Source organism: Nelumbo nucifera, chromosome 3, assembly GCF_055504915.1.
Source record: "Nelumbo nucifera cultivar China Antique chromosome 3, China Antique-T2T, whole genome shotgun sequence".
In the NCBI taxonomy this organism is placed as follows: domain Eukaryota; kingdom Viridiplantae; phylum Streptophyta; class Magnoliopsida; order Proteales; family Nelumbonaceae; genus Nelumbo; species Nelumbo nucifera.
In genome coordinates, this window is record NC_142651.1 from 28,708,494 (window position 1) to 28,780,582 (window position 72,089).

Here is a 72,089-nt window from a genome sequence, read left to right on the forward strand (position 1 = left end):
CGCACACTTTGTTACCAGCAAGCGGTGCCCTAGAACCGAGGAAAGCATCTTCGGAGTAGTCCAGAGGGAAGGAGAGTCCATCCGGGGCTACATCAAGCGGTTCAATGACGCGTGCTTGCAGATACCGCGACTAGACCCAGCGGTGCAGCTCGCAGCAACCAAGAGAGGAGTAACACACAAGGAGTTCAAATGGCACATGGTAGCTAGCCAGCCTGCGACCGTAGCCGAATTCCTCAAGCTCGTGGATAAGTTCATGAGAACAGAGGAAGAGATCAACCAAAGGACCGAAAGCGGGATCGAGAAAAGGAAGAGGGAAGGCGAGCCCTCCAACCTAGTCGACAAAAGAAAAAACCCGGCCCGGGAGACGAAGCTGAGCCAGCCGTTCCGAGCTCCCTTAGCAGCTCGGACGGACTACACACCCTTAAACACGAGGCAGACCGAGATCTTGATGACGATCAAAGACGCCCCATACGTAAAATGGCCACCTCGCCTAAAAGGGAACCCAAATGATAGAAATAAAAACTTGTACTGCAGTTTCCATAGAGATCACGGTCATAGTACCGAACAGTGTAATAATTCCGGGACAAGATAGAGGGACTCATCCGTTGCGGGTACTTGAGAAATTTTGTACAGCATAATAATAATAATAATAATAATAATAATAATAATAATAATAATAATAATAATAATAATAATAATAATAAGACAGGTCAGCAAGGGGAGCACGGAAGGGATGCCCCCGAATCCAACAGCAGGCCAGCCGAACCGTCGCAAAGACAGCCTCCAAAAGAGAGACCAGTTCGGGGAACCATCCACGTGATAGTGGGAGGTTCGGTGGTAGCAGGTTGTACTTCAGTGGCGGCCCAGACGTCAGTTCGCGAAGCGGCCCGAGAAGAACAAAACCCTCCAAAGAGGCCGAAGACGGAAGAACCGATTTTCTTCCTGGAAGACGATGCGCGAGGGGTCCACTTCCCCCACGATGACGCGCTTGTCATAAAACTAAGGATCAGCGACTTCGAAGTCAGGCGCGTACTTATGGATTTAGGCAGTTCGGCGGACATCCTCTTTAAGTCGGCGTTTGACCAGCTTCAGTTGCAAAGAAGCGAGTTGAAGCCCGCAAACACTCCTCTGGTGGGCTTCAACGGAGAGGAAGTCAGGCCCCTCGGGAAAATAATAGTACCTGTGGAAGTCGGCACATGGGCTTGTGCGGTCAGACTCAACCACGATTTCCTAGTGGCCGCGACCCCTTCCCCATACAATGCCATAATAGGGCGGCCAATCACGCATGTCCTACGGGCAGTGGTCTCCACCTACTATTTGACAATGAAGTTCCTTACAGACTTCGGTGTGGGAGTAGCGCGGGGCAACCAACTTGAGTCCTGCAAGTGTTATGTTGCCACCCTGAAGGGAAAAACGAAGGCGGCCGACGACCTCGAACTGGAGCGGCCTACGAAGCAAGGCGAGGAACGAGCTTCGCCCATAGAGGAAACAGTCGCAATCCCAACTTCAGCTATGGACCCGGCTTGAACGCTATAGATCGGTGCTTCCGCCCAGGAACCTCTACGAACCGAACTGTCAGACCATTAGACAGAAGAAACGCAACTTAGCCCCGGAGCGTTGGAGGGCGGTCGACGAGGAGGTCGAAAAGCTCCTCGCAGCAAACTTCATAAGGGAAGTTCATTACCCAAGCTGGGTAGCCAACCCAGTGCTGGGGAAAAAGGCAAACAGCAAGTGGCGGATGTGCGTCGACTACACCATCCTGAACCGAGCTTGCCCGAAAGACTGCTTCCCCCTCCCCAGAATTGACCGCCTAGTGGACGCGACCTCGGGACATGAGTTGCTAAGCTTCTTGGACGCCTACTCGGGCTACAACCAAATCAGGATGGACCAGTCCGATGAGGAAAAAACCACCTTCATAACCAAGTTCGGCTTGTACTGTTACAAGGTCATGCCCTTCAGACTGAAGAATGCTGGGGCGACCTTCCAAATACTTGTGAATAAGCTGTTTCGGCCCTTAATTGGCACGAAAATAGAATGTTATGTAGACGACATGGTCGTCAAGACACAGTTTTCACAGGAATTAATACAAGACTTAGATTCTGTCTTCCAAATTCTGCGTCAATTTAGCATGAAACTGAACCCAAACAAGTGTCTTCGGTGTCACCTTGGGTAAGTTCCTAGGGTACATTGTCAACCGGCGCGGTATTGAGGCCAACCCGGACAAGATAAAGGCCATCCTAGATATGAGACCACCCCGAAAAGTAAAAGAGGTTCAGAGGTTAAATGGCCGCATAGCTGCTCTGAGCCGCTTCATGTCCAAATCGGCAGACCGCTGTTTGCCTTTCTTTAAAGCAATCAAAGGCAAAGGGTTCGAATGGACCCGAGACTGATAGCTCGCGTTCGTCGAGCTAAAAAACTACCTCGCTAGTGTGCCGATCTTAACCAGGCCCGAGGAGGGCGAGGTCTTAGAACTGTACCTCTCGGCAAGCGATGAGGTGGTCAGTTTGGTACTAATAAAAGAAGTAGATCGGGTCCAACGACCCATCTATTATGTTAGTAAAATTCTGCAGGGAGCAAAGACGAGATACCCGCAGTTAGAAAAGCTAGCATACGCACTGGTAATTGCAGCTCGGAAACTTCACCCATATTTCCAGGCTCACACTGTCATCGTCTTGACTGACAAATCTCTGAGGCAAGTCTTACTCAAGCCCGAGGTTTCCGGTCGGCTAACGAAGTGGGCCATCGAGCTCAGCGAGTACGACCTCCAGTATAAACCATGAACCGCTATTAAGGCCCTAGCCTTATCAGATTTTATTGCCGAGTGCACGTTCAACCTCGAAGTCCCTAGGCCGGTTGAGCCCGAGGTCCCCAGTTCGGGTGAGCCCGGAGCTCCCAAGCCAATAGAGTTTGAACCCCGTGAAGTAGCAGCCAGGGTGGCATCTCTCCTGGTTAGGCTAAACGCGAACTAGGATGAGGAGCCCTGGATCCTTCACGTAGATGGCTCCTCGAACCAGCAGGGTAGCGGGGCTGGAATAGTGCTGTGCGGCCCGGGTGGCACGAAATTGGAATACGCACTACGCTTTGAGTTTGCGGCATCCAACAACGAGGCGGAGTATGATGCATTGATAGCCGGGCTGAACCTAGCGCAAAAGGTAAGAGCAAAACACATAGTTATTTGCAGCGATTCCCAACTTGTGGTCAACCAGGTTACGAGCGAATACGAAGCACGCGAGCTAACTATGATCGCCTACTTGGCAAAAGTAAAGGAGGCTTTGCTCAACTTCCAGTCACACTTCATCAGGCAAATCCCGAGGTCAGAGAACACTGAGGCCGACGCCCTGTCCCGGTTAGCCAGTATGAGTCACAACGCCATGAGAATCGTGTACATAGAGGACTTACCTCGGCCTAGCATTCTCGGTGGGGCAGAGGAGGTCGCTCTCATCCTTGAAGCAGAGTCGAGTTGGATCGACCCACTCGCGAGCTTCTTGCTAGATGTAACCCTCCTTGCGGACTGCAATGCAGCCCGGAGGGTGCAGCGCCAGGCAGCCTAATACGTCATAATAGACAAACGGCTGTACCGAAGGTCCTACACACTCCCCTACCTGCGTTGCCTGCGACCTGCCGAAGCCGAGCTCGTACTCCGTGACACTCAAAAAGGTCTGTGCGGCGGACACTTGGGAGGTAGGGCCCTCGCTCAAAAGGCACTTCGACAAGGGTACTACTGGCCAACGATGAAGGCAGAGGCCGTCGAGCTCGTCAGAAAATGCGACAAGTGTTAGAAGCATGCCAATATCCACCATCAGCCTGCCGCCGACCTCAAGTACCTCACCAGTCCATGGCCCTTTGCGCAATGGGGCATCGACCTCCTGGGCCATTCTCGCTAGCAACAGGTGGGAGGAAGTTCCTAGTGGTGGCGTAGATTACTTCACAAAGTGGATAGAAGCTGAACCTCTGGCAACAGTTACAGCCCGAAATGTACAGAACTTCTTTTGGAAGAACATAGTATGTCGCTTCGGGTTACCTTGGGTATTGATCTCCGACAATGGCAAGCAGTTCGAGGATATCAAGTTTCAGGAATGGTGCCAAGATATGGGAATTTGGTAGAACTTCACATCGGTCGCACACCCGCAGGCAAACGGTCAAACGGAAGTAATGAACAGAGCTGTCCTCCACGGACTGAAAGCGCGATTAGACCGAGCTAAAGGGTTGTGGGCGGATGAGCTACCAAGTGTTCTATGGGCTCACCAAACCATGGAAAAAACCGCCACAGGAGAAATCCCCTTTAACCTCACCTACAACACTGAAGCGGTAATCCCGGCGGAGATCGAAATACCTACACTACGAATAGAAGCATATGACAATCAGACAAACGGAGACTAGTTACGTACCAACCTCGCTTGACCTACTGGACGAGGTAAGAGACCTCGCGTACATCCGGACCGCAGCTTACCAGCAAAGAGTAGCTCGGTACTACAATGCTAGAGTAAAGAAGCGGAACTTCCGCGTCGGCGACCTGGTTCTCCATAAGATCATGGCACCCGAGCCCGGTGTGGGCAAACTTGGACCGAATTGGGAAGGGCCCTATCGAGTAAAGAGAGGACTCGGAGGGGTATACGAGCTCGAAACTTTAGAGGGCAAACAAGTACCCCGAGCGTGGAACGTCATTTACTTGAGACGATACTATCTATAGATCACCAAGTGAAGTGGACTAAGTCGCTACTAGAGCCTCAAGGCTAGAATGCCGAGCTAACAAGAACCTCGGCATAGGCAAGCAAAGGCAAAACAGGCCGCACGAGTGCAGTAACCCGGGCAAAACAGATTGGGCATATGGTCAGTTCGGCAAATACGGTCAGTTCGGGAGAGAGAGTAACCAACACTTAACCAAAAGAAAGTCATTCCATTGCAAAAATAAGGGAGTGTACATTTCCAAATATATATATATATACATATAATATCGAGCTCACAGGCCCGGAGATACTTCTTCACCATCAGAAGGCACTTCAACGATACCCGAAGGTCCTGCCTCATCCTTAGAGTCCGGTTCACCGTCTGCAGCGTTGGCCATCTCCTGAGTATTGCGCAAAGTGGTTATAGAGCTAATATCGAGCTCGGGGTACGTACTCCAGATCATCCACCGGCTTAGTTTAAAACCCCTTCTATACGAGCCCACCATCAGGTCATCAAAGCGCGATGAGGCGATATATTCATCGACGGCCTTCTTCTTGGCATCCTCGATGCCTTGAAAAAAGATCTATGTCCTCTCCCTAATATCCTCTTGAAGGTATTCAACCTGATGCTGCAAATCCAACCTCAGGTCCGCCATATGCTTCACCACAACTCCCATGGCCTCGGTATCTCTTTAAGACCTTGCCAGCCTGGCCTGTGCAGTGCGAGAAGCCTCCTCAGCAGCTCGAGACGTCGCCTCGGCAGCACGGGAAGCATCTTCGGCAGCTCGCGCCTGTCTCGAGCTCCTTTCCACTTGGGTCGCCAAGGCATGGATAAAAGAATTCACCTACCAAAAGGAAAAATAACAAATGATCAAAAGAATGATAGCAAGAAAGATAAAAGCAAAGAGCCCGACAAGAAATCTTTGACTTACCACCATGGCATGAGTGGCAGCATGACAAGCTACCTGGTTCAAAGGAAGCTCGGTCCATGCCACGACCTCCTCAGGGTAAATGGCCTCCCTACTCTTCTGAAGAGCATGGTTCGGCGACAACACGCTCCTGAACTCGCCTTGGGCTCTCGAGCCTGAAGGCCCAGCTCGCGTATAAGCAGACTCAGAGTAAGCGGGAGCCCCCGTGTAAGTAGCCTCGGCATAAGGGGCCCCTGCCGCTTCTTGTACTGGAGGGGCCATCTTGGGCTCCCTGGGCGGATCCACTGACGGGTAGTCCGGTACCTCGGGCTCCGCATCTCGGGGCAACTCGGCACGAGTTCATTTGGCGACTCGCTTCCTCCTCTTCTTGGCATGAAACAGGTTCCCACCACGAGCCTTCTCTGAGTCCATCACACCTGCAAAAAGAGCTCGGCATCAGGAAAACGAAAGAACAGAGCAAAACAAAAGGCAAGCCTCTGAGTAAGGAACCTACCCGAACTCAGACCAGCCTCGATGAGCTTGGCCTCCGTCAGATAATGGTGGCATTTTAGCCCAAGCCGTGCCCATTCCCGGAGGCCCTTCGCCGTCTCCCTATGAAGCGTAACACCGGCATCAGGGGCAGCCATCCCCCACCCGGTTTGGAATGGCCACCCCAATGCACTTCGCACCCCGAAGTAGTCTCGTTTCCATGCCGGGACCTTGTTGGGAAGATCGTGTAAAAGCTTAAACCCTGGGCGAGGAGACAGGTAATACGCCCGCCTATGCCCGGGAAGGGGACCCGCTTGCTTCTTAAGCATTAGAATGGAAGAAAAGATCTCCAGGTCTAAAGGCAAGATCTGTTCGCAAAATAGGGAGATTGTCCCCACCAAGTTACGAATAGAATTCGGGTGAAGCTGGCTGACAGTAACGCCGAAGTGGTTCATAACCTCGACAACGAGGGGGTGGAAAGGAAGGCGCAACCCAGCAATGAGCTGCTCTCGGAATATCACGATCTCATCAGGACCATGTTCCCAAGGGAAACTGCTCGAGGGTATAAAATAGGTGTACTCCCTAGGCAACTTGAATTGGGTTATAAGGGAGTGAAGCCCCTCAGGCATCATGGTCGAGGGCCCAAATTTGTCTAATGTCCGACCTCGACAGGAGGAGGACGCCAAACTACCCGAGGTGACTCGGCCTATGGGTTCGAACTCTTCCTCGAGCTCTACCTCGGGTTCACTAAGTACTCACCCGGAAAAAGCAAACGAACTACGGGAACTTGAACGCGAGCTAAAGACTTGGACACGAGCTGAAACTTTGACGCGAGCTCAAGAAGCAAAACGCAGGAGAATGACAAAGCGACTGGGGTCCCCCACTATTTATACCCACAGTAACCAAAAATCAATGGTTCTGATCAAAGCAAATCCAACGGCCCGCAGTCACGCTGACCGCACGTCTCCTGAGATCGAGATGTGACTGGCCGCACGTCTTTTGAAACTGAAAGAGTGCCAGCGCACGTCTCCTCGCATTAAAGGCGGTAGTGGCGCATTTTTTCAAATTTGAAAAGACGCCCGCTATCACGTCTCCTAGCGGCGCATTTTTTAAATTTTGAAATAAACGCGCGCTGTCACGTCTGTCAACATTTATAGACGGAATGGCACGTTTCCCGACTTTTTGGCGCTCGAGAAACCCGGAAAAATCTTGGCGAACACGCACTTTGCACTATCAGTCAAACCAGTTCGAAGTACGGTCAAATCCACCCGCTACCTCGCGAACTCCCCGCGCCAAGGCAAGTCCCTTTGCGCGAGGAGTGGGGGGCAATTGATGAAGGAAGATTTGGCCCAACCTCGTAACCACTCAACACGTGGAAAGGCAGTAGCTTGGCACAACAGTACGCCCGAGGCGCGTGCTCCGAAAAGAGGAACCCACGGTCCGAACTCCCCACAAGTAGCCCGAGCTCTCCCTTGGACCCCGAGCCTTACAAACACAAAGGGCAACAACCCGAACTGGCCCGCCCCATGGCAGTTCGGGCCACACCTCTATCCAAACTCAAGACTTCACCTCGCACACCACTCCAGCACTTCGCCTCTTGGACGCTAAATTGAACAACCGCACCGAACCTAACACCGAAGGAGTCCGTATCCAGGGGCGGCGCAGCTGACTGACTTGGGATCTGACACTTGACAGCCGCACTTCAACGGCCACCTACCACTGCCACCTGCCACCGCCATCTCCAGTTACAGAGACGGCTCCGACAAAGAGAGCAGTGGTAGTTCTGCCCCAGCAGAGGTGATGACACCTGAACTGGTAGAAGCGTAGAGGTAATCATACCCGACCTGACAGAAGCTTAGGAGTGAGTGCGCGAAGTGGTTATAAAAGGCTCTCTACCCCCCAAGAACGAGGTATGTGATAACTTTGCGCCATCTGGTTTTATCTTGCCTTCGAGGAAATACTAACTTGAGCTTCGGAGCATTCTCACTGGGTTCTTCCCCGAAGATTACTCGCTTTCTCCTCCGTTTCAGGCACCTTCTGCTCCAGCCCGAGGCAAGATCGTTGACAGGTAGGACCTGCCGGATTGCGCACCATCACTGTCCAAGTTTGATAGGCACATCCCATGAGCACACTGAGTAAGCAAACAATCGGTATGTGATACTTGAAAGAAAGCTTAGGTCATTGTACAGGTGGGTTGAGACACTTAGGCCCCGTTTGCTTTTCGGTAAGTTACTTATTCGGGTAAATGCAGTTACTTGGGTAAGTGTTTCCTAGTGCATTTACCCATATTCTTTTATTTCTCATGTAAATAAGGCAATGACCATTTTATCCATAAAAATCCATTATTAAAAAGGGCATTTTTGTACCATTCAAGTGTTGACAACTTTCCCCCTACGTAGGAAAGTTATTTACCCACCGAGTAAGTGATACCCAGGAAAATGTTGAGACATTCTTTACATAATTTTGATTTTGTCCATATACAAAAATATTGAGACATTCTTTAATTGAAAAATCACAAAAAATATTTATGAAACAAAAAAAAAGAAAATAGAGGAAATTGCTCTGAAGAAAACCCCTTTCTCTCCTCTCCCTCTCTTACCAAATCTCTGCTTTTTTACATTATTATTATTATTAGGTAAATCTATGATGCCAAATAGGGTATGTTAACTGAAGAGCTTTAACCAATCAAAACATCCATCAATTTTGATCAATATCACCTGATTGATTACTACTTTCATAATATTATGTCTGGAGATATAAAAGTAACTTTATAATTTAAAACTTTCAATCTACTCAAACTAACGAAAGGAATTGCCTTACAGAAGGTTTAAGAGAAAAAACTAATGGAAGGAATCAGTTTAAATAATTAATTGAAATGTAATGAAGGTTTTTGGAGAGGTCAAAGTCAAAGTTAAGAAGAGGTTAAAAGCAATTTTCAAATTGATGTTTCTTCTTCAAAGCTCTTTGCCAAATTGGTTCTATGCTTTTGAAGTCGAAAGTTTTGAGTATCTATGCTTTTTCTTTTTTCTTTTACCTTCGCTTTCTCTATTATTGATTGGCTTCTGATGAGGGGTTCCACCATTAAAATAACTTTCTTTCTCTTGAGAGAAGCTGGAGTTCACACTAACGTGTCGTTAACTCATTATTCTTTGCAGTCCCCACAAATGTTGGATTGGTGAGCGGTGAGTCGGTGACCTACCTAATTAAAGTAGACACAGAAACCCTGAAATCATGCGTAATCAGGGGCTTTGCCAACACTTAAGATGAAGTTAACGTCTTGCTTACTCAAACAGAATGAAGGAAACAAATTAGCAGTAGTGATCCCTTGTCACCAAACAACGTTGAAAATTTCTGTCAGAAGCTGTGTACCATTTTCCACGTCAAATTTACATTAGCTTTTCGTTTTGAGTACTCTAAAATGCGGTTTCTTAACCTTGCTTTTAGCGAGGGTTACATAAGAACAAAATATTTTCTGTGATAGCTTTCTCAGGTGAAACTCTTCTGTTTGGGATGGCGTGCTCTGCTTTTTTTTTTTTTTTTCTTTTTTCAATGGTGAAATGAGGAATCCTGTTGCGATGTGCCAATTGGGTGGTTGGTAAGATGTCCTATTAATTATAGCGGAGATTTGGGATTGAATCCCACATCCACCGGGTTTATGGGTTTGAGGATAGAGATGACAGATCAGATTGAAGATGAGATTCTCGCCCCATGTGCACATCTCAGTGTGCATGTGGAACATCTCCCATATGACATATTTGTCATGGGGGAGATATTTCCAATACACGGGTGGGAGATGCTGTAAGGCGCCCATCTTATCTCATCAGATTGGCGACCCACAAGAACATCTCAATTTGCATTGGGTAGCTGTGGGGCACCCTTTGTGGAGCGCCAATCTGATCTCTTGGGATGAGCATGGGTTACCTCGTGAAGAAAAATGGGAATCCAATTTGAAACTTTCAATTGTGAGTTCAAATCTGCGCCCAACCACTTCTCGCCTCACACGCAAAGCATCCGCCATCTATCCATTGCCACGGGGTTATTCAATGAGGCCCGTGCAGCGCTCGATGGGGTCGAGAAAGTCTACGAGTACAAGCAACAACACATAAAAGGCAACAAAAAGGCACACAAATTAGTCAAAAGGCTATTTGTATTGCATTGATTGATGGTAAGTACAAGCACGCAGTACAGTGTCGAGGGGATCTCGTGCTTAACCTTTACACGCTTATGACTCACTCGACTACTTACCCCCCTCAAAGAGTACGTTAAGCTTTTGGGGGAGTGACAAGAGGAAACATCAAAAAGATGAAAAGTCATACTACATGATTACAATAATGCCATTAGCAATTCCCCCATACAAAATACATGCAATGTCCCACCCAAGACACATACTTGGACACTCGGATGACATGTTGTGGGCATGGTGATGGCACTTGAAGGCGCGGCAAAATGGGCCCTTGTGACAATTTATCCTTTTGCACACGATTGACATTTCTGCATGCGGGGCTAATGTGATGTCTCTTAACTGAGTTCAAATCTATGCCTCACCGCCTCTCGCCCCACACGTCGAGCATCTGCCATCTATCCTTTCGCACGCGATTGGCATTTTTGCATGCGGGGCTAACGGGACGTCCGTTAGCTTGTCCCGTTAGCCCCAAAATCGAGTCAAAACCCTCATCTATCTTAACATTTTTACATTCCCGCCTGTTTGTACTGGCCTCCCTTGACCCCCATTCTTCTCCCCTCACCCGAGCTCGGGTTCAACTACAATGACCGACCATCTACAACGACCACCGGTGATCATCTGACCATTTCAATTGCAGGTACTCTCCAACTCCAACTCTTTCACACATTTTCTTATTTTTTTCTTTTTTCTGATATTTTGTTTTTTCAGAAATCAGAGAAACCACTGACAACAGTGCTTCTTTCTCCGGCACTGACTGAGAGTATGAGATAGAGAGAGAGAGAGAGAGAGGACCGTTGCGAGAGTTGAGGTCAATGACGAGATAGAGAGTCCGACGGGCGACGACGACGATAAACGAAGGTTGAAGGAAATTAAAGATCCGAAACTTTTCTTTGAGCATCTTTTCTCTGTCACTCGAGAAGGCATGAAGCTAGGGTTATGACAACAACGGTGGGCAACAATGACAGCGATTGGCGAATCAGTGATGAAGACGAAGGCACGCACGAAGCTAGGGTTCAGAAAATGTAATTTGAATACTATTATTTGTTGAATTCAATTTCCTCTTATTAAATCTCATTTAAGGTATTAACTCTCATTCACCCTTATTTAACCATACACTTAAGGCATTTTTGTTTCTTTTAATTACTAAATTCCACTAATTAAATCATACGTAAATAATTCTAATAACATAAAAACTTGTACTTTTGAAATTGACTTGGAAAAGCAGTATTTTTATCTAGATGGTGGTAAGAAATTAAACAATTTTGTGTCAAATGGGCCAACCCATGTTGTCACAATTAAATAATAAAAAATAAAAAATTGATAAAACACAAAAAATATAGAAATTAAATAAAAATTTGGGAACAATCTTTAATATCATATATTTACCATATTAGACAAGAATAAGTACGATAAATAAGAAATATTTTTATTAATGATGGATATGGAATATAAAATTTAAAACCAATTGGAAATAAAATTATTTTCTTATACTCTCTCATTAAGTCTCATATCTAAGGTATATTCTCTTATTGAATCCTATATTTAAGATATATTTTTCTCATCATTAAAATCTATTAATTAAATCCACAATATTTATTTTAATAGTATAAAAATAAATATTTTGAAAAATAATTTGAGAACAAAACCATTTTCTTCCCTCTCGGTGGTGGGTAAGCAATTTAACCATTTGAGTCAAATGGGTTAACCAATAATGTCATAATTAAATAAAAAAAATAATATATAAAAATATAAAGAAAAAAGAATTGAGCATATCTCTAATATTACATATTCATTATACTAAATAAAATTAAGTATGAAATGTATGAAATATTGTTATTAATGATGAAAATGGAATTACAAATCTAAAATAAACCTTGAAATTAAATTAAATGGTGTCATAGTCATATAATAAATTTTTTAAAATACAAATATAAAAATCACAAAAATAAAGAACAATTTGGGCACATATTTGATATTATATATTTATAAAAAATAAAACATTGGGTCCATTTAAAATATTATACATTCATTATATTGAACAAAAATAAGTATTATACATAATTTTATCAATGACGGAAATGCAACAATAAATGGTTTGGGTGTTGGGTTTGTGGTTTGGGTCAAATGGATTAACCAATGATGCTATAGTAAAATAATACAATTTTAAAAAATAAAAGGTACAGAGAATAAAAAATATAAACATTATAAAAAATTTGGACACATATCTAATATTATATATTAATTATATCAAATAAAAATTAAGTATGCTAAAAAAATATTTATATAATGTAGATGAAATATATAATTTAAAATTGATCTAAAAGCAATGCTATATTCCTTTCTAGATGGTGGGCCAATAATCAAACTTTTCAAATACACTTTTGATGATATCATAATTTAATAATAAATATTTTAGAAAGATAGAACACAAAAAATGAAAATTATACAATTTTGTTGAAAATATTTGGGGACATTTCTAATGTTATATATTTATCATATTAAATAAAAAATTGTTAAAATAAAAATTATTTTTATTTATGGTGGAAATGGAATACAATAATAATAATAATAATAATAATAATAATAATAATAATAATAATAATAATAATAATAATAATAATAATAATAATAATATTGGTGATGATAATAATTTTCATTATAATTTAAAATTTTAACGTATAATACATGTTCACATTTACTAGTAATAATAAAAAAATAAAGAAAAAAAAACATCATAATTCTTAAGCAATGTCAAAGATCATAATTTAATTTGCTAAGCTTTAAGGACACTTGCCTCCTAGATTTAGGGAGCTTACATAAACTCATCCATGTCAATCTAGATGGCTATATCCCACCTTATAATTTGTTCACCAAAGGAAAATACAAAAAATATAATTTCCTTTAAAATTTGTTTATTTTGGGCACATTGGACAAGTGTTATTGTGATGAGATTTGACCCTTGAATTGATGGCACATGTTGGGCCATCCTGCAATGTTGAAAGTTTTTTTTTTTTTCTTTTCATTCTGCAAACTACTTCACCTAATTGTACAAGACTAGTAGATGCGTTTGTAACAAGGACTTGTAGTTACGGATAACAAATTAAAGCCAGGAGAAGAAGTGTGCAAAGCCTTTTGGGGTAAGATAGCGATTCATGACCAAATTGATATAGTAATGTCAAAATATTTAGTCCCAGTTTGGTTCGGGGGAATAGGGATCTGAAATTAGAATTGGAATGGGTTATTCTGATTTCAAAACTGTTTGTTGAGAGATATATAATGTAAATTCAATATGCTTGGGTGGTAAGATAGTTTAGACATTTTTCTTTCTTTAATAATGCTATGTATTTAATGAGTCAACTTTTATATGGGAGACTGAGTTTTTCTTGTTCTCTATTCTTCTCTCTCTCTCCTTTTCCCTCACTCTAATATTATTTTCTTATTATAGCGTTGTTTTAATGGTTAATTTTTGGAGCGGGGAGACTGAGATTCTTCATCTCTTTCCTTGACCGACCTGTTATTTCCCTTTGATTTTCTATTTCTTCTATCGACCACCGTTGAGGATGTAACCAGGTTGGTGTATATTTTAAAAGTGATATGTGATGGTTTCATCCATCACATAAGGCTGCATTCGAAAATGATTCAAATGGAGTGTAAATCTTGGTTCAAGGTAAATGATAGACCAATGTATATTTATATTGATAACAAGTTGTAAAAATGCGTCAATAAGAAAAAGTAAATTTGCATTCGAGTAGGATTTTGATAAAAAAAAAATGCATATGTTTTATTGAAATTCATGTTTTTATCTATTACAGCTAAAAGTCTATTTGGTAAGAAGATAAATTTGTCAGTGCAAAATTAACCAAACTTTACAATTTATATGACCCGTTTTACACTCTACATATTTGCATTATTTCCAAATGCAGCTTAAGCTTTTATATAGTGAGTGATTGGTAAAATAAGACCCTCTAGTGGGTATTACCCAAGATGGGTTATTCTAGTGTCAAGTAATTGTATTGAGAAGGCCGAAACTGATAAGGAGAAGTCCTGGTGACGCTGCCTTGTGAAGAGAAAAGTTGATTTCAAATATGGAGAATAAACCTACAGGCGATTATAGTTGGGTGGAATTACGGATTCCAATCATCAAGCCATTATTCTATCAACACTTTATGACTATTCAAATAACTTTCATAAGCCAAATGAAAACCATTATGATGTGTGGGCCAAATCCGTTGAAGTGTTGCTTAGAGATGAAAGGAAACTGAAGTATCTTACTGAAAAGAAACCGCCAGAAGTTGGAACTGGAAGTTCTGCATATTCAGATTAGATTCAAGAAGAGACCTTGATCTAAATGTGGTTATGGAACTCAGTGGAGTCTAAGATTAGCAATTCACTAATTTCCCTTGATACATAACAAGGAGAAATTGATGGGGATATTGCTCATAGAATTATAGTAAGATGGGAGAAATGGAAGCGTGCATGCAAAATCTCATGTGATAGGTGAATACAATTTGGAATAAAAGGACAATTCTAAAAAATAGTTGTAACGCTATGTTAAGTTGTTGAGTTGGATGGGTGAAAAAGCTAAAAAAATAAGATAAAAAAAAATGAAGTCATTCGGAATAACTTCATAATTACTCCAATAGGTGATAAAATGAGAAAAAGTAGAAGAGGTTTATTCACATGTATGGAATACCATTGACAATTTGACATCATTCATAAGAATTTATCTGTTGCAAGTTGAAGGAACTAGATTGTTTTAATAAATGGGTCAAAATAAAAACTGTTACTAAGATTGCAACCCGGCCCATTTCATGAATATTTAATCAAGTAACTTCAATGCAAAGATCACTTACGATTGTTTTAATAAATTAACAATCGATTGCTCATGCAAAAGTGAGAGATAAAAAAGAGTCGGAGACTCCAAGATTTATTCAAATTTGGCCCTTCTCAAGCCTGTCTTGTTCCCAATTGAGATTTTTCAATCCACTATTCAGTTAGATTTCATGGGTGCTAAGAAAACCTTTACAATTTACACGAAAAAAATCTTTACAACAATGAATAGGCTTCACCGTGCCATTTGAACCTTGCACAGTATCCTCATAAGGACAAACCTGGCCTGTTCTTGCTTTACAATGACAATGGATATGACATTAAGTATAATGGAATGACAAAACAATATTCATATAGTTGACCCCATATAATTAGAAAAAGGCATGGAGGATGATGATAAATGGGCAATTCTACTAATTTGCCTCTTTTTTATACATGACGGGTTACACTATAACACTTCCATTATGTATATCTGTTATTCTAATACATACACGCACACACACATATATATATATAAAATAAGCAAAGTCAAAGATAGTTCAAGATAAATTAAAAGACATGGTAATTATTATAACTCTTTTTATGGCCTTCACTTTGTTTTCCTAGATGATCTATGCTCCTCCTCCATTTGTTCAAATAGGGTTCCATCATAAACACCTCTAATGGTATCTTTATGCAAGAAGCCATCTTTATCTTTACACAAGTAGTACAATACCTTCCACTCTGTCCAGGCTCCAATCCTACAAACAATTTTACCAATTTCAACTAGTTAGATGATAGAAGCTTGTAAAGATTAAACAATTTTTTGTTGAAACCAAAAACTAACCATCCTCTGAAGTCTTGAGAAACCCGGTTGGCCTTCAGCATTTCTGACACTTCCTTCGATGTTAAAGCGTTTGGATTGACATGGGCATGCTTGCTAAAAATCTCTTCAAACTTTTCTGGCACAAACCTAAAAGAGTTGAAATCCACATCAAGGAAAAGAGAACTTTTATAAAAAAACCAGAGGTTATATATACTGCCACCATGGATTTTCCTTTAAATATATACATTAATTGAAAAGAATGAATTCCAAATTTGTATGTTGATACAAAAATACTTTCTATTCAAGACCTGCATTTAATATTACATACTCAATACTGAAGTAGAAAAATTTTTCTGAACAAATAATCACAATTTTCACTATCCCCAAACTCAAGGCCTGTATCAGCCTTCAAACAAAACAAGGAATATGACCAATTTACCTTCCTTCGGTATCGTAAACACCAGTATCACTCCCATGCTTGGCTCTCTTTATGTTCTTTATTTCAATAGGGAACAGAAGAGATGGAAGCTTTCCCTGCACCATTGAAGGCCAAAAATGCATATTTAGGATAAATTTGATAACCCCCACTTTATATTAATTACTATTAATATCCAATATTCTTTCTTATAATAAAAAGAAAATTGGATTAAAATGAAGAATCCCATAACAAGTCTTTACACTTCCTTTCCCTGCCTTTTCCTTCAAACCAAAACACAGCCTAAAAGAGAAAACAATAAGCTTATCAAAGGTATAATATTAATAATATACCCAGCTTAGGCATTAGTAACCCATAACCTTCACTAAAAAACAAAGCAATAAATAAGCTTGTAGTAATCTACCCAACTTACGGCTTTATTCAGTAGTAATCTACCCAATGTGGCTGTTACCAAACGGTACCTTAGAGTGACATGCATATAATTATTTGGGCCCTTATGTTTAATCTTTACTCATCTACTCTTTGATCTGGTTAATTTTCTGGGTGGGACTATTCCATGGTGTGTGTTGATGGGTTGTAATATTGAAGGAAACCGGATTCAGTCAGTGCAAAACCCATTCTAACAGCCATCATAGTTTTATCTCCCCATGAAATAAAAGCATCGATGCTCCCAATGCAAAGCTATAAAAACTGTTCGAACCAAAGGATCGATAGGGTTGCAATTAGTACCTGATTACCCACTTACCCGACCCCTACCAGAACTATCTTGGCCCACAAACTCTGAAGTTCGAACCGATGACCTTATCAGATTTGTCAATTAAGCACGTTGGGGCTTTCTTGAGTTCTTCCACTTACCCAGTCCCTATCCGGGCTTTCTAGTTTCTGCCACACCGTAACCCGAAAATCACACCAAATGAAATAATGAATTTACAAATCTTGTCCATTCGAATTCGATGAGTAGATTTACAAATCTTGTCATGGATATTTATTAAAAATAAAATAAAATAAAAATCAATGGTCTTGGATGAGAAATAAACGGATCTACGTGGTCCATGTAGTTTTGCATCTCTATTTGCTTACGCCATAATCCACTATGCGCAATTAAGCAAAATACAGACACAGGAAAACACATGAGAGAGAGAGAGAGAGACCGGGCGAGTTTGGGAACTGAGAAAGCAATTGATGAAGATAGCAGCGATGGTGGACAAGGGGATGCCACTGCCGATGGCACGAAATCCTGAAACGAATTAACAGAAACGAAGGATGAGACCAAATACGAGAATATTATTTATTACCGTAAGAACTAAAATCGGAGACAAAGAAGAGAAAAAAACCTTGGAAGGTCTCCCATGGATAAACGAGGCCATCTTGATTTCTGTCGAAGAAAGCAGCGTGTTTCTGGAGAGGGCTGAGATAGCCATTAATGAGTTCTCCACAATTAAGAGCTGCAAGGGTTTCCAGTGTTAATAATAAACGATTAACGTTGGAAAAAACAGAAGAAGAAGATTCAAGAAAAAAGATTACAAAAGAACGTACAGTCGCTCTGATCGTTGCTGGAGAGAGTTTTGGAGTCAATAGAAGAGTTAGCCATCTGAGATGAAATGATGAATTCTTCTTTATTGTTGAGAGAGAGATGATGGGGATTCGGGAGTGGGCTAAGGCCTAAGAGATGGCATTTAAAGCCTTAAAGGGGGGAATGGAGAGAGAGAGAGAAGCGAACAATCTGTCATGTGTGTCCTCGGTTCACATTGGTGGAGAGAATTAATAATCCAAGGTTTGTTGTTAGCCTCTCTGATCTTATAAGAGATTAAATCCAATGGGTTGATTGATCAATTACATGAGAAATTGCACCTGCACACTTGGTTGGAAAATCAGTTTTTTCTTTTACAAAAACCCAGTTTTGAACTTGTCCCACATTGGAAAATTATGAGGTTTGTTTTCAGTATTTCAATAGGAGCTGATTTATACTCCTTAGAATTAATAGAGAAGAGTATGGGGATTCAATACCGTGCAATGCACATGCGCGTGTGTACGGCGCAATGAGGTGCACTTTGCTCACACTCGCGTGGCTCGCGATGGACAACTCTTGTTTTGGTGCGTTGATGAACGTTGATCACGAGTCGATCGGGTGTGATCAAGAGGCACAATTCAAAGTAAACAGTCACCAACTGTTAACTACTTTTTAAACAGTCACAATGTTTGAAATTGTGACTGTTCAAGGTGCATTCTCTAAACCAGTACCTACCTTTTCATCATACCTCTTCACAAATTATTTAAGGAGTATGAATCAGATTCCAAATCACACAATTTCAAAATTCACTCTCTCTCTCTCTCTCTCAGTCCGGCTTGCTACAGTCTCACAGAAGGTTTCTTTGGAGACTCTTCAACTTTGCTGGTTGCAGATTCTCGCCCAAGGCTCTGTTGTATCCTGGGAACGAATTTGCCTGTAACCCAACAGCAAACTCAATAAAACTGAGTGGGGGCAAATAACGTTCTAAAGACAGTGTCTTCAGACGTGCCTCAGAGCTTCTCCTCCAAAGTTACAGTGACCCCTTCTTCTCCAACACTCCCCGTAGCACACAAGCTTTTTGGATCGGAATACGTACTGATTATTACTCGATTATATAACCTATAAAATAGACCCATAACCATTGGGATAATCGGGTCTGGCATGATTAAACCCGATTATACTTGACAAGGTATAATTATTTATGATAATAACAACATGAAAATTTTTGATAATATAACTTAATAAAATGAAATAAATATAATAAATTATATAATATATATCATCAACTTGAAATAACATATCAAGAAAATGAGTGTGGCCAAGGGCGGAGCCAGGATTTTTTAGTAGGGGTGGTCAAATGCTTTTTTTTTTCATGGAAATAAAGCCCGTAAGCAAGTTCCATTCAACAATTAAGTATGCAGTAACAAGGATTAAAGTATCGGTATTGGGTATCGTATCGGATAATTTGGATATGGATATATTTGGAAAACACATGGATTCGAAAGAGAAAATATGGAAACGCTAAGAAAATGCACACAAATTCCATAAATATATTAATAGCATTAAGTGTAATGTCAAGACAACTATAAATAATATATAAATAGATAGGAATTGTATATTTAAATATATATACATATGAATAAATATATTTTAATTAATATAGTAGGACATGTATATATTACAATTTTATAAATAATACATCAATCAAGAGTCCAAGGAAAAATATTATATAGATTTTTACAAATTAATATATACAAAAAGACAATATTATTTTATTATCTATTAAAGTGTAAGGCATAAAGCACATGCAAATATTATATTTGAATTATTATATCATTTTTTCTATTTTTATTTTTCAACATTAACAAAAAATTCAACTAAAAAATTAATTCTTAAATGTTTGATAAATAATATTTATATTTTTGTAAACAATAAATATATTATTATCAAATTTAAATTAAAATATCAATTAATAATTTATAAAAATATATAATCTTAACTTAAAACATATCAAATCTATTAAAATTTTGAAAATGCATATCATATGAAAATTCATAAATTTTAATTACTAAAGTAATTATTCTATTATTAATATTTTATTTTTATAAAATTTTGAAGTTAAAAATTATTTTTTATATAAAATGTAGATTAATGGATTTGATAGATTCAATTTATATTATATTTTCAAATACTTTGTAAACAATAGTTTTATTTTTGTAAATAATAAATACATTGTTATTTAATGCAAATTAATAATTAATAATTTATAAAAAATTAAGATATACACCATATGCAAATTTATAAAATTTAAGTATTAAGATAATTATTCTATTATAAATGTTTTATAAATTATTTATTTAATTTATTTATAAAATACTGACTTTGAATATTGTTCTTTTTAATTTATAGTTGAAGCTTTGGAAAATAAATGTATGTTGATTTTTGTTTGCATGTAAACATTAAGTTTAATAAAAGTTATTTTATTACATTTACCAACATGAAATAACAAATGACTTTGTAGTTAAAGTGTGCTTGGGCATTAGGCGTGCATTGACCGACGCGGGTTCGAGTCATGCCACTCCTGTTTCTGTTATTGTGAGACACCGTGCCATTAATCGAAACGATGGTCGATACACTTTGGTATCGACGCGTATTGACCGATACTATGCGAGACACGCCAATACGGTGACGTATCAAACCGAGCACGACTGGTAGGAATAAAGTTAGAAATGATAAAATAAAAAATAGTCATTATGTTGAAATGAGAAAAAAATAGATTAATATGGTTTGATCATGTGCATAGAGATCAACAACAATTCCACTAAAAAGTGGTGAGTTATAAGTTGAATGGGTTGGAAAAGGACACCGGTAAAAGTAATAAGCAATTAGAGCTAGACCAATGGTAGAACCATTTTCTCTTTGGGTCATGATTCACTAGTTTAACTAGCCATGTCAAAATATATAATTATATTTTTCATATAACATATATATTTTTATTTGGTTGGTTGGTTTTGGCCAATTTTTTTCACCCAAAGTTTTTAGAGTATTATCAAAAGTGGACAAATTCAGTTTTTTAGTCCATTTGGCTAATCAGGTCCGAAAAGTTACCGAAAAGGCATTTTTTTGGAACCCATAGATCTTAAAAAGTTACCCATAATTGAAAAAATAAAAAAATAAAAAGACCACTCAAATTAGAAAACCGAGTGAAAAGTTATGGCTCTCGAAGTTTGTATATAAGTTCAAAAAAATGAAAAGAAAGTCAATTTTTAGAAACCAAGATTGGTTCATCGATTCTCTGATCATATGTATCTGCTAGTTTTTTAAACCCCCGATTTTACGAATGACCAAACCAGCCAATGGACTAGTTCACAATTTTTCTAGTCACGCTCTTTAAACATTAGTGATAAAAATTATTTAAGTATCAATAGTTTAACAATAGATATGGCATTAAATAGAATAAATTGGACAAACAATATTAGTGTAGCTGACCCCATATTGTTGGGATAAGGCTTAGATGATGATGATTAATATACTATGTAATCAATTTGAAAGGACAGAAATTGGTCCTGACTCAATTATTAATTAGGACAAACCATAAAAGCAAAACTAACACAATCGGTTTGATTTAAGGCTAGTAATTTCAACCCAAACCCATTTGACACCCACCCATATCCACACATTTGAATAGAGGGTCAATATGGGTTGAGCCATACATTATGGTTAGGGGAAAAGGGAGAGGGTGGGTTGGTTTAAGGGTACCCATTTGGCCTAAGGGGTGTAAACGGATCCAATTTGAATTGATCAAGCAATATCCGAATTCGAATTTGATTCAATATCTGACAAATAATAAAAATTAATATTCAAATTCGAATTTGATTAAATATTTAAATATTTGTTTTGATTCGAATTCGACTAATTAATTATTTTAAATAATTAATAAATATATATAATAAATGTTTTATTTATATAAAATATATAAATATATAAAATATTTATATAATTTAATTATTATATATAAATTATATAGAACATTTAAATATTTTATATATTATATATAAGAATTAAATAATTGGTCGAATTTGAATATTTATTGAATCAAATTAGGCCATATCTAAATTTCGATTAAATATTCAAATTATCAAATCTCGATTTCAAAATAAAATTTTCAGTTGACACCCTAATTGGGTCATCACTGGTCACTTATCATGACTCAGCGTTAGGATTTGAAACTAGAATTCATAGCTTTTCATCTTTTTCAGCTCTCTGCTTCACTTCTTTACCTCCACCTCTGCGCTTCTCTCTCTCTCTAATCTATAGTCGGCCAATTCAAATATATTAGTGGTAATAATGGCAGATTTCAAGAACTGGCTGAAGTAGACAACGAAGGACCGAAGGGAGTGAGGATTGTTGGAAACTCAAATCCATTCTATACAAGTAGCTAATGCCTCGGAGCCTCATGTCTAGTGAGTCCCCAAAAATTTCTGGTCACCTTCTTGGTTCATTTGATTTGTTAATAAAAATTTTTCCATACTAAATTTAGAATGGCTTGTTTTTCTGGAAATCTTTAATTTTATTAAATAGGATATTCGGTTTTTAGTTGAAATATATAATCTTTTTAATTTTTATTATGTCAAATATTTTTCTGTAATTTTTATTTTATAGTAGAAATATATAACTTTTTGAAAAAATTACCATTTACCATATTTTATACGATTATAATTTTCTGAATATATTTTGAAAAAAATAATTTTATGTATTTTCTGTGATTTCCAATTTTTTACCTAAAACCCAAACTTTTTAGAGGTGAATTACATAATTTTAGACAAGTCAATACAGGTGAGAGTCCGTGAGCATGAGGGTTGGTTGTGACCATTAACAAGCAATCAATATGGGTCACTAGTAGGGCTGTCAATGGGTTGGGATCCAACCCAATGAATCCAGACCGCTTGGGCCGGTTGTGGTTCTAGGATCTGGTACCGATGGGTCAGTTTTGGTTCATAATCTATCATCCTGATCTGGTGCCAAAATGCTCATAATCGGATCTATTGAGTCAGACCCAATTATTCCGATAATTGACCGGTTCAGTTTAACCTAAATCCGACCTGTTTACAACCGTGGGTTCTGAATCATCAATGGGTGGGGTGAAATGATGAATACTCATCCCGCACTCAGGGTCTCAACTCTCATTCCAACCCAAGTTGCGACCCACTGCTGACAACTCTGGACTCTTAAACGAGAATGCATGTGTGGGCGAAACATGAAAAAATGAAAAGAAAATTTGTAGAGTATTTATATTATTTTATATTATTTTGTATATATTTGTACTGTATATATTTATACTTATACTCCTTAATTGTTGACCTAAAAGAAAATTCAAGAATATAATAATCTTCCTTAAAACTGATTGATTTTGGGCACATTGGCCAAGAGTTATTAATATGGGTGTCAATGGTATTCGAAAATTCGATTTCGAATTTGATATTCGACATAATCGAATCAAATTAGGATAATTTGAATATCTAATCAGTCAAATTCGGATATCCTATTCTTACCAAATAGTTAATCGGATTTGAATTCGGATATGACTTGATTCGTTTCGATAAATATCCAAATTCAACCGATTATTTAATTCTTATATATAATTAAGTTATATAATTAATTTATATATTTATATACTTTATATCAATAAAATATTTATTTTATATATTTATTAATTATCTAAAATAATTAATTAATCAAATTCGAATCGAATTGAATATTTAAATATTTAATTGAATTCGAATATTAATTTTCAATATTCATCAGATATCGAATCGAATTCGGATATCGGATTTTTTAATTGGATTCGAATTTAAATATTGCCTGATCCTATTCGAATTATATCCATTTACACTCCTAGTTATTAAGTTGAGATTTGGCCCATTGATAGCACATGTTGGGCTATACTGTCACCAATCATATAAAACTACTTGACCTAATTATATAAGACTGGTAGATGCCGTTTGTAACAAAGACTTGCACTTACAGATAATAAATTAAAGCCGTACAAACGATGCACAAAGCCTATTGGGGTAAGATAGCGATTCATGACCAAATTGATTCTTCAAAAAGTATGGGTTGTGGTCCACGAAAAAAAAAATAGTAGAATCTGTTTAGAAATAAACATCTGAAAGAGACCCCACGTAATCTCTAATCTCTATCCACAACCCTATCTGTTCCAAGAAACTTGTTTCATTACTGATTTGGAAATTTGCAGACCCTTTGGTCTTTGTTGCCTTGTAAAGTGTAAATTCTTATGTCCAGGTATGAGATATCCATTATTTTAAGGGGGTATTGGACAGATTTATTTTTGAAAATAAAAGCAACTTCTACTTCAGTAGAATTAATATAATTTTATTGGCATGGCTGTTGTTTTTGTTTTTAAAAACAAAACCAAGTTGTTAAACATCCCCTTAATTGTTCACTGTATTAACTTCCCAGTGCAGATATGCATGGCGTTTTTGTTTTTTGTTTTAGTTTTTGCATGGTGTTTGGTAATGTTGCCGTCTATTTGGTAAAACGTTTATTAGATAAAAATTTGTCTTAGTTTGTGTGAGAACCAATCAATGGGAGAGGTTTTATTTTAATGTTTCTCTTAACACTTATTTACTGTTCCAACTTAGTGGCACCTAATGGCACTTAACTGTCAAACAACAACAAAAAAAAAAACATGTTTATCAATTACTTTTCTCATTTTTCAAGATAAACCATATACAAAACGATAAACGGCTACAATACCAAACATTGCCATTTAATTAGTTTTGGCAGACTTGATCAACCGTTTGGCCCAGTTCATGCCTGATAACAATGCATTAAGTAGTTTGCAACAATCCAAAAGTCTGCACTAATAAGACTTCCACCAATCTAATTAGTTGCTTGCTTTTGGTTGGTCAACAGAATATTCTTAATCCGATCAGAAGAAGACTGTAGGATCATGCAACCAGTTTTGGCCTACTGATCTACTAGAAATGCATGCGTAGGACCGATCATTCATGTTTATATTGAAATTTCAACATCATAAGTAATGGCGATGAAAGCAGAAATGGTGGCATGTCACTCTGTATTACTAATTTTCATAATCTACGAAGGAACCATTCATTTTGTTTTAGATTTGCAAAATGAATTCGTTGTCAATCAGGTTGTGGTTCACATCTACAAATAGCACTCACACAGTTCTAAGAATGTAACAGCAACACATGGGTGGCTATAGGTCTTCAAGCAATGCATGAGTGGCTAAAACCATTTTACCCAAGAATAAATTCAGTAATTCGATACATATGGGTGCGTACCATATATACCATATGCCATCAATTTTCATGTCCTCCATAAGCATAACCTGAAGAGTTTTGACATTTTCAAGGCTTGAGACCTTCAGTCATTTATAATGAATATACGGTATCTCGTATTACATTTTCAAAGCAAACGAATAAAACACAGTTTTTCGACATCTAAACTGCAGTTGCATGGAAATCAAAGAAATCACATGTCGAGAGCATCATACTTGAACCTTGCACAATAATTGGAAATGAAATTGTATGTCTAAGTGATGTACAACAAAACAAGGTTCAAAATATAGATACATATCATGCTGTATTGATCGATACATATCGTATCAGGGGTTTCCCAATACGCCCTTACAGGGGGTATTTCAGGGTCTCGACTGATTCAGAGAATGGAGAAACCTTAAACCGACCCCTCTGAACCAAATTCAGAAAAAAAAACTACAAAAAAGCTACCAATACACCACTACCGGCGTATCAGTATTTTGAACCTTGCAACAGAAATATCTCCATACGAATTCAACACATGAATACGGAAAATATTTTCAATATGCAATTAGATGTCATGCTCTCAAGTTATTTGCACAATTTTTGCTTTCAGAAAATCCATCTCAAACTATAAGGGGAGATAATGCATGAAACCTATAGGGTTTTCAATTCTTGATAACTAATTAATTACATAGCGACCCTCCAAGGATCGTTACCACATGATTATGCTTTTCTTCTCTCTTTCCACAAATCCGACAGTGGATTTATTTGTGTCCCAGTAGTGAAGCTTATTGAATCATGAAACAACACCAGAAACTCTACTAGAATACTACTTGACATTTAAAAGAGGAACACTAATTCACCCCTGGTTCTTGACTACTTTGGCCATTTCATACAAATTGAAGAAAACGGGGTCATCTACATGGATACATATATATTTATATACACTAGTATGTTCATTCATCTCAACCCATTCAGAGAATACAACACTTCAGTACAATCCCCTTTTGATCCACCCTTTGCTCTTCGTTTCCTGCAAACATATCCCAATAATAGATCTTCATTCACAAAATACCAGAATATATAGAAGTACGTTTTACTAATTCCAATACTAAATAAGATAATCTTCAATAACATCCTCGGATCGGTTCATCATCATCATTTATTTATTGGTTGTTACCAACAAATAGATGGCTCACAACCCAAGCTTCACACTAATCAGATGACTCCAACCATCTGATTAATTGCTTACTTTTGGTTTTGGTTTGTATCATGTCACCCACTTCAGAATTTCCCCAGTGATGAGACCCTGTAGGGTCCAATCAGATGTGACCATCAGGCAAAATTTCACCCTTGGCATGGTCCATCACTTAAAGATTAAAGAGTAACAAGAGGCAAATATAAATTCAGAAAGAAACTTCACTTGACGATGACTTAAAAATGAGAGAAAAATTGGAAGTGTCTCATTTGGGGGTGGGGGGGGGGGGTATATGCTAGAAAAGTCAAAGCAGATGCACCCACCTTCTGGAGGCTGAGCTAGCTTCCGGTTCTGAGGAGACATCATTTCTTTCTTCAATTGGGTCAATATATCCTCCATAGTGTACTCCCTTTGCCAATCAGCCAGCATTGGGAACTGGCTAGGTTCAACCTGGTGCATTTATCATATATAAGCTCACAACAGAAACTGTGTAAAATAAACATCTTTAGGTAGCCAATACCTACCATTCCAGTCTCTTGGTTCACACAGATCATGTTTATTCGTGTTTGAAACCTTACAGTTGGTGGATTATCTGGATAATCTTTATCACAGAAAAGTTTCAACTGGTAGATGCGCCCCTCATGAACAGTCTGCCAAGCAGCAAGAAATGCAAAGAACATGAGTTCTTGTATCCCATTCTCGCAGGAAAGACAGAATTTTTTATTAATAAAAAGACCTAAATCTAGGATAGCTTAAGATAGTTCAATTCTTTCCCTTTTTTGATCAGCTAACCTAATTCTTTCTTGCCCTAACCAAGCTATGGTATATTTTTCTAGTAATAGCAAAAGCATCAAAAAATTGAAGTGGGTTAAGTGATCATGCAAAATTCCATAACTTGTGTTGTACATGCTACAAAGGCCCAGTGCTGCATTGAATGAAAGAAAACATACGTTGGGAGGACCAATGATGGTCCCAGTCCATGAATGCATGTATATGTCATCGGCATCATCCATTCCGTAGCTGACAGTTCCATCTCCAATTCCCTTTTCCCCTCTCTCAAGTTCTTCCAACAATCTGAAGTTTCTAGGAACTGCAAATCAACCAATAAAAAAAAGTAAAGGTTTCAAATTTGCATACTGACCTACTAAAATAGATTTTTTTTCGGATCAGTCTTAGAACTCCACATCTAGATCAGACACAAGGTGTTCATGAAGAACTGGAGTTCAATCCTAATATTCTTCTTGAAACTATAAAGGAAGCATACACATGTATCAGATACATATTAGAGACTTCTTATCACCTATTATCCCTTGATACAATAAGGGACACAAACAAGATACATATCAGAGACCTCTTGTCAGATACACATCATTGATCTATTTTTTCTCTCTAAAATTTCTACCAATCGTTGAAAAAGAAAGATAGTTTCCATGCTTGGTATCCCTGGCATAAACCCAAATTGGTTCTTAGACATACTTGTTTCATGTTGAAATCTTTGCTCAATCATTCTCTCCCAAAGTTACATAGTGTAGTTTATGAGTATGATTCCCAGATAATTATTACAACTTTGCATATCGCCATTGTTTATAAATATAGGCACTATACTATCTTTCTCCATTCTTCAGGCATCTTCTTTTCTTTCATTATTTTATTAAACAAATTAGTTAGTCATAATATGCCTACATCTATACCTTTCCACACTTCCACAGGTCCTAACGCCTTTCCCTTCATCATCTTATTTAGCACCACTTTCACTTTAGTAGTTCTTATTTTACGAAGGTACATGTTATTTTTAACACTAATAGTATTACTTTTTTTATCAATAATAGAACATTTTATTAAATTAAAGAAGCTCATTGAAGAACTACAACCACCAGCTCCATAGAGCTTGCCCAACCCTCAATTATCATTCAAAGCCACTAAATACTGTTGTAACATGCTATGTACTAGCGTAGCGGTATTTCTGGTATTTCCTCTATTTTGTTATAAGCTGTCGCCCCAAGTATAAATACAAACTTAGGTGCCGCCAACTTTCTACTTCTGAATAGAACTTCTTCTCTTCCTCTTCTTCTTCTTCTTCTTCTTCTTCTCTCTTTCCTTCTATTCCTTTTACCTTTGCTGGACTACATGGTATCAGAGCACTGATCTGGGCATAACCTTCTCAGATTGTGTTTTCCATCTGAAACTTTGTTCTTTGATTGGAAGAGTAAGAGAAGACTCCATCAGACTGACCTAGCCCTTAGTCTTCGTTTTTTTTTTTCTTCTCTCTTGGTCGTTGCACCAAGAAAAGGTTTGTAGTGGCAGCCGAATGCAGTAAGCAGTATTTCTAGGGTTTACTTTTACTCCTAGTTTTTTATGGACTGTAGGTTGTGGAATTACTACTGTACTCCAGGTATGTACTGTTACATTCATATTTAAGTGTATGACTACTGTGAATGTCATAGTTTGGGGTTGTAGGAGCTGGTTGTCTCCTTTTCATATAAGCTGGGTTTACTGACCTACAGTCTGGCTGAACCTGTTTCAGAGCCTTCTTAAGCTACAGGTGGTGGAGGTATTGCTGTTCTCCTTGGTTAGTGTGCTACTCTATGGTCGGGTGGTTGGTGCCTTCCTTTTGTACCGATAACAGTGCTGTAGAAGTACAGAACTTCTGTCTCAGTCCTTTTTTTTCTTAGAAAATCAGCAGTAAAACATTGGGAAAATGGCCATTGAGGATTCAGCAACCTCTGGTATTACTTCCCATCAAGGAAACCTTAATGGGGGAATGGACAGCATGAATTTCTCCATGTCTATTACCCCCTTTGATGGCTTAAATTATCTGGAATGGTCCAAAGGCATCAAACTTTGTATCACAGCTAGGGGGAAAGCTGGTTACAAAAGTGGAAAGATTAAAGAACCAAATCTGGTACAACTGAACATGATAGATGGGATCAAGAGAACAGCATGGTTATGTCATGGCTGTTAGGTTCCATGCTGCCTCATGTAAAGAAAAACTTCATATGGGTTGATACAACTTATGAGATTTGGGAACAAGCCAAGGCAACCTACTTTGAACAGAAGCACTTTGCCAAGATTTACCAGCTCCAAGCAAAATCATCTACTTGTAAGCAAGGAGACTATAGCCTATCTACATACTATTCAGCCTTTACCTTTGTATGGAAGGAGTTGGACTATTATCAGACTATTGAGTGGAAGAATGATGAGGATGCAAAAGCATACAAAAAAACTTGTCTCCCAACAACGAGTGTTTGCTTTCTTGTTAGGGCTGAATCCTGATTATGAACCTCTTCGGGTACAGATTTTAGGAAGTAGGGAACTTCCTTCAATTCAGGAGGTATATGCCTTAGTTCAATCCAAAGAGAGCAGAAAAAATCTAATGAATGTTTCCGAGGGGGAGCATCCTATTGCCCTGGCTGCAAGAGGGGGCAATTGGAATGAAAAAGGGAGAATCAAGGAAAAATGATGACAAGAACAAGCGGTGGTGCACTCACTGCCAAAAGTCTAGACACACTTGGGAGTTAGTGCGGAAGCCCAAGTGGGCAACCAAGAATCAAGACACTTAAAAGAAGCCTTCTCAGAAGAAATTTACTTATGCAAATCTGGCTGCACAAGATTACCAATCAAATAATCTGACTACTGGAATTTCCCAAGAGCATCCTAGTGGTTCTGGTCCCAAGGAAGACATCATTAACTCCTTCAAAGATCATTTGGAATTGTATGGTAGGACTCTTGGACAGATGGATAGATCAGCTCCTACCCCTTCTACTTCATTTGCTTCTACATCTGGTAAAGGTGCTTCTGCATTTCATGTGTGTACCTCTGCTCCTGAGTCACCTCGGATCATTGACTCAGGGGCATCAAACCATATGACTGGTAAGTCAACTTTATTTCAGACCTACACTCTTCTCTTTGGGAGGGATAAAGTGAGACTTGCTGATAGGTTTCTTCTATCCACTATTGCTGGTCAAGGATCTATATCCCTTCCTAATGGCCTTGCTTTACCCATGCCCTTCATGTTCCCAAACTTCCTATTAATTTGTTGTCCATAAGTAGTATTACTCAATCCTTATACTGTTGTATAACTTATTTCCTCGTTCTTGTGTTTTCCAGGATTTAGCCTTGGGGAAAACGATTGGTAAAGGAGATATGGTTGATGACCTCTACATTTTGGAAAATAAAACTGGTCCTACAGCATCAATTCCCGTGAGTCTTATGAGTCAGTCTACAAAAAGTCAAGTGTAGTTGTGGCATAATCGCCTTGGTCATTTGTCCTTTGAGTCTTTAAAAGTTATGTTCCCTGAATTTTTAAATTTGTGTCTGGATACCCCTACATCCCAACTATTTCCGGAACAGCCATGGATACTCGCCACCACTGCATGCCATAACCTCTCCCTCTCTAAAGGCCATCTCCACAACCACTTACCTAGAAGAGCTACATTCTTATGAGCAAGATTCCCTAATCCTAATCCTCCTTCCTCCTTACTTCGACTAACTATCTCCCTCCTAATTAAATGATCCTTCTTCTCTTGCTCCATCTCCCATAAGAAGTCCCTCATCATCTTCTCTATCTTCTTATCTTCCCTAGTAGGAATCTTTTTTTTTGATGAATAATAATAAGTTTATTGATTCAGAAGCAAATTAGAGTGAGTTCATACATCATCCCAATGAGGGGCGCGAGCTGCAGCCCCTCCTTGAAACTTACAAGTAAACTAGGAAAGAAAAACAAGAATCACAACTGAGCCCAAAATAATTCTTCCCTATTTACCCCTTGCTTAGCTAACACATCTGACAAGGTATTTGCTAATCTCCCCACCCACTGTACAGTGCCCAACATATTCCTTGTCAACCAACTAAATTTCTTCATTTCATTCTTGTATCGCCACATAGCCTCTTCAAAATTTTTCAACCAACCCACCACCACTTTGGAATCCCCCTCGATTATTAGGTGTTGTACCCCCAGCTGGTTTGCAAATTGGACCCCTTGTATAGCAGCTAAAAGTCCTGCCCTGATGGAATTCACAATTCCCAAAGGACCTGAGTAGAGCAATAAAATCTCTCCCTTCTCATTTCTCAAAGCACCCCCCACTCCAGATAAACCTGGATTACCCATGCTGCTTCCGTCAAAGTTCAACTTAATTGAGCCTTTGGGTGGAGGAGACCAGCTTGTAATTGATTTGGCCTTTAAAGATGAACACCTTGCTACTGCTGACCAATTTCTCCAAATGTCATTAAAGGAGAATTGATGAAAGATTTCCAAGGTCTTCAGCCAATGTATTGCCCTATTTAACACACAGTCTTTCAAATCTTGGTTGTTCCTTTCCTTATCTTGAAAAATTCTGAGATTCCTTTCTTCCCAAAGAGTCCAAGTCAAGGCAGCACGAGCACATCTCCACATAATTCTCTCTATTTTTGTAGGCCAAAAAAAGGTAGAATGGTTGAAGAGCATGTGAACTTCTGCTGATAGACTCCAACTACCCCCAAACAACGAAAGTAGCCAAGCCCAAAGGTCTGCAGAAAAGGGACAAGATACTAATAGATGGTAACAATCCTCACCGTGAGCTCTACAGAGGATACACCAATTAGGAGAAATACAGAGAAAAAATCTTCTCTTTTGTAGGTTGTCTAAAGTGTTTACTTTCCCATGGAAAACTTCCCAACAAAAAGCCATAGTTTTTGGGGGAACTGGCTTACACCAAATTTCTTTTGACGGAAAGGGTTGGTGAGTAGGAAGTTGAGAGATGGACTTGAAAAAAGAAGCACAAGAGAAGGTTCCATTGGGTCTAGGAGTCCAAACCCTCTTATCTGGCTTGGAGGGATCCAAACAAACCTGATTAAGACACCCAAGCAACAAAGAAAGAGACTCAATTTCAGCATCCCTAAGTCCTCTACGAAACCCAAAATCCCAAGTAGGAGACAAATTTTGAGACCACCTCTTTTTTGTACAAAGAAATAGAAAAAAGCGAAGGGAACAAATCCTTTAACGGTGAGTCTCCTACCCAAATATCCTCCCAAAAAAGGATAGAGTTGCCAGAACAAACTTCATACTTGATAAAATTGAGGAATTGAGGAAGGGTGTTGTGAATAGCCTTCCAAGGTGCTGCTAGGTTAGCTTGCCTCGATACACCAACATCCCATCCATTCTCTGACCTCCCATGAATGCTTCCCACCACCTCATGCCACGATCTCTCTCTTTCCAAAGGCCATCTCCACAACCATTTCCCTAACAGAGCTTGATTCTTTGTAGTTACCCTCCTAATTCCCAAACCCCCCTCTTCTTTACTTCTGCAGACAATTTCCCAATTAACCAAGTGATCCTTTCTCTCTTGTCCCGGCTCCCATAAGAAGTCTCTCATCAACTTCTCCAGCTTCCTAGCTTCCCTAACTGGTATCCTAAAGACAGACAAATAATAGGTAGGTAAGTTAGCCAAGGTAGCTCTTATTAGGGTAATTCTTCCTCCTAAAGAGATATAGTTCCTCTTCCATGAGACTAATCTCTTCTCAAACTTTTCTAACACTGGGGTCCAAAATCTACTCTCCCTAGGATTTGCCCCTAAAGGAAGCCCTAAATATGACATAGGCCAAGCAGAGGTGGAACACTCAAGACACTCCGCAATAGCCTCGACCTCCCCTACCTCCAAATTTATACCTGCTACGCAACTCTTTTCCAGATTTATTCTCAAATTAGAGACACTTTCAAATCCTTTTATTAGCTCCTTTAGGTTTGCTATCTTTTCACTAAGACCTCCTTCACAGAAAATCATTAGGTCGTCTACAAACTGAAGGTGGGTGACGGGGACTTGGTGTCTCCCTATTCTCCAACCCCTAATGGCATCGTCGCTGTCAGCCTTAGTAATGATCCTACTAATCACATCAGCTAATAAGGTAAAAAGGAAGGGTGAAAGTGGATCCCCTTGCCTGACACCCCTGCAAGCTGGAAAAAAAATCCCTCACCGTACCATTTACCAGAATAGAGTAGTGACAAGTACTGATACACCCAAAGATCCAACTACACCACTTGTCCCCAAATCCACCATTTCGATAACCGCTAATACAAATTCCCAGTCCACCAAATCATAGGCCTTTTCAAGATCCAATTTACAAATGAATCCTTTCCTACTAGACCTTTTCATTTCCTCCACACACTCATTCGCAATTAAGATCTGATCTGTTATTTGTCGCCCTTGAATGAAAGCCCCATGAGTTTCACTAATGATGGTAGGGAGGACTGTTTTGATCCTCAATGAGAGCACTTTAGCCAGAATTTTATAGATGCTTGTCACCAGACTAATAGGCCTAAAATCTTTTGAGTGGCTGGCATCATTCTTCTTAGGTATCAAGGCCAAAAAGGTGGCATTAATTCCAGAGCTTATAGTGTGATTGTTTGCAAATTCCTTAAAGACTTCAGCTAGATCCTCTTTCAACACCTCCCAACAGTCTTGATAAAAACCCATTGTAAAGCCATCTGAACACGGAGCCTTGGATCTATCCATTAGAAAGACGGCTTTCTTAATCTCTTCTTCCTCGAAATCCCTTTCCAACCACCTTGCCAACTCTTCATCAATTCTTGGCCAATCCACCCTTTCCATGACTATTCTCTCACTCAAAGGCCTTCTATAAATCGATTTGAAGTGGTCCACAAATTTTCTAGCTATGTCACCCTGGTTGGTAATCACCTCCTCTCCTATCTCTAGCTTGGTCACAAAATTCTTTCTTCGTCTCCCATTTGCCAAATCATGGAAGAATCTAGTGTTCCGATCGCCTTCCTTAATCCACTTGTGTCTAAATTTTTGTCTCCAACTGATTTCTTCCCTCAATAACACTTCTTCCAACTCCTTTTTTAATTGTCTCCTTAACACTCTGTCCTCCTCGGTCAGCCCATTGTGAGATTCCTTTACATCCAAATTCTCTATTCGAGAGATTAGGCCCAATTTTCGCTCCTCAATTCTACCGAACTGATCTCTATTCCACTCTTTTATTTTGGCTCTCAACCTTTTTAATTTCTTATGAAACCTATAGGAAAAGACTCAGTTCCTATTTGGATAGGTCAGTGATCGGAGGTGACCCTGGGTAATGCCTTAGCAACCAGGTTTTCCAAACTATTCTCCCAGGCAAGGTTAAAAAGGAATCTATCCAACTTCGAGCACAAAGGGGTTTCCTGAAGGTTGGACCAAGTGTAACTGGCTTGCAACAGAGGTATTCCCTTCAGTTCACAATCTTCAATAAAACCATTAAATTTCCTCATGCTTGTTGAGATTACCTGTTGGGGATTACTGGTTTCATCAGAGAATCTAATGACGTTAAAATCCCCGCCCAGGCACCAAGGACCATCCCATAGCCCCTTGATTGCATATAGCTCCTCCCACATCTCATTCCTCTCTCTATAGGAATTAGGGCCATAAACATTGGTTAAGACCCATACACACCCATTTTCTACATTCTTGCACTTAATAGAAACTGAGAATCTGCCTATCAATTCTTCCACCACATCCTCCCTCCACAGTGTTACAATCCCCCCCGAGGCTCTCCAAGAAGGAGACGAGCTCCAACCTAAACCTCTAGACCTCCAAAAACTCCTAATCCATCTCCCATCTAATTCCATCAGTTTGGATTCTTGTAACAGCACAATATCAGGTTTTTCCCTTCGGAGTAGGTCTTTGATCGCTCTTCTCTTCCTTGCACTCCCTAACCCTCTTACATTCCAGCTAATAATTTTCATCGATACAAAATAGCAAAGGAACCCAATAAGAGGCCATATTCTCCTCATTTTAGGCCCTTCCTCCTATCCCCTCTACCACTGAATTCTAAATCCCCCTCAATGTCTGAAATTAGCCTTTCCACTTCAAATCTTTTTTTCTTATTTGTTCCTCTTTTCCCCCCCTTCCCAATTTCTCCATCCTTTCCAGCCAATGTTTGAGAGAGAATTTTACGCTTCTCACACTTATTTTGGCTACAACATCTTTCTACGAGTCCTTCCTTTTTATTTTGTTCCTCCATCATTGTACAGATCAACTCCCAAATTCTATCCACCTCCCCCTTACTACTTCCTTCCAACACCTTCTCTCCTCCTTCCACTATCACCCTCTCTCTTGCATCAGAAACTCCTGGATGGGAAGCTAGGATATCTGTTACAGGCATAGCAAACAAGTCAATACCTAAAACAGAATTGACACCCATACCTGAAAGAACGGGGGTAGGACTAGAATCACTGGAAATGACTTGCTGACAGTCGGCAAATGGTTTTAAAGCCTTTCCCCTTTTTGGACAAGGTTGTGAAGTAGACATGGTGAAAGAATCACTTCCTGACGACCTACCCACTTGGAAAACCTTTCTCTGTGTTTCCGACACTGGAATACCCGCATCCATCCTCACGGCTGATTCTTGTCCCTCTCCACCAACATCCTGTAATTCATTAGACTCAAGGTCAGCTCCCTCGACGAAGGGAGGAGGAGTTTTCACAGCTTTAGAACCAATTTCTTCACCATTCCTAGTCTTTCCGCCACCTGCCTCTTCAGTCTCTTCCTCTAAAAACAACAACTCTGTATACAAACTTTCCGTTTCAAGAAGATCATTGTTGCTTTTCGGAGACAAACTTCCCAGACTTAGTGTTTCGTCTCTATCAGAATCGTCATTGCTGTTTTGTTCACTCAACCAATCTTCAAGCCTTGTTCTGTTCTCATCACTAGGCTTCAGGTATCTTAGTGTTTCGTCTCTATCAGAATCGTCATTGCTGTTTTGTTCACTCAACCAATCTTCAAGCCCTGTTCTGTTCTCATCATTAGGCTTCAGGTATCTCGGGTTGCGCCTATCTGGTGAGAGACGGTTCGCCTGGTTGGAAGGGACCCACTGTAGAGAGCCTCGAGACTGCGAGTCTTGAGACTTTTTTGCGCCTGATCTGTTCGGTCGAGAGGAAGGGTTCGGGGTTGAAGAAGATAGGCGCTTTATCTCGTCTATCAACTCATCCCTCCTAGTCACGTGCTTACTTAACATGTCCCTCGGCCCATCTGTCTTATAATGGGTCTTGGGCTCAAGACTATAGGAGCCCAATTCCTTTACTTGAGAAGCCTTCTCCGGCCCACCATAAAAGGGATCCACTCGATTGGGCCCTTCTTTTCGTCCCACGTGACCACTTAAAGAGTCACGCCCCCCTGTTTTAATGGTCAAACCAGCAACCTTCCCTGTCTGAAATTGCTGGTTCAGCCTTCTCCCTTTCAACACTAGAAGCTTTTTGTCTTTTTCCCCTGACACCACCTGCGCAAAGGATCTGCCATTTGTCATAACCTCTTCTTGCTTTCTCTAGGTTTGACCTTCCAACTGCCCCAAAACTTTTTGGCTTCCCAGAATTTGTTGGCCCTTTTTAGTGAAACATCCCTTCCCATTTGAATTACCCAATCTCACAAGTCCACGTAGTACTTCTTCTTCCTCCTCCTCCCCTCCTACCAAACGAGCCTCCTTGCACAGCCCTGCTTCAATGGAGGAAGCTAACCACACAGAGACAAAGCTTCCCTCTATTCGTACCTCTACCTTTCGTGGAATTTCTTCTGGCTTCACACCACTTAGCAGGATTGCTACTGAATAGAGATCGCCTCAAAAAGCACCTTTCAAGATTCCTCCACACAACACAGCTATAGACTTTGCTATTTCTTGTTTCCATAGATGGAATGGCAAGCCTATTACACGCACCACCACACCATCTTCGACAAAAAAATCCTTGGAGTTGGATGTTGGATTCCTTTTGAAGACTGTGAATGATCCGAACTCAGCCTGAACATTGATAGCAAATATTTCCAAATCATTCTCTAATGGATCTAGGATGGCTTTACAATTATCGAAGGGGGTTACTATGAAAACACTCTTCAACTTCAACCTGGTTGCCAGTAAGTCAGCTACCCTCCTCCAATCATTAACCTTTTCCTTGGCTTGTATCACAAACTTACTATCCCACTCCTCTCTCTCTAGACCTCCCACCATTCTGCAATGGCCTTTTGTTTTTGCCATGACCACTGGCCCTTGTTGTACCCTACTGTTGTTATTGAGATAAGCTTTCTCCTCCCTTATGGAAGCTTTTTTCTCATTTGCTACTCTTTGAGCTAAGAACTCTTTGAGCAACCAGTCAACTTTCCCCCAACCTTGGTTCTGTTTTCCTACTGGTAGACACACCAGTTGCCTTTGTCCCTTACCAAAAAATTCAGCCAAAGCTATGAAGAACCCCTTTCTATTCCTCTTACATTCAACAACATATATTCTCCCTTCTAGTGTACTAAAATCCTGCCAGTTTACCTGCTTACCTTTTGAACAGGCTCCATCTATGAACTTTCTTAGCCACTCGATCACTTCTAATCCTTCCAGCAATATTGTACCCTTTTTCGCTTCCCTTACCTTAAGGCTTACCTTCCCCTTGATTCTCATCTCTTCGAACAGGAGATTTTTTGCTTCTATCTTCAAGGATCTCCTCCACTGACCTGCCTGCACGAACTCCGTTCTCTACTTCTTTTTTGGAAATCTTCAGTTCAAAGTAAACTGACAAATTAGCAAGTATGGATTTGATCAAAATCACTCTACCCCCCATAGAGATATAATTCTTTTTTCAACTTGCCAACTTCTTTCCAAACTTTTCCACAACAGGGTTCCAAAAGTGGCTCTCCTCTGGGTTAGCTCCTAGGGGAAGACCTAAATAAGTTAAGGGCCAAGACAAGGTGGAGCACTCTAAGCAACCTGCAATAGCTTCCATATTGACTCCAACCACACAACTTTTTTCAAAGTTGATTTTCAGATTTGAGGCCTTTTCAAAAAAAAATTATTAAGTTCTTAAGGTTCCCAACCTTCCTCAAATCACTTCCTTCACAAAAAAATATACTATCATCTGCAAACTGAAGGTGAGTCACAAACACACTATTTCTTCCTATTCTCCATCCACTCACTATCTCCTCCCTATATGCTTTTGAAATCAATCTACTTAACACATCAGCAACAAGAGTGAATAGAAAGGGGGAGAGTGGATCATGTTGTCTTAGGCCCCTACAAGCTGGGAAGAAGTCCTTAACTACTCCATTGACAATGATAGAATAATGGCAAGAAGTAGACAACCCTTAATCCACTTACTTGCACCATCCTTCCCCAAACCCACACTTACTTAGCACCACTAAGAGGAAACTACAGTACACCAAATCGTAGGCTTTTTCAAGATCCAATTTGCAGACAAAGTCTTTTTTACCTAATCTCTTCATCTCCTCCACACATTCATTAGCTATCAAAATCTGATCTACTATTTGTCTGCCTTGTACAAAACCACCTTGTGCTTGACTAATTAGAGAGGGGAGTACCACTTTGATCCTCAAGGATAAGACCTTCACCAAAATTTTGTAAACACTAGTCACCAAGCTATGCTAAACATCTTTATTCTTCTTAATTAATATAAAAGATTTTTATCAAAAATAAAGAAAAACTGAGGTCCCCCTTCCTCTTCCTCCTCCTCTCCTTCCTCCTCCTAATCCCCCTCCTCTTAAGGAGGCTTAGACCTCCTTGTGTTCAGGAGGTTTACACCTCTTGTGTTCTGAACTACACGTCACACCTCGCATCACACCTCCACAGTTTAAAACATTGATATATGACATTGATATATGGTATATGTGTGTGTTATATTTATATATGGAATATACTTATGTACATATATACCACAACTTTTGAGACAGGCCAAGCTGAGAGGGCATAAGGTTGCTTGGCCTAGGCCTGGCCCACATTATGTGCAGGCTTAATGTAGGCCTAGGCTGGGCCTAAAAGATACTTGGCTGTTCGGGCCTGGGAATTTCAAAGCCTGGCTGGGTTATGTGGACTTGGGACATAATGATCAACTCTTTCCTGTATACTACATCTGAATAATTAAATAAGCATATTTTGTCTATTTTAATATAAAAACATTTTTAAACAACCCACAAAACAAAAACCATGTCTTCTCTGATTCTGAATTCCTTGCTCATTCTCTCCAAGTTCTTTCAAAATTTAACATTCACTACTATCAACATTTTGTTAAACAAGTGCAGTCCATTGAGGGTCCTCCTCAGTCCTCATCTTCTCTTATGTGGCTACTATCATTTATAAGCATATCTTTGACTTTATTTTGATTTTTGAGGGGGAAAAAACACATCTTTGTTTGAGACAATACTAAGGTAGTGAGAAAGTAGCTATTGTAGAAAATGGGAGCATAGAACATCATGGTCCCATGAAATTTTCTTTAAGGCTGCAACTTGGGCCGAGTTGGCCCGAACCCAACCCGAAAAAGTTGGGTTGGGTTGGGTCGGGTTGATGCTCGGGTTAGGGTTAGGGTTGAAATTCATGAACCCGACTTTACTTCCGATTGGGTTAGGATTGACCCCTTGCGTTGGGTTGGATCGGGTTGATGCTTGGGTTAGGGTTAGGGTTGAAATTCATGAACCTGACTTTACTTCGGGTTGGGTTAGGGTTGACCCCTTAGGCAACCTGGCCCAACCCAAACCCGACTCTATAGTTCATGTCGTATATAAATATATGTTATATGTAATATATAACATACATTGATTTGTTTAGATGCATGATATTTGTATAGCCCCCACCACATAGTATCATGTATTTCTTTTAAGATAATCACTTCACTTAATCTGAATCAAAAAGACTAAAACCTTAATCACATTATTTAATGTTGTTTGAAAAATTTATTCTCCATCTCCTCTCTGTTGTTTGCCGCCCATAAAAGATCTATCGTAAGTCACAACTCATAATAAACTATAGTCATTTCTAACACTTGTTTTTCTGAATTTTGTACCAAAAGAACAAAAAAACATCAACAAATAAATACTAATGAAACATAGGATTAATATATATAGTGAAAGTTAAGATCTAAAACCTAGAAATTCTATGAAGTTTTAAGGGATGGGAAGAAGGTTGGGTTGGGCCCAACCCAACCCAAAATTGACTTCGGGTTGGGTTGGGTTGGGTTGAGTTAGGGTTGAAGGAATTTAGTTAGGGTTAGGGTTGGGTTGGTCGGGTTGGGTTAGGGTTAGGGTTAGGGTTAGGGTTGGGGGTTTAGAACTTAGGGTTGGGCTAGGGTTGGCCTCAACCCGACCTAACCCGGCCCGACTTGCAGCCCTAATTTTGATAGTGCATTGTTCAAAAATATGATTTTCCGGGATTCGTGAGGAAGACATTTCAAGTGACATAGATTCACCCCAATCCCTATTTTGCATTTTCCCATGGTTCTTCAGTAATAGGTTTTGGCTTTTGAGGTGGTCAGTGTCATGAAAAGAAGCCAAATGGGGTCTTGGTTGAGAGGTTTTTGTTGGCAACAATGCTGAAATTAGAAAATAACAAACTTTTATGCTTTCCACTACTCAATCTTCTACATTTTGAAATTTATACTTTCATATAATATGTTCAATATGCTTTCTTGATAGAACATCATTCAAAATTTTGCAAAATTTTTTCTTATAAAAAAACGCAAAAAGTCAATTGTATGATATGTATGTAAAGTACATGCCCATCCAGGTAAGAATTTAACATAGTAAATATATTAGGCAGTGGGCAACTACATTCCAACAAGAAAAGAAAGCCTACAAATAAGAAATTGGGAAATATCTTCCCAAAGAAGCTAACTAATTACTCAACATTTGATAACAAGTGAAAAGTTAAAATGGATTACATCTGATAAAAGATACATTTGGTGTGGGGAAGAGGGTCTGCAAGGTTCAAAGCATCGATACACCTGATATGCATGAGTATGCATATTGGGTGTTTCAATGCTGCAAGACAATGTTTTTTTAATTCTTTTTTACTCTGATATTTTCACAGGGATTGAGGGATATCAGTTTTAAGGGTATTTAACACTTAAAAATCTAATTTGTGGAAAATCCTTAAAAAAAGCACTTTGGTCGGCCAATGATATGATATGCCTGTGTCTCAGGCATATTGTGTTGAAATTTTGAACCTTGTGTATCGACAGGGGAAAGGCTACATACATCTGTCCCTCCTGAGACCCTGCATTAGCAGGAGCCTTGTGCACTAACTGGGCTATCCTTTTTTATACATTTTCTATAGGGAAAGTTCATATAAAGTTCTGAAAAATATAGTAAAAACTTTGTCAAAGTGACATGATGTGGCAAAAGATCATCTAAGGATTCAGTTACATATAAGATACTCTTTCCATTAAAACATTAGGAACCAAGATAATACATAAGATATATGAAGATATATTATAACATACTAAATGTATACAGACAGGTAACTCATCTCCACTCAACAGAATACCATCCAAACTATATGGACTTGGCTACACAAATGATGGTATACATAATCAACAACTTATGAGTGCTCAAATATTTCCTCAGTAGTTTTACCCATATCAGTGTCAACCTCTTTAACCATTTTAGGACCCATAACCTGCATTTACCATGACGTTTTGAATGGCAAGATGTTTTTAAGCATTCTTGCATAGATACGTAACAATGTAACATTCACAAATTATACATGATTTTTCTGACAATGAACACCTCAAACACGACAGATTTTGACGTGCAACTATGAAGATTATGCACAATGCTCAACTTCTATACCAGTTAATGAAAATCGAAATTTGTTGCCTTAAAAGTTAAAATTCAGTCATTCTTCTTGTTCGTTCACACGACTTGAAACTGAGTAGAGTAAAAACCCAGATCCTTTTGCTCAACTTCACAAATTAACAACAGACGACTACCCAAATTACATTTAATAACTAAAGGGTGTTCCTATCTTGCTGTAATTAGCTAATCGTTCCAAATGCCATACACCAAATTAAGAACTACAAAGAATCCTAACCATACCAAATTCCATCCATAATATAGTTCCTAATTTCGAGAACCCTAAAAGCCAAGTAGCAGAAAAAATGACATGTAAGAGCAAAAACATCTAGAAAAAGCATCGGCATCAACGAATAAGCAAAATTCCTCGAAATTTACTACTAACTAAATCAAGCCATAACAAACGCAGTGAATCAAGTCTAAAAGCATAAAAGAAAAAAAGAAAAAAGAAAGAGATGACGAAAGATGTGGAAAAAATCTGAGTTTCAAAATTCACCTATAACCCTCGATCCTTCTGAACCCATTGTTGTTATACAGACACAGATGCAGCTCGGTTTCCCCCTCCAGTACGAGAGAAAGAGAGGGTTGCAGATTACGGAATTGGGGAGGGAGAGAGACAGAGAGAGGGAGGAGCTGGGGGAGTTTGGCTGTGGCTGATTATCGAGAGGATGGAATATAAAAAGGCTCTCAGCCTAACTACTATTCACAAGTCTGAAAAGAAATACGCTTTTATAGTCTGGATAAAAAAAAGAACACTGAAAAAATGTAGACGTTCCGTCAATTTACACTCCAGGAATCTAGGGCTGCACCTTGGGCCGGCCCAACCCAACCTCGTTCCAATCCACTCTGATTTCAAAGCATTTTGCATGGGTTGGGCTCGATTTCGAGGCTCTATACTGGGCTTGGTCCTGAACCTTGACATCAAACTTTAGTTGAGCTTGGATTGAGGCCTTTTGTAATAGCCCAATTCTAGTCAATTCAACCTGACTCAATCCAACCCTAACCTACCCAATTCTAATATGTATCATGATGGAAAGGCATGATACTGAAAGAGCTTCGACCAATTAGAGGCGTTTAGTGAATTTTGATGAATATCATTTTTATGATACCGATTGATTGGTTATAAATTTTTCAAATATCATGTCTTTTCAATACGAATGCAGTTCAAACAAGTTGGGTTGAGCTGAAGATGAAGGTGTAAATCTTGGGTTCAGGCTTGGCCCAACCTGAGGCAGGCCCAATCCAAATTTAACTCATCATATTTGGATCAGGCTTGGGCAGGTTGATTGGGTTTGAAAGAATTTATATATATATTTTTACATAATCATCTTTATTAGACTTTATAGCCCAATTTAAGAATAAAATAGATTGCAAAATATATACAAATTTTATTTACAAATATACATATACATACTTTATACATATATACATATATACATAATTAGAAAAAATGATATTTGTATATAAATATAATATACATGTGAGTATTTTTTTCCGGTGGGATCAGGCCCAAGTTGAATAGGGTTGGGGTCAGGCTACCCTCATTATAAGCCCAACCCAAATTTAGATCAGGCCTGAATTTTCTGGCCCAGGCATAGCCCATAGCCCAAAAACTCAGATACAATCAATACAAAAACATCCGAGTTGCATCGCTAGTTTCTGGTATATTATGATATGATAAGTGAAAGTGCAAACCATGAATAATAAGGTTTTCAAACCAGACCAACCTAAACAGGCTTGACTCCAGCCTGCCTTGTCCCAACAAGTTCCATTACCCTATCCCAATCTTATTATGATCCCATCCCACCACAAGAATTCTACTCATGTCTACCCACGTAATACTGCAGCGACACTTCCTATATAATATTATGCACGGGAGATTACGTGGATAGACGTGATGATACAAATCGCGTTGAAACGTGTTGGGAGACGAGGAATTTTTTGTGAGGAGGAGATGCAGACACGCATCCGCCATACACCAAAGCTGATGCAGGGAGTCCGGACTATGTGATTTATTTGATGGGAGATATTCCCAATGCAAGGTTGCAACTTACGAGAGGCTATTCGAACAGTGTAAGCACTGGTTTGCACTGACCTAAGTCAAGTTTCATTGTACACGCAACGTCGTCGCAACAAAAAGCTTCGTCCACAATAACCACCCTCTTCCATGTACGTATAGTCGTTCGATTGTAATTTTTTCGGTGCCTAGAGATAAAAGATTCAAAATTAGCGGTTTTAGATGGGATCTACTAGATGCACCGTAGTCAATCATTGGTCTTTGCCGTCTCCCCACCCCACCTAACCGAGAAAACTTTCAATCCTATTAGATTGTATATGCAATCACTTTTAACGGTGGATGATGAATCCACGCCTCTTGTTTTTGTCAAAAATAAAAAATTCCCAATGCTAAATGAGGTGGCTTTAAATCCACCGTGAAATGGTGATTGTACCGAGCGAAAGTTTGCTCCCACCTATACTATACACGTTGACATTCTTTTGATTCGAGTTCAGAAGTGTCTCAGCTCTCGACTTCTACAGAGACGAAGAGTGAAAAAGGAGGAAGCAGAAGCAAAGCAAAGCAAAGATGATGACCAACGCTGACCCAGCGTATGATCGAGCATCGGAGGTCAAGCAGTTCGACGACTCTAAGATCGGAGTTAGGGGCCTCGTCGAATCCGGCATCACCACCATCCCTCGCTTCTTCGTTCACCCATCCGACACCCTCCCTCGCCCTTCTGGTCCCACCACCGCGCTTCCCTATGAAATTCCCGTTGTCGATCTCTCCGGCGTCAACTCCGACCGTCGATCGATCATCATCGACCAAGTCCGAGCCGCTTCCAGTAAGCTGGGCTTCTTCCAGGTCACCAACCACGGCATCCCCACCGACGTGCTCCACCGCACGGTTGCCGCCATCAAGGCCTTCAACGAACTTCCGGCGGAAACTAAACCGCAGTATTACCATCGGGACATGAGCAGCGGCGTATCGTTCTCGACCAATTTCGATCTCTTCCAATCCAAGGCGGCGAGTTGGAGGGACACGCTTCAGGTGAGGCTCGGTCCTACGCCTGCGGATTTCGAGGCTCTTCCGGAGGTTTGTCGGACGGAGGTGACTAAGTGGGACCAGCACATCCAACGGCTAGGAGAGACGCTGATGGAGATTCTGTCGGAAGGGCTGGGGTTGGAGCGTGGAACGTTGAAGGAGCTGTCGTGTTTGGAAGCGAGGGTTATGGCGGCTCACTACTATCCCTATTGTCCTCAGCCCGATCTGACGTTTGGGATTACATCTCACACCGATCCAGGAGCGTTGACGGTGGTGTTGCAGAACCACATCGGAGGGTTGCAGGTGAAGAACGGTGGAGACTGGGTGGACATTAAACCCGTCGACGGTGCTCTCGTCATCAACGTCGGCGACATTCTCCAGGTATTTCCTCCCTCGTCCGATTGTTGGTCTTGAGTTAGCTTACTTGGCTGAACTCCCATCGAGCTAATGACACTGTTTGCTTTGAAATTTGGTGGCGTTTCAGATATTAACGAATGACGAGTACAGGAGTGTGGAGCACCGAGTGCTGGCCAATCCGTTCCGTGACCCACGAGTCTCGATTGCCATTTTCTTCAATCCAAGCAAAAGAGGTAACTTGTTTGGACCACTGCCGGAGTTAGTATCAGAGGAAAAGCCGGCGCTTTACCGGCCGTTTCAATTCTCGGAGTTCATGAGAAGGTTTTTCACAAAGGAATTAGATGGGAAGTCCTTGATAAACTACTTCAGATTGTCTGAAACAGAAGACCAAATTGGTGAATGAAACAACAGAAATTGACGTACTGGTTCATGTATTAAACTATTCGACTGTGTTGTATGCTTGTATTCAAGGCCCCATTGAGTCTTTCAGAAACCTTTCTCTCTAATGGCTCTTTCATAGAACAGAAGTGCAAGTTTAACGGAGCTTAGTTTCTCTTCACGGGTTTCCATGCAAACAAAGAAATCCCAATGGCCACGGTGGGAGAAGAATCCTCAACAAAATCAGTGAGAGGTATATGCTAAACTGTATAAACTTTGGAGTAGCACAGAAATAATCTCAAACCTCACCGTCCATAACCAAAATCTATTAAAACTGAAGACATTTTGAGGATACAACTCAACTCCAGCATCTACTAATTCAATCCTACAATGGGTTATTACATGTCAGAAAAATTGTTCCCAAAAATTTGCTGCTTAATTAGTTCTACATAAGCCGAAACCTTGCAACTCTCTGAATTGCCCTTTGGATTGTTCTCTGAGAGATCATCTTTTGCCCTTAGCTGCCCGTTGAAGCTGGTCCATAATTAGATGTGCTACGGACTTGTACCCCTCTTCTCGAGCTGTAGATTCCATTCAAATTGCAGAAGAAACCGGATTTCATTAACAAAGAAGAAAAAGGGAATGCAAACAACAAATGGGAGACATGATACATAATTGAATTCTCTTCAAACCTTTGAAAATGGCTATCCCAGTAGGCACCATCTTTCGCTTCTTCAGACATAATGAACTATAAGAGATTGTTTTCATTAATTAGTTCTGAATATAAAATGTAAAATGTGCAGGCACGAACGAGAATAACTCATGATTCTCAAAAGGGTATGATGATAATGAATACCTATTGCATATCCAAAATGGATTGATTCCTTTTTCTTCTATGCAGTGTGGGCACATCCATTCCTTGTTCCGTTGCACCTCTTCCATGTCTACCATAGGATTTATCAAGATTAGTTTCTATTTTCTTCTGCTAGTGGGGTTTTGGTGGAGTAAAAATTTCTTCAACCTCTACCTTCGATTACAGTTGGGAGGTGTTTGTCTTGCCGTTTTACCTTGGGTTGATCAATAAAAATTTGTGTGAGAGAGGTTTTCTCTACTTGAAATGTTATGAAAATATTTGATTTAATTAATAGAAATTGGTATTTCTACCTAAAACACCAAATTTGATGTTTCTCACATCCATGCATTTTTCTAGTTGAAATGATACTTGTATATGATGTAACAACACATGTTTCTCACAAAATTGTATTTATCAACCCAAAATGCAACAAGGCAACACAATACCACCCCCTTGATGCTTGGTTAGATAAATAGAAAATAAGAAAGAAAAAGAAAGTTGGAGGAAAGTTCTTAAACAAAATTTGTGAAATTTCTTGATAAGATTCCCTCAACTTTCTGTTTCTATGCTTCTCTCTTAATTTCTTCAAACCAAACACAGACTAAAAGACCCAGAAGTGGTAATCTTAACAATTCCATGTTTATCTTTTTCTTCGTCTCCTTCAAATGGGCTTGTTACTTACCTTCACCATATCTAACTTTGAGACAAGCTCGACAAAGGACACCATTGGTAGAATGGCACACGGAACAATCTGTCTTCCCTGCGAAGCAAAAACATAGAAAATTAAAAAAAAAAAAAAATCCAAACAATTCCAAAACCAAAGAGAAGAATTCCAAGCACTCGCAGTACTTACCCAAGCATGGCTGATCTATATCAAGATTTCCGCACCGCTTGCAATCTTCTTCACCACACAATTTTTTTTGCCTGCATCAATGTATTTGAATTGCTTTTAAACAGTGTTTCTAGGGAAAAATAATATAGGTTTTGCCTGCATCTATAGGTTTTGGGTCAATGCCCAAGAAGGTTGTTGTTTGTTACAGAGAAATTAACTAATGGTTCTTAAACTAATGGGCATTGACCCAAAACCTATAATATGCCTATAGACTTTCTTCAGTTAAAGCATTTTACAAACAGGATGCAGCCATAAACTTTGCAGCCTAATCATCTGAACATGAATATGTGATTGCTTATAAATTCCTACCAATTTAATTGGCAGCTTGCCTGCTAGTTACACAATCCAGTCCAGACCTCTTGGCACTCTTATTGGTTAGATTCTAGCTAAATTCTACTGGAATCTACTTCAAATTCATACACAGACAGCACAGCACAGAAGTTCCAAGGAACAAGTAATAAATAGTTTGGTAATACGTAGATAGAAAAGTGTGAATGAACCTGCAGAAGTGGCAACAAATTCCGATAACGGGGTCGTAGATGCTTCCCCTGGTTTTGCTATCACAACGGCGAGCTAAAACATCGGGAGAAAGTCGTCTTAGCTCTGAAACATCTACATTCACGAAAGGTGCGTTCGCTCGCCTCTTTTCCTCTCCTTCTTCTCCTTCCCCTTTACTAAATAACCTCCGGGGCTTCGATTCTGAAAGAGCAACTTCGGTAGACCCAAAGAAGAGGGGTGACCAGAAAAAGGAATCAGAAAGAAAAAAAAGAAAAAAAAAAGAAAAAGAAAACAAATGAAACTCACTTATTCACTCAATATAATAATGAAAGAGAAATGGGGTTACGACCTTCTTGAGATGAAATCGGGTCACCGAATTTTCCCTTCAAACGATCAGAACGACGCAAAGAATGTAGCTCAGACTTTGGGTCGACGGATTTTCCTTTCAGTCGATCTGAACGGCGCAAAGACGTGCATCCGTAGACTGATTTTCTAGGGTACTTACGCACAGGAGTCTTGGCGGATTTCGCAGGGGAAACAATAGCTCGAAGTTCACCGACTTTCTTCTCCAGTCCGAGAGACGCCAAACGAGCCTTTTACCCCATTTTTTATGTTTCGAAGAATCAAATTGTTCATCAAAAGCAAAATCAATTATATCCAAGTAAATGCCAGTGAAAATAATTAACTTTTTTGTTTGAAATTGCTTACCTGGTTCTCTGATATTCGGGCATTTCGGAGGCTTTCGTAATCGCTCATTGCTCTAAGCCTCCCCATTGTTTCAGACTTTCAGTTTTCAATGCGAAGGCTTCTTAGATTTCTTCTTTTAGTGTTCACTGGACTACAGAGAATCGGAGAATCAGACTTCAGACAGCGGCAGTGTTGTGATGTGGGTTTCCAACGGCTATTTGTTGCATCGAGGCCGCGTAAATATGAAAATTGAAAAAAGTACTCAAATAAATGGTTGTAGATGCGTCTTCCTCCACCCGATTGGCATCGAATGATGTTTTTGATCTCTGACATGGATATCATATGATACTGATGCACCAACACACTCTCAAGTCTCAACCGTATGATCTGCTTGAGATTGGAGCATGGTCTTAGATGGGTCCACTAACAATACACGTGGTAGATCTGGATATTATTTGGATTCAGAAAGATAATGTACTATCGATTCTAGCTGTTCTACTTGCTAAATCAGACTCGACTCGGCTGCAGTGACGGAATCCGGAGCTGAGTCGGATCAATCACTTACCAACAACACTAAGTAGGGACACGTGTCCTGAGACATTCTTTCTACCCATCCCGACCTCGAACATAACCCATTTTAAACCTCCCGCCTGAACATTGCCAAAACCCTACCGCAGTACCGCTTGGACGAGTTCGCATCTCCGCCCCACCGCCTGTCGCCCCATAAACGCCCCACACAACGTTCCCCTGCACATGCCACGCGGTGGGGCGTTCCCGTGTGCGGGGCGTCTCATTAGCCCCAAAACGAGTCCAAACCTTCTTTCTTCCATATTCCCGCCCCTTAACTTCAAATCAATATTTTAAAAAATGACCCAGAAATAAAATCATTTTAGCCACCATTTTCTGGGTTGATGGATTGATTGTTCAGTTCGAACGGATGATCGTTCTGACAAATAAATTAAAAAAATAAAAAATAATTAAAAGTAAAAAATTGTCAAAAACTGTTGAACGGAGTCGACGGTTTGATCGCCTAGGTCAATAGAACCGATTGCTTGAACGGTTCCTAGGCCGAATGGTCCAACCGTCCGGGTCAACAGGGGTTCGAAAACCTTGCCTGAAATCATGTCTGACCCTGTTCCACTCCCCTCCGCCCGACCTCAAATCTAACTCCATTTCTAGCAACGACGATCACTCCAGCTAGTTCACCATTACCAGGTACACTCCAACTCATATTTTATTTTGATATTTGGTTTTTTCATTTCAAATGAAAGAAACCCTCGTTTGATATTTTGTTTTTCATTTCAAACTAAAGAAACTTTTTCCCCTCTTTCAACTCCCTCTCCAGCATCGGCAATCACTCCAACTAGTTCACCATCATCGGGTACTCTCCAACCCTCGTATTTTGTTTTGATATTTGAGGTCGAGGGGGCGGAAATATGGGAGCAAGGTTTTCGAACTACCGTTGACCCAGATGATTGGATCGTTCAACCCGAGAACCGTCTAGACAATAGGTTCCGTTTTACCCTCAAACCGTTAAAAAATCAACAACCCGTTGATCCGAGCGGTTGAACCATCGACCCGTTTAATGATTTTTGACCGCTTTTATTTTTAATTATTTTTATTATTTTTAATTTATTTATCAAAATGGGCCATCCGTTTAATTTATTTATCAAAACTGATGGCCAAAATGGTTTCATTTTCAAATCGTTTTTCAAAATATTGTATGGGAAAAAGGAAGTTTGGCAGGATAAGCTAACGGCCGTCCTATTAGCCCCGCACGCGGAAACGCCCCACACGCAGAGCGTCCGCCATTTGTCCTTTCGCACGTGGTCGGCATTCTCGCATGCTAGCCCAAAACCGAGTCAAAACCCTAATTTACTTGTTTGTCATTTCTACATACCCGCGTGCTTGACCTCCCCTGACTCCATTCTTCTGCCCTCACCCGAGCTCTCCTTCTCCAGCACCAGTGGCCACTCCGGTGAGTTCACCTTGAGCAGGTATTCTCCAAAGATATTGATCGTGCTCTGAGAAAGAATTATTCTCACCCAAAGATGAACAAACGTGGTAAAGCAATGGCCAAATCCACCATGAAAGCAGTTGTTTCTAGCAAGGGAAACGGTAACTTTACTTCGAGTCTTCCTAACTAAAACCTGATAAATATCGATATAACTTTATTGCAGGTGACTCTGGCAAACCAAGGAAGATATCAAATTACGGGATTGAAAGGCAACCAAGAAGTGAGGCCATTGAAGCTGCGTCTTCGTACAAAACAGAATTTCCACATTTCGCAAAACTTTATGGAAAGTCCAGAAGAAGCCATATGGTGAGTTCTGGTCCTTATATTTTATTCACCAAAAAAACCGAAAATTCTGAAAATGTAGTTACTTTAATTTTGTTTTCTTCACACCTGATCTGATCTGATCGCCCTTTTGCTTAATTTATGTTGGGTGATGAAATAATCAAGGTTGTTCCAAAGGCTGTAGCAAGAAAAGTTGGGATCACAGGCAAGGGAAAAGCAGTGCTGTTGGATCCTAAAGGAAGGTCATGGCGTGTGAGTTTCTCTCCAAGAACGGATGGTCGTGTAGATATTATAAGTGGGTGGGCAGATTTTTGGAAAGCCAATTGATGAGGGCGGATTTGGCCCTCCAATGATATTGTGACATGTAGCATCTCGGAACAGCTGGGTGACATCCGGAATCACTTAGGCAACAACTTAGCCAAGATGATGGTGTCCCGAACTGGCGACCTGGCATAAGCGTCGACCTGGCAACCTGGCACAGGCGCCGACTTGACGACCTGGCATAGGCGCCGAACTGGCGACCTGGCACAAGCGCCGACTTGGCGACCTGGCGCAGGTGCCGAACTGGCGACCTGGCATAGACTCCAACCTGGCAACCTGGCACAGGCGCCGACCTAGCGACCTGGCACTGGCGCCGACCTGGCGACCAGCCTTTATGCCGAACTAGCGACCTCGACCACAACTCAGGTCGGCTAGAAGCACCTCGTCACTGGCTGAAGTGACCTCGACGCAAGGAGCGACCTCCCTCGAGGGCGTGCCGGCTTGACTGAGGTCCAAGTGGCGACCTGCGAGACGTGCTCGCCAACAAATTCGGCACGCATATCCCAACACTCCTACGATCCTTGGAAGTTGGCCCACGTATCAAACATTCCGGAGGGTGGTCAACGTGCATGGCGGTTGCCTCCGGGAATCTCGAACCACTTAGACGACCTTGCGGAAATCTCGGATACGGTGCGTGAAGCCCACGCCAAACAATGCCTATATAAAGGCACCAACCCCAATGACATGGGGGGGGGCAAGTAAGCTTATTCTAGCTCTCATACTTTGTGATTTTTAGCTCGCAGTCTACTATGAGAGTACTGACTTAAGAACCGGAGTGACCTCGCCGGGTTAGCCACCTTGGGTCCTCTGACATTGATTCCTTGCAAGTCTCTAAAGAACTACAGAGCTCAACAATCAATCCAGCTCGCCACCAGGCAGCTCGGCAACTAATAGGCAGCTCGGCCCTCTGGTTAGCTCGGCAACTAAAAGGCAGCTCGGCCCTCTAGTCAGCTCGACACTCTAGTCAGTTCGTCACCTAACCTGCCTAACTCAGCCCAGTCAGCTCGTCACCTAACCTGCCTAGCTCGGCCCAGTCAGCTCGTCACCTAACCTTCCTAGCTCGGCCCAGTCAGTTCGGCACCTAACCTACCTAGCTCGACCCAGTTAACTCGGCACCTAATTTGCCCCAGCTCGGCCTAGTCAACTCGGCATCCAGGTCCTCATCCAGCAAAAGTTCACTTCGGCCTCGGAGTCATCGGCCACTTGGAAGCACACCAAATGACGAGGTACTTAGAACAAAAAATGGATACATCAATTGGCGCTGTCTGTGGGAAACGCTACAAAAAACTAAGTTCTCATCTTCTGAAAGGCTAATTCCTCTTCTTCCAGAAAGCTAAGTTCTCACCTTTTAGAAACAAAAGCTCTCACTTTCTAATTTTCTTTTTTTATGAACTCAAAGACTAAGCAGGAAGTTGATGGCCAATAGACTAAGCAGCTCTGCCGACTTTATTTCAACTCGGGTAAAGCCTCATCAGTCCTCTTCGCGAGGTACCCTTTACAAGATGAGCTCTTCGTGGCTTCCGGGGGAGTTGGCAGCCAACGAACTGCATGGACGCCCTTTCTAGTCGAGCCTTCAAGGGCTCCCGCGCGAGCTGGTGACCTAAAGTCAGTAGTGTTGCCCCCGTAGGTCGAGCTCCCAGTAGCTTTTTGTAGGAGTGGGTGGCCGACGTCATTAACGAGGCTGATGCAGCGCAGCCGTAACTCCAAAGTGCCGAACTGATAAAAGACTTCGGAACCACATAAGACCCAGTCGCCTTTTCGGCATGGGCAAAACCAAGGGTAAGGAGAGTGGATTGCGAGTTGCTCCTAGAGCCTAAAGGGTAAAGTGCCGAACTGATAAAAGACCTCAGCACCACATAAGACATAGCCGCCTCTTTGGCATGGGCAAAATCAAGGGTAAGGAGAGTGGACTGCGAGTCGCTCCCAGAGCCTAAGGGCTAAGGTACCGAGCTGACAAAAGACCTCGACACCACGTGAGACCCAATTGCCTCTTGCATGGACGAAACATAAAGTAGTTCGCATTCAGCACGAGAAAACAAAGGAAAGACTAGTTCGCTCTCAACACCATGAAGGATGCAAACTTGATTTCTTCATAGCCGACCTCCACCTCGGTTGTAGGCTCCGCATCAAATTCACTGGCTGGGACTAGTTCGAAGGGCGCGGCATCGAAGTCTACCTAGGTGGAGCGACCTGATAGAGCAGTCACACAGAACCCCCTCTTAAGAACGGCATGGGGAGCTTCACTCTTGAGGTACTTAGCCGGATCGCAGAACCTCTTGATGGTCACATCCCTAATAAGGTAGATGTCCTCGGGGTACTTGCTCCACCTCTCCTCGAGTAGATGAATTCACTCTCGAGCCCCGAAAATAAAGATTGCAAGATCCTGCACAAGGCAACAAACACTTGGGCTCTTCCAACTTGAGAAGCAAATTGGATCGACGCTTACAAGCTCATCGAATTAGTCATTCCAGGCCAAAAGGAGCAATCTACTCCCTCCGCCGAGTTACTTTCAGCTCGAGAGTGGGGGGCAATCGATGAGGGAGGATTTGGCCCTCCAATGACATCGTGACATGTGGCATCTCGGAACAACTGGGTGACACCCTGAACCACTTAGGCAACAACTTAGCCAAGATGATGGTGTCCCGAACTGGCGACCTGGCATAGGCGTCGACCTAGCGACCTGGCGACCTGGCACAGGCGCCGAACTAGTGCCGAACTGGCGACCTGGCACAGGTGCCGAACTGGCGACCTGGCATAGGCCCCGGCCTGGCGACCTGGCACAAGTGCCGAACTGGCGACCTAGCACAGGCGCCGAACTGGCAACCTGGCACAGGCGCCGAACTGGCGACCTGGCACAGGCGCCGAACTAGCGACCTGGCACAGGCACTGACCTAGCGACCTGGCACTAACGCTGACCTGGCGACCAGCCTTTATGCCGAACTAGCGACCTCGACCACAACTCAGGTCGGCTAGAAGCACCTCGTCCAGGGCTGACCTGCAGCACCTCGTCACTGGCTGAAGTGACCTTGACGCAAGGAGCGACCTCCCTCGAGGGCGTGCCGGCCTGACTGAGGTCCAAGTAGCGACCTGCGAGACATGTTCGCCGACAAATTCAGCATGCATATCCCAACACTCCCACGATCCTTGGAAGTTGGCCCACATATCGAACATTTCGGAGGGTGGCCAACGTGCATGGCGGTTGCCTCCAGGAATCTCGAACCACTTAGACGACCTCACAGAAATCTCGGATACGGTGCATGAAGCCCATGCCAAACAATGCATATATAAAGGCACCAACCCCAATGACATGATGGGGCAAGTAAACATATTCTAGCTCTCATACTTTGTGATTTTTAGCTCGTAGTCTACTATGAGAGTACTGACTTAAGCATTGGAGCGACATCACCGGTTAGCCACCCCGGGTCCTCTAACATTGATTCCTTGCAGGTCTCCAAAGAACTACGAAGCTCAACAATCAATCCAGCTCCCCACCAGGACAGCTTGGCACTTTGGTCAGCTCGGCAACTAATAGGCAGCTCGTCGCTCTGGTCAGCTCGACAACTAATAGGCAGCTCGGCCCTCTGGTCAGCTCGACAACTAATAGGCAGCTCGGCCCTCTGGTCAGCTCGACAACTAATAGGCAGCTCGGCCCTCTGGTTAGCTCGGCACCTAATAGGCAGCTCGGCACTCTGGTCAGCTTGTCACCTAACCTGCCTAGCTCGGCCCAGTTAGCTCGTCACCTAACCTGCCTAGCTCGGTCCAATCAGTTTCACACCTAACCTGCCTAGCTCGGCCCAGTTAACTCGGCACCTAATCTGCCCCCAACTCGGCCTGGTTAGCTCGGCATCCAGGTCCTCATCCAGCAAAAGTTCACTTCGGCCTCTAAGTCATCGGCCACTTGGAAGCACACCAAATGATGAGGTACTTAGCACAAAAATTGATACATCACCAAAAATTGATTCATCAAAGTAGAAGGTGAAGCATGCCACTTTGAGTTCATCTAAGGAACAATTACTGAGAAAGTGATCATATGCATCATTATATTCCGAGCTGCGGGATTCAGAGAACTTGCTTGCTTCTCTAATGTTATACCTATGGCCTTCTTCGGCTTGCCGACTTCGACGGTGAAGATCTTAGCTTGTAACGCAGAGGCCAGCGTATCTGAAACTGGTGCTGCACAAATCACTTCTGCTCTTCTCTATAATACTGATAATGAAAAACAAATGGACCAAATCACTTATGCTCTTCTCTGATATGAAATGAAAACAAGATAGCAAAACAAAACATGAGTGTTGGAGAATACCTAGTCAAGGTGAACTCACCGGAGTGGTTGTCAGTGCCGGAGGAGAGCTCGGGTGAGGGGAGAAGAACGAGGGTCAGGGGAGGTCAATTCAAGCACGCGGGAATGTGGAAATGAGTAAATGAAGGTTTTGACTCGGTTTGAGGCTAGCACGTGGGAATGCCGACCGCATGCGGAAGGACAGATGGTGGATGCTTGGTGTGTAGGGTGTTTGTGGGGCGAGAGGCGGTGGGACACAGATTTGAATTCCAATCGAGTCCAAATCTCCTGCCCACACAAACTCTGCCCACCTCTACCCACACAACATTGCAACCACACATGAAGAAACATCACATCCTCCTACATAATACTATGTAGGGGGAGATGTTCCCAATTCACGGGGTAGTGTGTTGTAGGTAGACATGGGCAGAATTCTCATGGGCAAGAGATCCAGAGTCCCAACTATCACACATGAAGACCGTTACGATGTTGATATGCAATGACTGGAAATATGCCAATGCAATTATAATCATTTTCTATGATTTATGTAACGGCCTTGGCCTATTTAAGTGGATACATGCTAATGAAATAAGGCATTTGATGATTTTATCCAATTTCTTCTTCTTTTTCTTCAGTGATCTTCCAATTGTTGAATCCTTTTTGAGCGGCACTCCGATGTTATTGCTCAAGGGGGTTACATATCTCTAAAAAGGGTACGCAACATTTGGTATCAAAGCCGATGGATCCTAGGAAATCAAGAAGGGTGGTAGAGCTCGAAACTTGTCTTAACCATATAAAGAAGAACCAAGAGCATATTTGGGCTTGTCTAGTAGAGATTGAAAACAAGCTCAACCAAATTTCACCTCTGAAGGGTGAAGCTACAGTAGCAAAGATCAATCCCAGGGAGTTGCAAAAATGCGCTAACATTTTGAGCGTACCGTCAAACTCTCTAGACTCTATTGGCAAGGTAACAATGGTGATTCCGAATGGCAATGGGGGCATGACGAAGGAACACAACCGACTAAATATAGATCCAGATCTACAAGTCATCTGTTTCCCCTTTCATTGTCCTTGTTCTTCCCCTATAAAGGAGAGACCCCTTTAACGAGCACCTGATCCTACATGTTAAAATAGACATTTCCCCCTCCTTTCGCCTACCCTCTCTCGTTCTCTGTCCCCTTCCACCCCAGCTAGGTTCTACCTCTCTCTCTCTCAAACTTTGTTTGCAACTTTCATATATGATGTATATGCTAAGATCAATGTTTTAAAAGCTGACCTAAAACCGAAACCGCTTTGGCCACCGGTTTCCAAGTTAGTTGTTTGGCCATTTGGTTTGAATGAATGACCCATTCTATTTTGAAGTAATAAAATTGAAAAATAATTAAAATATAAGATGACCAAAACTACTATCCCAATCAAATGGGTTGATGGTTCGACCGCTTGTGTCAGCGGGAAGCTGACCAAGTCAATGTTTTTTTACCAACATACTTATTAAGAGTGAAATGGCACCAGTTGGTACGATGGTTCCTGAGTTGAACTGTGTCCTAGCGTCTAGGTCAACGATGCTTGACAGAATTGGGTAAGATAGCTACAAATTTCCCCGTCTAATTTTTTTCCCATTTTCTCCATTTTGCATTTTAGTAAAGATCTATATTCACTCATGTCCTTAATTTCTCCACATAATCACTTCATTTCCACTTTAATTTATCCTTTTCTTATAAGTCTCCCCTTAAATCTTTGCCCCCTTCCCACATCCCTACGATCTCTCCTCTTTGTATTCTCTTCAATTTTCTCATATAAGGCATCCATTATTGAAAGATCAATCACTAATTTATCCTTGGAAAAAAAATAAAAAAGAGTTGTTCTTTCATTGAACAAAAGGAGAAAAAAGTTTGGAGTGACTACACTTATTTATTTAACTTGATAACTTAAACTACAAATAAATAATTAATAACTTAATAAGTTTATTAATTAATTAAGTTAATAATTTAATACAATTAATATAAAACTAAAAGTCTATTAGTTATAAAATTATTTTCTATCAATTTAAAAATAAAAAATAATAAGAATATATAAAAATAATAAATAATTAATACCACAAATCCTAAAAACAGCCCATACTTAAGTAAAGAGTCAATTTATGAAAGCCTAATGTGATAACCTTCTAGACACGTAGGAGGTTTAATAGTTAATCTATCAAAGTAAATAGGTCATAGACTAAGGTTGATTATTTCTCTCTAGCTTGAAAATGTTTGGGCTTGGACCTAGGAGCAATATTTCAAGTGTAGCCCCCAATCTATTTTGTATATATATGACCTATATATACATATTTTATATCATATCATATTATGTATATAGATATTATAAAATGATACATATAACACATATTATATATAATATTTTATATTATATAAATTCTATTATATATTTTATGGTAAAATACTCAAAAAGACCCCTAGGTTTTTGAAATATTGGACATCATTATTTCTTGACAAAAGGGTACAATGTTTATTTTGCCCCTCGTTTTTTTAGGTTTTCAAAGCGTGGAAACCGTTGTTGTCCTACCAATGAAATGATATTTTAAAGCTAATAGACAACACAAAGCTATGTAGATCCACCTAACAAGTAACAACAACTAACACTCCCTCTCTATCTTAACACAAGTTAAAACAAAAGATAAGAACACTTCATATCTACATCTATACTATATATAAAAGTGTGAATGTTGTGTGAAACTCTTTTTGGACTAAAATTAGCCTCTATTTCTTTGTTTAAGAAAAAGTAGAAAAGTCATTTATTATAGTTTTCATGCCAGCTTTTATGACTTCTATAATGGCAATATTTGTGTATTTAATCCATTTTTAATTGTAAGGGTTAAAAATGTAACTTCAATTATTACCTTCCACCTCATTTAATCCCCTCTCATTAAGTTTTGTAGTTAAGGTATTAAATCCCGTTTTATATTATTAAATCTTATATTTAAGTTATTTTTCACTAATTAGATTTATGTCAATATCTTTAACAATATAAATTCATATGTTTTAAAAGTGACTCAAAAACAAAACCATTCTTTATCCAAGTGGTGGCTAAGCAATTCAAACATCCAAATCAAATTGATCAAGCTATGAAGTCATATTTAGGTAATAAATTTCTTAAGATAAAAATAAATACTGAAATTTACAAAAATGTAGAAAACATTAGACACATTTATGATATTTTTATTAATCAAATTAGAAAAATAAGTGTTATAAACAAGAATCTTTTTATTCATAATGAAAATGAAAAATATAACTTAGAACTTGTCAAAAATGGAATATAAAAATTAATAATAAAAAGTTCAACTTTTGGGTCAAATGTATTAACCTTTAAGGTCATGAATAAATAATAAAAATTTATAAAATTTATAAATACAAAAATGAAAAAAATACATAAATTTTGATGTTGCCACTCCATTGAATAAGATTTGCTTCAATGAGAATTTGGTGTATCTTAGATTTTAATATAAGATTGGTATTTAATTTCTCATCTCTTGCATTGATTTTTTTTTTTAATTTCTTCATTGGGGTTGCATTTTTTTTTGTTGTTACAACTTAAAAAGAATCATAGAAACAAGAAAACTCAAAACCAAAATAGAAAAACTAAAAAGCCTAACTAATTTTGGGTATCATATATAATTGAACAAGATTATGAGGTATGAAAGTTTTTTTCAGTTCATTTATCTTTTAAATTTATTTTAAAATAAATGAAAAAATTGGAATTCGTTTGAAAGCAACATGAAAGCCATTAATTGTGACGAACATTTTAACGGTTAAACCATTCAGGTTAATAGTTCTCTAACCATTTCAATGGCTCTTTTGTAAAATAGCAGTTCAGGGCAAAAGGGAACCAATGACTTGATCGGTTCCTGGGCCAAAATGGTTTGACCATTCTATATAATCCGGTTTTTAATGCAGTGGCAAAAATACACATTTTAGAATTTAGTCTCAATTTAATTGTAAGGTTTAAATTATAAATTGAGCTACTACTTTTTGCCTCATTCACTCTATTTTAATCTTACATTTTTATTTTGTTAAATGAACAAAATAAAAGAAAGATACAACAAAAAGATATAACACTACAAAAAAGAGAGTTTAGCGAAGTAGGTAGGCATGTCTATGATACTTAAAACTTCACACTTCGATATGATTATCACGTATTTGGACATGGTGTTTATGTAATTAGATTTGAAACTTGCAATCTACATCTGATTACTAACAAAAAACAAGAAAAAATATAAAAACAGAAAATACAAAATACATAAAGTTTATAGAAAATTTTGGATATATTATTACTATAATTATTATCACTCAGAATCACCATGTGCAAAGCACGCGCACACTTACTAGTTATACAAAAACAGGTAAAATAAATACAACACTATAACCTAAACAAAATGGGTTAATCATTATGAATTTGTGTCTTTACGAAGTAGTCTTGAATGTTGATTTTTTTAACGTTTTGTGACATAGAAAAAGGAGTATGACTACTCTGGGAACTTGTATAGTCTCATTGTTGATAAGAGGCATTGATTATTCTCTCCACATTCCAAACACATCTCCTTGAATCTAGAATATGATTTAGTGGATGGTAGTTTTTGTCATGCCAATTGAGATTGTTCGCTCTTGCTAGAAATTCTTAACCAACCGGTCCTAAAGGTTGTTTGTAAATGAGTTACTCCTTTGTCGGACATGATCACCATTGTTATTATTGCCAGAAAACTTGGAGTCATCATGAATAACAAATAAACACTTTAAATAGTCAATTGAACATTTTTCTTGTGGAGAGAACAATCTCCTCAAAGAGGATGACTTTTTGAAAATATAGAAGAAGAAAGAGGATGACTTTCAACACTATGTGTTTTGATAATAACAAACTCATTGAGAACTTAATGAGTTTTCTAAATGTGCAAGTGTATCCATTAACTTAAGAATGATTATCAAATGCTAAGAGAAGCAAAGCATGAATGGAGATCTAGGTAGCGTCAATCATTTTGAATCATTTTAATGAAAATGATAATTCAAAAGATAAACCAAGAAGGAAGTTTTCCACCATGTGAAAGCCTATTAAGAGGCATTGTATTATTCCTATGTTTATAGTATAATATCATGTTTGCAATTGTATAGCTAGTGGTTAGCATGTTGTCTTCTAAGATAGAAAGGAATGAAAGTTTTGGACACGACCCATAAAGAGTATCCAAGGGCATCTAGTATTTTAAGTAAGAAAGTGAAGGCATCTTGAAAAAGTAACGATAATACCGGTAAGACTATCCATTGCAACAGTCTTGCTAGCACCCAAGAGATCTAGTGATGCGCCAGGGAGAGGATGTAGGATGACATTGGCCAAACCTTTATAAAACTTGTTTGTGTTGTGATTTCCTTGTTCTTTGAATTTATTACGCACATTATTTCTCTTGTCACATGACTTTTCCCATTACCGATCTCCACAACGTTCGATTAGCACTCAAGGTTTTGAAAAGGAGATTAGTTGGGAAAGAAGTGTGTGGAACCCAATTCACCTTCCCTCTTGCGTTATGCTACCTGGGCTAACAATAAGACTAATAGTGGGTGTATTAGAGTACACTCTGATATTTCATTGAGTGAATTCGACGATCTTAATAAAAACTTGGAGAACCCTAATGAATGTAGGTAAGGTATGAGGAATTACTTTCCCAGATGGTGGGGAGCAATCTTAAGTTTTGCTTAAATCCAAGTTGTTAGATGGTTGCTTCATCAACCAAGTAGAAGGATCCCTTCATTAAAGGAAGTAAAATGAATTTAAGACCTTGAAGATATCCTATATTAGATGAAGGGATCGGAACAATGCAGATTTAGGGAGGGCTTTGTAAATTGTAAACTCGCATCTAATTTCAATCAACATATAAGCTCTTAAACAACAAAATTGCATTGCACAAATATCAAAATTTCAGTTGTTTCCTTAAAACATGAAGAGAATACATAAGTTATTAATTATCCTTCACATAGTTGTTCATGCTTCAGGTGGAGCACAAACAGGTGGGACTTGATGGCCAGTAAAGGTTGGCTTGACATTTAAACATGTAGAATTTCCAGGTCCTAGTGGTCCATTATAAACCAAGTTGATTTCTCCAATCTCCACATTCTCACAAGGCACGATCGGGCTGCATGAAAGTATTACACATTGTTGTGTTGCCAAAGTGCCCTTAATGTTATCAAAATTAACTCCACTCACCTTAACACGTGATGGTTGCTGCAAAGAAGAAAGAAAGAATGAAATATAACATTAAACTCACTAAATCTTTATGTTTTACTAAATTTCCCTTATATATGTATATACTAAGTAAGAAAAATTACGTACCGTGTCATAGATTGCATGTGGACAGTAGTTTTGATCTAAGATAATTGGATTGGAGACATTGTTCATTACTATACCAGTAAAAGAGATATCAGAGGCACTTCCAGGCTTAGAGTTAGGCCATGTTTTAATCCTTACACCATTATCTATGTTTGTCAAAGTGCAGTCGCTTACATGCAGTCCAGCCATAGGTTCTTCGTTGTCATAATTACCCAAACTGCCAATGCTAATGCTATGCCCTGGTCCACATGTTACCTTGCTGACGATTAAATCTTTAGTACCATCTCCAACTGAGACACAATCATCACCTGTTCCAATTGTTGCATCCAAAATTTTCACTCCGGTTGATCTTCCAATGTGGATGCCATCGGTGTTAAGACTGTTCGCCGGTGCCGTGACAGTAATATGTTGGAAAGTCACATTGTTTCCACCCAATAGAAAGAGGTTAAACATCTTGCTATTCAATGAGGTTATGTCATGGATGAGACCATTAGTGATAAAGTTGAATCTTACATTCTGTTAATTGTACCAAAGCAAAAGTTTAATAGATTTTGATGACATTTCAAAAATAACTTTAATAATAAGAAAAATACAACTTGGATTAGTTGTACTTAATTCATTGGAAAAAAACTCACTGTTGGTAGTATCCAACAGGTGTCAAAATGCATGCTACAATCGTTCACAGTCCAAGCCTTTTGTCCTTGGCTATCAAAGGTTCCACCTCCAAACTCTGTGAGGCCAGTGATGGTTTCAAAAACAACCCAGACATCAGATTTAATGGCTATTGGATCGGGTGGAGCCTGCACCACACCTTCAATCCAAAAGTTTATTTGTCCTTTGCAGGGTCCTAGAAACTTTACTTCATTCAATATATATGTCCCTTTTGGAATAATAACATGAGCCATCCCTGTTTTGTGCATGCATCTTTTCAAGCGTTGAACAGAGCCTGTACCACACCTTCAATCCGAAAGTTTATTTCTCCTTTGCAGGGTCCTAGAAACTTTACTTCATTCAATGTATATGTCCCTTTTGGAATAACAATTTGAGTCGTCCCTGTTGCTGCGCATGCATCCTTCCAAGCATTCAGTAGAGCCTGATTGTGTTTGTGTTTATACATACAAAACAAGACATATAATGAATTTGACATTCTATATATTGAGTAGATATCATTAAAGTCTGTCAAACTCTAACTTGGGTGATGTCTGCACCGGCTGCTCCACCATACTTTGTCACGTCAAAATGTTGGGCTTCTACAACATACAACAAAAAGAACAATAGAAATATGATATGGAGATTCAATTTCGAACCCATTTTCTATTCTTGCCCTATAATTTCGTCTTCTTCTTCTTCTTCTTTTTCTTCTTAGGACCTACTCCCAATTACAGCCATAATTTATATGATAATATGTATAATAGAAGGTGATCATCGTCTTCCACTTTCTGAATGTTACAAGGGCCAAAAAGCTTGCAAACCTAAGCACATGTCAAAAGGTTACCAAAAACAAAAGGTTTCACTAAATATAGATCCAGATCTACAGGTCATATGTTTCCCCTTTCGTTGTCCTTTTTCTTCCCCTATTAAGGAGTGACCCCTATTAACGAGCACTTGATTCTGCATGTTAAAATTGGCATTCCCCTCCTTTCGCCCACCCTCTCTCGTTCTCTGTCCCCTTTCACCCCAGCTAGGTTATACCTCTCTCTCTCTCTCAAACTTTGTCTATAGCTTTCATAAAGCATGTATATGCTAAGATCAATGTTTTAAAAACCGATACGAAACCGGAACCGCTTTGGCCACTGGTTTCGATGTTAGTTGTATGGCCATCCAGTTTGAATGGATGACCCATTCTATTTTGATGTAAAAGTATTGAAAAATAATTAAAATATAAGATGACCAAAACTACCGTCTTGATCAAATGGGTTGATGGATCGACTACTTTTGTCAGTGGGTAGCTGACCATGTCAACGGTATTTTGCCAATGTACCTATTAAGAGTGAAATGGCACCTATTGGTTGTCTTGACAATGCTATGATCTTTTAAAGCAAATAGACAACACAAATCTATGTAGATCCACCTAACAACAACTAACATTAATTCCCTCTCTATCTTAACACAAGTTAAAACTAAAGATAAGCACACTTCATTTCTATACTATATATAAAAGTGTGAATGTTGTGTGAAACTCCTTCTGGACTAAAATTAGTCTCTATTTCTTTGTTTGAGAAAGAGTAGAAAAGTCATTTATTATAGTTTTAAAGCCACCTTTAATGGCTTCTATAATGGCAATATTTATGTATTTAGTCCATCTCTAATTGTAAGGGTTAAAAGTGCAACTTCAATTATTACCTTCCACCTCATTTAATCCCCTCTCATTAAGTTTTATAGTTAAGGTATTGAATCCCATTTATATTTTAAAACCGACTCAAAAATAAAATCATTCTTTATCCAAGTGGTGAGCTAAGCAATTCAACCATCCAAATCAAATTGATCAACCTCATATTTAGCAAATAAATTTTTTAAAATAGAAATAAATATTGAAATTTACAAAAATGTAGAAAACATTAGACACATTTATGTTATTTTTATTAATCAAATTATAAAAATAAGTGTTATAAACAAGGATCTTTTTAGTCATAATGAAAATGAAAAACATAATCTAGAATTTGTCAAAAATCAAATATAAAAGTTAATAATAAAAAGTTCACTTTTGGGTCAAATGTATTAAAAACCGATCAATGTTTTAAAAACCGATCCAAAACTGAAACCGCTTTGGCCACTGGTTTCCATATCAGTTGTTCGACCATCCGGTTTAAATGGATGACCCATTCTATTTTGAAGTAAAAAAATTGAAAAATAATTAAAATATAAGACGACCAAAACTATTGTCCCGATCAAATGGGTTGATGGTTCAACTGCTTGTGTCAGCGAGTAGCTGACCAAGTCAGTGGTTTTTTCCCAACGTACCTTATTAAGAGTGAAATGGCACCAGTTGGTACGATGATTCCTTGGTTGAACTGCATCCTTACATCCAGGTTAGCGATGGTTGACAGAATTGGGTAAGATAACTACAAATTTCCCCATCTATTTTTTTCCATTTTCTCCATTTTGCATTTTTGTAAATATCTATATTCACCCATGTTCTTAATTTCTCCACATAATCACTTGATTTCCACTTTAATTTATCCTTTTCTTTGAAGTCTCCCCTTAAATCTTCCCCCCTCTCCCACATCCCTACGATCTCTCCTCTCTATCTTCTCTTCACTTTTATCATATAAGGCATCCATTAATGAAAGATCAATCACTAATCTATCCTTGGAAAAAAATGAAAAAGAGTTGTTCTTTTATTGAACAAAAGGAGAAAAAGTTTAGAGTGACTACACTTATTTATTTAACTTGATAACTTACACTACAAATAATTAATTAATAACTTAATAAGTTCATTAATTAATTAAGTTAGTAATTTAATACAATTAATAGAAAACTATAAAAAACTGAAAGTCTATTAGTCATAAAATTATTTTCTATCAATTTAAAAAATAAAAAAATAATAAGAATATATAAAAATAATACATAATTAATACCACAAATCCTAAAATCAGCCCATACTTAAGTAAAGAGACAATTTATGAAAGCCTAATGTGATTATTGGTGTGTCCGGAAGTGTGTCATTAAACACTCTGGAACACCAGTTTAAAATTTATAATTTTTACCATTTCTCAAACAACTACTAATGTAGTAAATGGGTGAGAACGGGTCGTATCCATAGGGAAGCAAGTGAAAAATTAATATATATTTTGATTCGGACAAGAGAATGCAATCGGGAATGGTAAAAAATACGAAAATAAAATCTATTATTGTTGAAATTAAATGTTTTGAATCTAAACAAGATAATAAATAAAAATTAGAATTTAATAAGTATGAGAATCAACAAAGGAAATAAAAGAAATAAATAAAAAAAGCAACCCAGAATCCGGATCCGGTGGCGGTAGCTGCAAGTCGGCCAAACAGCTTGCAGAAACCCCTCTTGACAAGAACTGGGTGTCTGCCCTTTCTATAACCCTCGAACCCCTTGAGACACCTTAGCCTTAAACCGAACGAATTCAGGTCTGCAAAATAGAGAAACGAAAAATAATTAAATCTAAAAGATTGCAGAAATAAACATAGCAAAATAGAAAATAAAGAAAAAAAAAGAATGGTTGATCAAATCCAGTGGCGGTTGTTGTAGAATGGTTGAACAGCTTGCAGGAACCCCTCTTGACAAGATCTAGGCGTCCTCCCCTTCTACAACTCTTGAACTCCTCAAGAAACCTTAGCCTTGTTAAATGGGTGAATTGACCAACCCCTTCTCCAAGACCCCTGGGGTTCTTTTTATAGAGAATGGTGGATATAACTGGAATTAGAGAGAAAGTGGGGGGCGGCAACTAGGTTTTAGCAAAAATATGGGTGCTCTAAGGTTTAGAATGAAGGGTTAGGATGGATCTAGGGTGATTCTAAGGTTGAGAAGTAAAGGAGAAGGCACCCAAAATTATGTAAGGTTGAGATTTAATGTCAAAAGGCTGAATGATGAAGATTAGAAGTTAGGTGGCCCCTAGGGTTAGAATGCTAAAAAGAGAGTGTGCTAGAATGGACGGTGGCCACAACATTGCATTTAACTGGGAAAAGGCACATCTTGACTATTCTAAGGCTGGAAATACCCCTGAATTGATGCCCTTTAGGCATCAAAATGGAGAGTTATCAATTACCTTCTAGACATATAAGAGGGTTAATAGTTAATCTATCAAAGTAAATAGGTCATAGACTAAGGTTGGTTATTTCTCTCTAGCTTGAAAATGTTTGGGCTTGGACCTAGGAGCAATATTTCAAGTGTAGCCCACAATCTATTATGTATATATATGAAATATATACCTATATATATATTTTATATCATATCATATTATGTATATAGATATTATAAATAATACATATAATACATATTATATATAATATTTCATATTATATAAATTCTATTATATATTTTAGGGTAAAATACTCAAAAAGACCCCTAGGTTATTGAAATATTGGACATCATTGCTTCTTCACAAAAGGGTACAATGTTTATTTTGCCCCTCTTTTTTTCAAGTTATCAAAGCATGGAAACCATGGTTGTCCTGCCAATGCTATGATCTTTTAAAGAAAATAGACAACACAAATCTATGTAGATCCACCTAACAAAAACTAACATTAATTCCCTCTCTATCTTAACACAAGTTAAAACAAAAGATAAACACACTTCATTTCAATACTATATATAAAAGTGTGAATGTTGTCGAAATTCCTTTTGAACTAAAATTAGCCTCTATTTCTTTGTTTGAGAAAGAGTAGAAAAGTCATTTATTATAGTTTTAATGGCAGCTTTTATGGCATCCATAATGGCAACATTTGTGTATTTAATCCATCTCTAATTGTAAGGGTTAAAAACGTAACTTCAATTATTGCCTTCCACCTCATTTAATCCCCTCTCATTAAGTTTTATAGTTAAGGTATTAAATCCCATTTATATTTTAAAACCAACTCAAAAACAAAACCATTCTTTATCCAAGTGGTGGGCTAAGAAATTCAACCATCCAAATCAAATTGATCAACATCATATTTAGGTAATAAATTTTTTAAAATAGAAATAAATATTGAAACTTATAAAAATGTAGAAAACATTAGACATATTTATGATATTTTTATTAATCAAATTAGAAAAATAAGTGTTATAAACAAGAAACTTTTTATTCATAATGAAAATGAAAAACATAATTTAGAATTTATCGAAAATGAAATATAAAAATTAATAATAAAAAGTTTACTTTTGGGTCAAATGTATTAACCTTTAATGTAATGAATAAATAATAAAATGAAAATATCATAAATTTAATAAAATTTATAAATACAAAAATGAAAAAAATACATAAATTTGGATGTTGTCACTCCATTGAATAAGATTTGCTTCAGCAGTGATTTGGTGTATCTTAGATTTTAATATAAGATTGGTATTTAATCCCTCATCTCTAGCAACAATTTTTTTTTTTTTTTATTTCTTCATTGTTGGGGTTGCATTTTCTTTTGTTGTTACAACTTAAAAAGAATCATAGAAATGAGAAAACTCAAAATCAAAATAGAAAAACTAAAACACCTAACTAATTTTGGGTATCATATATAATTGAACAAGATTATGAGATATGAAAGTTTTTTTTAATTATTTTCTTTTAAATTATATTTTAAAATAAATAAAAAAATTGGAATTGGTTTGAAAGCAACATGAAAGCCCTTAATTGTGTCGAACATAATAATGGTTAAACCATTTAGGTTAAAAGTTCTCTAACCATTTCAATGGCTCTTTTGTAAAATAGCGGTTCTGGGCAAAAGGGAACCGATGACTTTATCGGTTCCCAAGCCAAAATGGTTCAACCATTCCTTATAGTCTAGTTTTGAATGCAGTGGCTAAAATACACATTTTGGAATTTAGTCTCAATTTAATTGTAAGATTTAAATTATAAATTGAACTATTACTTTTTGCCTCATTCACTCTATTTCAAATTTACATTTTTATTTTGATAAATGAAAAAAGAAAAAAAAAGATACAACAAAAAGATATAACACTACAAAAAGAAGAGTTTAGCGAAGCAGGTAGGCATCTCAATGATACGTGAAACTTCACAAGTCGATCTGATTATCACTTATTTGGATGAGGTGTTTATGTAATCAGATTTGAAATTTGCAATCTACATCTGATTGATAATAAAAAACAAGAGAACATATAAAAACAAAAAATACAAAATACATAAAGTTTATAAAAAATTTTGGAGATATTATTACTATAATTATCATCATCTAGAATAACCACGTGCACACTTACTACTCAAGGAACTTGTATAATCTCCTTGCTGATAAGAGGCATTGGTCATTCTCTCCACATTCCACACACATCTCCTTGAAGCAAGAATATGATTTGGTGGATGGTAGTTTTTGTCATGCCAATTGAGATTGTTCACTCTTGCAAGAAATTCTTAACCAACCGGTTGTAAAGGTTGTTTATAAACGAGGTACTCTCTTGTCGGACACGGCCACCATTGTTATTATTGCCAGAAAACTTGGAGTCATCATGAGTAATAAGTAAGCACTTAAAATAGTCAATTGGACATTTTTCTTGGGGAGATAACTATCTCCTAAAAGAGGATGACTTTTTGAAAATATAGAAGAAGAAAGAGGATGACTTTCAACACTATGCATTTTTATAATAACAAACTCATTCAGAACTTAATGAGTTTTCTAAATGTGCAAGTGTATCCATTAACTTAAGAATGATTAACAAATGCTAAGAGAGGCAAAGCATGAATGGAAATCTGGGTAGTGTCAATCATTTTGAATCATTTTAATGAAGATGATAGTTCAAAAGATAAACCAAGAAATAAGTTTGCCACCATGTGGAAGCCTATTAAGAGGCATTGTGTTATTCCTATGTTTATAGTATAATATCATGCTTGCAATTGTATAGCTAGTGGTTAGCATGTTGTCCTCTGAGATAGAAGGGAATGAAAGTTTTGGATACGACCCATAAAGAGTATCCTAGGGCATCTAGTCCTTTAAGTAAGAAAATGAAGGCGTGTTGTAAAAATAAGGATAATTCCGGTAAGACTATCCACTGCAACAGTCTTGCTGTCACCCAAGAAGTCTAGTGGTGTGCCAGGGAGAGGATGTAGGATGACTTTGGCCAAACCTTGATAAAACTTGTTTGTGTTGTGGTTTCCTTGTTCTTTGAATTTTTACACATATTATTTCTCGTCACATGACTTTTTCCATTACCGATCTCCATAACGTTCGATTAGCACTCAAGGTTTTGAAAAGGAGCTTAGTTGGGAAAGAAGTGTGTAGAACCCAATTTACCTTCCCTCTTGGATTATGCTACCTAGGCTAACAATAAGACCAATAGTGGGTGTGTTAGAGTACGCTCTGATATTTCATTGAATGAATTCGATGATTTGAATAAAAAGTTAGAGAACCCTAATGAATGTAGGTAAGGTCCAAGGAATTTCCTTCCCAAATGGTGGGAAGAAAGCTCAAGTTTTGCTGAGATCCAAGTTGCTAGATTGTTGCGCAAACTACCAAGCAAAAGGATCCCTTGACTAAAGGAAGTAAAATTAATTTAAGAACTTGGAGATATCCTATATTAGATGTAGGGATCAGAACAATGCAGAGTTAGGGAGGGTTTTGTAAATTGTAAACTCGCATCTAATTTCAAGTAGCATATAAGCTCTAAAATAGCAAAATAGCATTGCACAAATATCAAAATTTCAGTTGTTTCATTGAAACATATAGAGAATACATAAGTTATTAATTATCCTTCACATAGTTGTTCATGCTTGGGGTGGAGCACAAACAGGTGGAACTAGATGGCCAATAAAGGTTGGCTTGACGTTTTAACATGTAGAATTTTCGGGTCCTTGTGGTTCACTATAAACCAAGTTGATTTCTCCAATCTCCACATTCTCACATGGCACGACCGGGCTGCATGAAAGTATGACACATTGTTGTGTTGCCGAAGTGCCCTTAATGTTATCAGATTTAACTCCACTCACCTTTACACATGATGGTTGCTGTAAGGAAGAAAAAAATAAAGTTGATTTCACTCTCTATCTTAACACAACTTAAAACAAAAGATAAGCACACTTCATTTCTATACTATATATAAAAGTGTGAATGTTATGTGAATCTCCTTTTGGACTAAAATTAGCCTCTATTTCTTTGTTTGAGAAAGTTTAGAAAGGTCATTTCTTATAGTTTTAATGCCTGCTTTTATGGCTTCAATAAGGTCAATATTTGTGTATTTAGTCCATCTCTAATTGTAAGGGTTAAAAATGTAACTTCAATTATTACCTTCCACATCATTTATTCCCCTCTCACTAAGTTTTATAGATAAGTTATTAAATTCCATTTATATTTTAAAAACGACTCAAAAACAAAACCATTCTTTATCCAAGTGGTGGCTAAACATTTCAACCTTCCAAATCATATTGATCAATCTATGAATTCATATTTTGGTAATAAAATTTTTAAAATAGAAATAAATGTTGAAATTTACAAAAATGTAGAAAACATTAGACACATTTATGATGTTTTTATTAATCAAATTAGAAAAATAAGTGTTATAAACAAGAATCTTTTTATTCATAAGGAAAATGAAAAACATAATTTAGAATTTGTCGAAAATCAAATATAAAAATTAAACTTTTGTGTCAAATTTATTAACCTTTAATGTCATGAATAAATAATAAAAATTTATAAATACAAAAATTAAAAAAGTACATAAATTTGGATGTTTCCACTCCATTGAATAAGATTTGCTTCAGTGGTGATTTGGTGTATCTTAGATTTTAATATAAGAATGGTATTTAATCTATCATCTCTAGCATCAATTTTTTTATTTTTTTATTTCTTCATTGTTGGGGTTGCATTTTTTTTGTTGTTACAACTTAAAAAGAATCATAGAAACGAGAAAACTCAAAATCAAAATCGAAAAACTAAAAATCCAAACTAATTTTGAGTAGCATATTTAATTGAACAAGATTATGAGATATGAAAGTTTTTTTTAATTATTTTATTTTTAAATTAAATAAAAAAATTGGAATTGGTTTGAAAGCAACATGAAAGCCCTTAATTGTGTCGAACATTTTAACAGTTAAACCATTCGGGTTAATAGTTCTCTAACCATTTCAACGGCTCTTTTGTAGAATAGTGGTTCAGGGCAAAAGGGAACCGGTGACTTTATCGGTTCCCAGGCCAAAATGGTTCGACCATTCCGTGTAGTCTGGTTTTTAATGCAGTGGCGAAAATACACATTTTGGAATTTAGTCTCAATTTAATTGTAAGGTTTAAATTATAAATTGAACTTCTACTTTTTGCCTCATTCACTTGGTGTGTCCAGAAGCATGTCGTTAACCACTTCGAAACACCAATTTTTTATTTATAAAAGTTTTTCGATTCTCAAGCAATTACAAACGCAGTAAATGGTGAGAACTGGTCGTATCTACAGGGAAGTGAGGGAAAAATCGTTATTTACTTAAATCCGGGAAAGAGAACACAATTGAGAGTTGCAGAAACATAGAATTTAATTAATTAAACTGAAATTCATTAAAATAAAACTCGAATAGTACTGGAAGTGAAAAGTGTAGAAAAATAAATAA

The 72,089-nt window shown here is 38.8% G+C and overlaps 4 protein-coding genes and 1 pseudogene across 6 annotated transcripts; 1 reads left to right on the forward strand and 4 right to left on the reverse strand.

Annotated features, from left to right (window-relative positions):
- Positions 1–15,215: 15,215 nt before the first annotated feature.
- On the reverse strand, positions 15,216–18,079 carry LOC104606653 (putative peroxygenase 4). The gene is made up of 6 exons (XM_010272001.3): positions 17,855–18,079; positions 17,653–17,763; positions 17,470–17,555; positions 16,322–16,416; positions 15,904–16,029; positions 15,216–15,817 (listed from the first exon to the last, which is right to left on the reverse strand). The coding sequence occupies exons 1-6, from the start codon at positions 17,907–17,909 to the stop codon at positions 15,667–15,669; spliced, it is 624 nt and encodes a 207-aa protein (XP_010270303.1). The 5' UTR covers positions 17,910–18,079; the 3' UTR covers positions 15,216–15,666.
- A 7,586-nt stretch (positions 18,080–25,665) lies between these two features.
- On the reverse strand, positions 25,666–42,610 carry LOC104606733 (ubiquitin-conjugating enzyme E2 variant 1A-like). Its single transcript, XM_010272119.3, has 5 exons — positions 42,408–42,610; positions 27,284–27,423; positions 26,858–26,983; positions 26,657–26,783; positions 25,666–26,168 (listed from the first exon to the last, which is right to left on the reverse strand). Exons 1-5 carry the CDS (start codon positions 42,433–42,435, stop codon positions 26,110–26,112), a joined length of 480 nt encoding a protein of 159 aa, XP_010270421.1. The 5' UTR covers positions 42,436–42,610; the 3' UTR covers positions 25,666–26,109.
- A 1,754-nt stretch (positions 42,611–44,364) lies between these two features.
- LOC104606813 (1-aminocyclopropane-1-carboxylate oxidase homolog 1-like) lies at positions 44,365–45,814 on the forward strand. Its single transcript, XM_010272229.3, has 2 exons — positions 44,365–45,332; positions 45,436–45,814. The coding sequence occupies exons 1-2, from the start codon at positions 44,496–44,498 to the stop codon at positions 45,709–45,711; spliced, it is 1,113 nt and encodes a 370-aa protein (XP_010270531.1). The 5' UTR covers positions 44,365–44,495; the 3' UTR covers positions 45,712–45,814.
- Positions 45,815–45,979: 165 nt separating this feature from the next.
- LOC104606888 (uncharacterized) lies at positions 45,980–48,847 on the reverse strand. Of its 3 annotated transcripts, XR_736877.3 has the most exons (9): positions 48,638–48,847; positions 48,279–48,522; positions 47,932–48,142; positions 47,393–47,463; positions 47,222–47,299; positions 46,714–46,753; positions 46,543–46,630; positions 46,379–46,434; positions 46,186–46,267 (listed from the first exon to the last, which is right to left on the reverse strand). XR_736877.3 is itself a non-coding variant. In XM_010272413.3 (8 exons), the coding sequence occupies exons 1-8, from the start codon at positions 48,701–48,703 to the stop codon at positions 46,191–46,193; spliced, it is 879 nt and encodes a 292-aa protein (XP_010270715.1). In that variant the 5' UTR covers positions 48,704–48,847; the 3' UTR covers positions 45,980–46,190. The 3 variants fall into 3 exon arrangements, 2 of the variants coding, with proteins under 2 accessions (XP_010270715.1, XP_010270645.1); XM_010272413.3 differs by lacking the exon at positions 46,714–46,753 and having other exon boundaries at positions 45,980–46,267; positions 47,932–48,130; XM_010272343.3 differs by lacking the exon at positions 46,714–46,753 and having other exon boundaries at positions 45,980–46,267.
- Positions 48,848–61,475: 12,628 nt separating this feature from the next.
- On the reverse strand, positions 61,476–63,434 carry LOC104594667 (exopolygalacturonase pseudogene; annotated as a pseudogene).
- Positions 63,435–72,089: the final 8,655 nt, after the last annotated feature.

Excerpts from the sequence above, each read along its gene's own strand:
- LOC104606733 (XM_010272119.3), bottom strand. The coding sequence starts at position 42,435 with ATGGGTTCAGAAGGATCGAGGGTTATAG. Across the intron at positions 27,424-42,407 it reads AGAAGGATCGAGGGTTATAG|TTCCTAGAAACTTCAGATTG; the intron begins GTGAATTTTGAA and ends GTTGATTTGCAG. Across the intron at positions 26,984-27,283 it reads CCATCATTGGTCCTCCCAAC|ACTGTTCATGAGGGGCGCAT; the intron begins GTATGTTTTCTT and ends GCTGCTTGGCAG.
- LOC104606813 (XM_010272229.3), top strand. The coding sequence starts at position 44,496 with ATGATGACCAACGCTGACCCAGCGTATGATCGAGCATCGGAGGTCAAG. Across the intron at positions 45,333-45,435 it reads ACGTCGGCGACATTCTCCAG|ATATTAACGAATGACGAGTA; the intron begins GTATTTCCTCCC and ends GTGGCGTTTCAG.
- LOC104606888 (XM_010272343.3), bottom strand. The coding sequence starts at position 48,703 with ATGGGGAGGCTTAGAGCAATGAGCGATTACGAAAGCCTCCGAAATGCC. Across the intron at positions 46,631-47,221 it reads CAAAGTTAGATATGGTGAAG|ACATGGAAGAGGTGCAACGG; the intron begins GTAAGTAACAAG and ends ATCCTATGGTAG. Across the intron at positions 46,435-46,542 it reads CCATTTTGGATATGCAATAG|TTCATTATGTCTGAAGAAGC; the intron begins GTATTCATTATC and ends AATCTCTTATAG.
- LOC104606653 (XM_010272001.3), bottom strand. The coding sequence starts at position 17,909 with ATGGCTAACTCTTCTATTGACTCCAAAACTCTCTCCAGCAACGATCAG. Across the intron at positions 17,556-17,652 it reads TCCATGGGAGACCTTCCAAG|GATTTCGTGCCATCGGCAGT; the intron begins GTTTTTTTCTCT and ends AATTCGTTTCAG. Across the intron at positions 16,417-17,469 it reads TCAGTTCCCAAACTCGCCCG|GGAAAGCTTCCATCTCTTCT; the intron begins GTCTCTCTCTCT and ends TCAATGGTGCAG.